Source organism: Podarcis muralis, chromosome 15, assembly GCF_964188315.1.
Source record: "Podarcis muralis chromosome 15, rPodMur119.hap1.1, whole genome shotgun sequence".
In the NCBI taxonomy this organism is placed as follows: Eukaryota; Metazoa; Chordata; class Lepidosauria; order Squamata; family Lacertidae; genus Podarcis; species Podarcis muralis.
In genome coordinates this window covers 27,655,486-27,708,954 of record NC_135669.1, presented here as the reverse complement: position 1 = coordinate 27,708,954, position 53,469 = coordinate 27,655,486, and the positions used below count along the sequence as shown (strand labels likewise).

Below are 53,469 nucleotides of genomic sequence, written 5' to 3'. Positions count from 1 at the left end.
GTTGTAGCAGATGAAGCTGCCCCCCCTCACTTCACTCCCCTCTCCTCCTGTCTTCCCCAGACCATCTAGTGTCCAATTTATCCAGAGCAGAGGCTGCTGTCCAGGGATTTTGAACAAACAGAGGACCAAACATCTGGAAGGAGCAGATGGTTTTAATAGCCATGGAGAGTACATTTCAGCACATGCCTGCCAGTGCTCATCTCCTGACAAAGAGGCAGAACAAAAACTCCCAGACTAAAGCAGCACCCCTTCGCCCTCCAGAGGTGGGGTTGGGGGGAGGACATTGTAAGAAAGGTGCAGGTGGACCAATGCTCTTTGATAAGTTGAGCTGTGATTCCTGCATCACAGGCAGTTGGACTCAACGACCCTTTGGGTACCTCTGGTTACAAACTTAATTCGTTCTGGAGGTCCATTCTTAACCTGAAACTGTTCTTAATCTGAGGTACCACTTTAGCTAATGGGGCCTCCTGCTGCCACCGTGCCGCTGCTGTGCAATTTCTGTTCTCATCCTGAGGTAAAGTTCTTAACCTGAGGTAATACTTCCGGGTTAGCGGAGTCTGTAACCTGAAGTGTTTGTAATCCGAGGTGTTTTAACCCGAGGTACCACTGTAAGTAAGAAGGCAGGCAGGTGGGGGTTAGCTGAAGGCAGACTGAGACTAGTGGGTCTGTGCCCCCCCAGCCCTAACAGATCTGCCCCCCCCAGTGCACATGTGTGTAGAGAAAGAGAGAAAGGAGACCCAATCTAGCAAATTTATTTTACCAGAGTGCACTGATAAACTTTAATTGTGTAAACCTAAATTTCCAGTATGCACTTGGATAAACTCCTGCAAAATAGTCAAGACGAGACCGGAGCAAAGAGTTCTGTTAAACATCTTAGAGGACTGTCTGTCTGGAGACCTGAGGTTGGAACAATGGGCTTTGGCTGCCTGCTGGTGTTGAAGCCAAGGCTGGGGAACCTGGAGGTTTCCAGATAATGGCTGGCCTCCAGCTCCCAACTAGGGGTACCATCAAGGTTTGGCATGGTTGGGCATCTGCTGATGGCCCTCACCCCAGCAGGGGAGCCACCGGCAAGAGCTCTCTCACCTGCTCTTTCTGCTTGCTCACTTGCCCCTCACATCAGTGGTGGAGAGGAAGGAGGAGCAGCAGCAGACTGCACTGTCTACTTGCTCATTGGTTCTTTGTAGGTGCTTCTTTGGGGCGTGAGCTTCCCTACGAGAGAGCTTGGTAGATCAACAAGAACAAACGGTGGCAGCAGAGTTGGCCCTACACATTAGACAGAGTGAGGTGGATGCCTCAGGTGGCAGAGGCTGGGTGGTGGCGAGGTGTTGGGGGACAGAGCTTCTTGTGCTTTGCAGCCCCCTAAGTTAGTTCACTGCCCTCAGGTGTGGTGGATGTTGTTCTGTCACCAGTGCTGAAGGAAGGATGCTTTCAAAGCACCTTCAGAGCACGTTCTTTTCCTCAAAGAATTCTGGGAACTCTAGTCTAGCCATCAAGATACTTACATTTCTCAACAACCCTGAGCAAACTACACTGCCCAGAATTCTTTGGAGGCGCGCGCGCACACACACGTCCAAGGTGCTTTAAGAGAATACTATGTGTGGAGCCTATGTGTTGTCATTCTGGCTGGTGGAATGAGGGAGGGAGCGTTTTACCCTTTGCCTCAGGCAGCAAAATATATTGGGCAACCCCTGGCTGACTGAGTGCAGTAGCCCTAAATCTGACGGAGGCCACGTGGAGGTTAATGGACTCTTTTGGCCAGCAATATCCAGAAATGCCTCACAGCCCTTTCTAACATTTGGCCACAGATATGTGCGTATCGCTTTGAGATGCAGATGTTTTTCAAACCCTGTGCATCCTGCCCCGGGGTTTTGTTTTTGGTTTTTTGGTTTGGTTTCTGCCTGGAATGGCTCTCAGGATTGCCCAGTCTGCACCTCTGGCCGATGTTTATCATGGCCAGGTGCAAATCTTCTTGCTCTGGAGCAGAGCCACGGAGGCCCTCATGTTTGGAAGAGTTTTCGCTTGCTACCACCACCACCAGACGCTTACTTCCAGGATTTTGCTTTAAATCTTCTGCTGTATTTGATTAACCCGCCCCAGCTGTTTTTCCACTTGGACAACAAGCATAAATCTAGGAGCTTGTGTGTGAGAGAGTGTCTGTGTCTGAGAATGTGTGCAAGTCTGAGAGACTGGGTGACTGTGTCTCTTGCGTTGCATTGTGTGTGTGGTGGTGAAAATTCAGCCTTGCCAACACCAAGAGTTTCTTCCTTCCTCCTCCACTCATATGACATGTGGGGGAAAGTCCTGTTGGTGCCAAGGAAAGGGTTAAAATGCCCTGCTCTCTTTCTGTGTTCCCAGTGAAAATGACACCCAGCAACTGTTAGCAGTTGGGGAAGGGACTATGAATTGGTCCCTAATGATGCCTTTGTCCTTTAGTCCTAAGTCACAGAATCACCATAGAGTTGGCAGAAACTATCATAGAGTTGGGAGGACCATCTAGTCTAGGAATGAGGAACCCTTTTCAGCCAGAGGGATGCATTCCTTTCTTTGGGCCCCCAGGAATGAGGTTTTCAATCCCTAGTCCTAGTGGAGGCTGATCTTTTAAGGCAAATGGGTCACTCTCCCACCAAGCTCAAGCTGCCGTTGTCCAGCCCCCAGCTGTCTACCTCCCCACGTTTAACTGGTCCAGGATGAGGACATTGCCTGTTTCCTTGTTGCCCTTTTTAGAACTCAGCGGGATGGGGGACAAAGTTGGCTCTGCCTGAGCATTGACTCTGGCACCCCCTACTGTCAGGCTCCTTGCCTTGCATCCTGCCCCTCGATCAGCACCAGCCACCACTGTAGCCTGAATCCTCTGAAGAGCAAGGAACTCAGGTAGGGACAGGGGTCTATCCTGGCTCCCAGTTGCAAAACCTGGAGGAGGAGCTCTTTCCATAGGCTGTAATAATTAGATCACACAAGCAAATTGCTGCCTTAAAGTACGTCCGACAATGCACATGGTTAACAGGACCTGAGAGACCAGGGTTCAAACCCCCATCCAGCCTGGGTGACCCTAGACCAGCCAATGCCTCTCAGCCTAACCTACCTCACTGTGATGATGAAATAGGTAGGGAGAGAACAATGTGTAACACCTTGAGCTCCTTGGAGGAAAAGATGGGATAGAAATGCAAAACAAGCCAACGAACTTAAATAAAGCCACAACAAAGGCAGATGCTGTAACTGCAAAGCTTTGGGAGTTGATCTGACACTGCCACATCTTTCTGTGTTCCTGTGCATTACCTGTAGTAAATGCGTGTGTGTGTCTCTGTCCCAATATGTCATCTAGTCCAACCCCCTGCAATGGATTTGTGATGCAAAATTGGCTTCCTGTGATGGCCTGGGACTTGGGCTCGGACTCAGACCCAGAGGAGTCTCAGTCTGCACCGGATCCTTTGCCTCAGGCATCACCTGAACCAAGTCTGGGGCCTGACCCTGAAGAGTCCCAGTCTGCACAGGTTCCCCTGCAGCAAACACTAGCTGGGCCGAGTCAGGGGCCTGAGCCTGCCCTGGCTCCAGATGCATGGATTACCTCGTTGCCTTCAGCTGGGCCATCTCTTGCAGCTGCTCCACTACCGGTTGGCTCAGGGGAGGCTGAGGCGGCCCCTGGGTCTAGTAACCCACTGACGTCTCCCAAGCTGCAGAGACTAAGGTCTGAGAGAAAGAGAGACCTGAGTACTCGCAAGAGGAGTGTTCACCTTTGGGCAAAACAGGGAGGTGAGTCGCCGGGGGATGAGGACTGGCCGCTACCCCGACAAAGATAAAAGGCTGTTAGGCCCTGCCCCAGGTTGCGGGAGCAACATTGCTGTATGCTAGATCCTGTACCTGTCCTTGCCTAGTTCCCTACCTCATGTCCTGCCTTGGCCCTGTCAGACTGACTCCTAGTGGAACCTTTGGATTCTGGACCGGTCCTGGACAGTGTTGCATGGGTTACCCCTGGACCCAGTATACTTCCCATGTTCAAGCATGAACTGAGAACATGGATCTTGCAAACATGTGTGTTCCAGGCTGTATGTTTCCCAAACTAAATCCCAACTGCAAACAGCTGAGATAAGAAGCAGGAAATAGTTGGGTAATATTGTTATTACCTTATGCATTTTGAGAGAGAGCGAGACAGGGAGAGAATTAAGAAGTGTTGTTCAAAGGCTATAAAAGGCAAAAGTTTGGATGAAGGTGATTGTGGAAGGTTTGCCAAGTTATTGGAAGGGTGTGTGTGCGCGCAGAATCGAAACCATTATGTGGCTAGGACTTGGCGCAAGTATCTCTGCTTGCATAAATCAGCCACTCGGGTCTGATGGTTGTTCTTGCTGACAGGCTTTCAAACTCCTTGGCTAGATGAACAGGGCATGTGCTTTATATGCACTCACAGAATAGTAAACTGTTATTAAAAATTGTGGCAGAGGGAGAAAGGCGTCCAGGGAAGGTGGGGGGAGGGAGATAACCCCATTATGATTTACGTGTGGCTTTGCCTGCTTTGCGGTCTCAGAACAGAACAAACTCATCCATGCCCAGGGCAGGCTGAGGACGAAGAGGACAGAGCTGGCTGCAGATTAAGAGCCAGGAGTTTGTGTGAGAGAGCTACATATGTTTTAAACAAACTTATCTGCTTTTTTTGGTTTTGCTTCTGAAAATCTAGATTAGGGATGGGGCAGACTTTTGACCCAGTTCACATTTAAAGGCAAAGGTACCTACTTTGCTCTTTCTGAAAGAATATGCAAAGCGAAAGCCAGGCCTCCTCCTTTCGAAATTTGCACCTCTCTGAATTTTGCAGCGCAGTTCTCCAGCCAAGTAATGCGTACCAAAGTACAGAGAGCATCTAAATGCATATGTTAGAAAAATTAAAAATAATATACAAAAACACATTATAAAAAAATGTAAAAAATCTTCCTTGTTATTATGATTCTTTTTTGAAGTCAGGAGGGGGCTGGGATTGACTGGGAAAGGACTGGAAAACCAACTATGTATTCTGATATAATCTCTCTCTCCCCCCATTTTGATTGTAAAATGCCTCTTTAATTGCACCTTTAAAACATGAGCCAGTAGAGTCGCAAAGCAATGTATTAAAATCTGGGACTTTTTTTTAGCTAGATGTCCTCTCCATACTTTGCAATTTTCACCATTTTATTATTTTGTGAAGTTCTGTGATGGTTTTCCATTGGTGGAGGCAGTATGCCTCTAACTACAAGTTGATGGGCAGAGGGCTGCTGAACTCAGGTTTCCCGCAGGGATCTGGTTGGTTGGTCATTGTGAGAAAAGGAAGCTACATTAGCTGAGCTATTGGCTTGATCCAGCAGACTCTTCTTAAGTTCTTATTACTTTTATTATTATAATTGCCAGTTGATGTGTTAAGGAAGGCACTTACAGCTCTTGAGATCCCAAACTGTGCCCACATTTAGATGTAAATTATTATACAAGTATGCGTGGTCAGGGAGAGGTGGAAAATATTGTTCTTTATGTATTACATTGCTCCCTGTGTAACTATCCCAGGGATAGAATTCTCAAAGGAGCTTTCCAGAGTTTCCTTCTTGAATAGTAAGGGAGTGGGGGAATGTTAATTTTCTAGCAGATGGGAATACACACACTAAATGTAAGGTCTCTATGCTTTCCTTAACAGCCCAATGGTTCCTACAAAATGTCATGTGTGCTGTGTACTGGGGACTACCTACGCAAAAATGTATATCTATAGTGTTTGCACTTTTGCACCGACCAATGGTTTCTAACAAATGAATTGGGATGACTGACAATATCCTCAAGCTTGGTTATAGATGAAAGAAGCCAGCTACTAAATCTTGAGCCTTGATTTCACGAGATACACACATGTCAAGGGTAACTTAACAGGGACTCAGCTAGATTGGTAAAGAAAAAGCGATTTATATGTGTTGTATGTGTGATATAACATTGTGCCACCAGATGGCGCTGTGGAGTCCTGTTTTTCTCTACCTGTTTGCCCTGTTTAAGTTTACGTGTTTTAACTGAAATGCTTCTTTGATGTGTCTAGATCCAGCCCAGGTTTCTCTGCAGCTTAACAAAGGTCTGCAACAGGGTTTCTCTAGTGCTGCCGTATCTTGAAGAGCAAAAAAAGGACAGCGCAAGCCGCTGCCAGCCTGAGCTGGGGAAAGAGGCATGCCGGCGTGGACATGGGGGGCCACTGCTACTGCGCCTCTTTTCCACAGCTCAGGCTTGCAGCTGACACAGCGTGCAGAGCAGCCCGAGCCACCCAAGTCTTTTAAAATGTAAAAATCCGCCTGGATGGGCATGTTGGCCCCCCAAAGGAGGACATGTCCGGGTTTTTCAGGACGTATGGCAACGTTAGTTTCTCATAGGCCAAGCAAAGAGGCCAGGGGGAAGAGTATGCAAAGTGGGGCAGTTGACTCACGGGCTGAACTTAACATGCAAAATACTGAGTGATTGTGGAGACAATGAAAAATTAACCAGAGCTGCAGGTATCAGCCGGAGCGGCCAAATTTTAACCTGGCCCCCATGGCTATCTTTTAACAGACAGTGGCTAGATCTGCGGCAATTTTAGCAGCTGACGGTGCTTATGTTCAGGCCGGGGATAGCCCCACCTGCCAATTTCTGCACACACAACAGCTCTGCATGTAAGATGGGCTGCTTTATCTAGCCAGTTGGCAACCCGGGTGCCTGTAGTTTAGGAAGCAGCGTTCCAGCAAATTGCAGTGGCAGCAAAACTGGCTCAAATGATCAAATCCAGGTCCCAACTCAAAAAAAGACAAAGGCAGGCAGACAACTCGGCCCATTTCCCATGTGTGGGCTTTTCCGTAACAGCACCTGTCCGCCTGTCAAATTTATTTGCTAAAAGCCACAGGCCACCACATCAATACAAGGCATCTGTAGGCAGTGAAAGGGGGAGGTGGCAGTACATGTATCTGAAGGCGCTTCATTACGGTTTTGTGATGCATTTGTTGGGAAATATCAGAGGTTGCTTGAGGTCTCAGGTCTCCCTTGAGGTCCCTTCCAACTCTACAATTCTCCGATTCCAGCCAGAATGGTGTAGTGGTTAAGAGACCTGGAAGAGACCAGGGTGCAGATACCCACTTGGTGGGTCATCCTTGGGGCACCCTAACCTACCTCACAGGGTTGTTGTGATGTCCAGCTGGGGAGGAGGGGGAACACCATCTTGAGCTCCTTGGAAGAAAAGGTGGTATATAAATGTAATGAGTAAACGGGAGCTCACCCCCGTCTCGGGGATTCGAATCGCCAACCTTCTGATCGGCAAGTCCTAGGCTCTGGGGTTTAACCCGCAGTGCCACCCGCATCCCTTGAAACCACCCCAAATGTATGCAGTCCTAGTGCTCAGTCCCACAAATGGCTTCTCATGGGAAACAAAATTATCATCTCTGACAAACACTCCCCTCTCCCGAAGAACATTTAAGATTCTCCAAGTGTTTTCAAAGGAAACCAGATCCAAAATAAGTTTAAACTCTTAAATCACACCACTGGGCTTCTCCGAAGTATAACATAAACATGCATTTGCTTCTGAACCTCCCCATAGGGATTTAACCCCCCTCCCCTTTTAGAACATTTATTTGACACAACCCTTCAGCCTTTTGTGAATTTGTGGAGGAAAATGTCAACCTTAAAGCATTCTTTTTAGAAAGTTAACTGGTTCTCCATAGTCCCCCCCCCATGTGCTCTTTTAACTGTACTAATTTCAAATCAATCAACTGGTGGTTATGTAAGTTGTTTGTAATTTCTGTCATATCAGCCCTGAAATAAATCTGTAGCTTGCCAACGTTACGTAAAGGGGAGGAAAGTCCCCTGAATTGGGGGAGGAGATGGGGGTCTATGCTTGGAAGACGCTCTTTAAAAAATACTCTGTTGCCCATTATGCAGTGGCGACTCCCCCACGCCTAGATTTTCTTACATAACACAAGAGCTTGTTTACACTGTTGTAAGCATAGCTTTAAATGGATCCTTCAAAAAATGGAAGGTTAGAAGAAGCAGAACTCGAAAATCCAGTTCGGACTTTAGGGTTTGTTTTCTTGCTGTGGATTTTGGCTTTCCAATGCGAGGGGGGAAATGCCCTACATGGTTGTAGGACACAACACTATTTCTCAGATGCAGAAGCAGTAACATGCAAGGCTGTTTGATGCAAAGTTAAACCAGTAGGGACAGCTCTTGAGCAGGAAGGTCTGCTTTTATTTTAAAGCTGTTTTGACTCCCAACTGAACCTGAACAGAAAAACCAAATTTCTTTCCCAAAGTAGGGGAGAGCCAGAGCTGTCATTTGAAAGCCTATTGGCTGAAGTGTGTGCTCATCCCAGTGAAAAAGGTGATGCATGTATCTTCCACAGCATCTTACCCCCTAGGAGCACTCACAATTCCATTACCTACAGATGTTTCCCTAGCCAAGGAATGGCAAATGTAGCCCTCCAGGTTCCCCTATCTGGCCCTCAGCACCCTCCCCTGGCCACACCGCTCATTGGTCTGCCATTGCACCTTCCTTGAGTGCTTTTGCCTTGCTGAGATGTGCCCTTGAACTCCAATGCCTCTTGCATGTCTGGATGGAGGAGTTAAGTGGTGTGTACAAACTAGTCCGCTGTACAAAGTTAAACTCTTTGCCCCTCCCACTTTTCCTCTGGCCCCACCCGGGGGGGGGCATGTGAACCCCTCCCCCCAGAACGCTGCCCAGAAAGGAACGTAACCCTTGGGCTGAAAAAGTTCCCCCAGCTTTTCCCATAGTCTTGTGGGGTAATCCACAGGATCTTACAAAGAGCTCTCACACATGCTCAGCTCCCTTCCAGATTTCTAACATGTTGAGCAACTTCCACTTTGAGACTTGCCAAATGCATAACTAAATCTCAAGCTATTAAAAAACCCCAAAAACTACAGTCCAACAAACTTCTGGTAAACTCTCCAGCAGCTCCCTTTGATGGGAGCCAGCTGGGGTAAGAACTGAGAAAGGGACGGGAACTAGTCCCTCCCTCTCCTGGTTAGCAAACCATCACTTGAGAAAATGTTAAGTTGCACTAAGTGTAAAGTAAGTGCCTGACAACTCATCTGTAGCACTTTCTTGCATACGTAGTGAAACTAATATTTTCACACCTAACTGCATTGGATTGTACAGAACAATTCAAGGTTGTTTGCCCGTCTTCTTTAGCAAACCAGAAGCCAGTCACTAGGCGTAGTCTCTTAAATGCCAATGACACCTGACTGCGTGGAGCCTTTCACCCCTGGCGAGAATGCAAAATTTCAGCCCAAAGGACAGAAACCTTGCAGAGGGCTATATGCTTGCTCCCACAAGTTGATTTAAGAACTTAAGAGCCCTGCTGGATCAGGCCAGGGGCCCATCTAGTCCAGGAACTGAGCACAACATATTGTGTTCTATTGGCTGCAAACCAGTTTGCAAGGGTATCAGGTCATAGATAGCGTAGGATGCATGAAACCCAGTACAGCAGAATGACTCACTTTGGTTCTTAAAATAGGCCTTAGCTATATGATTTCACCTCCTGTTCACCCTGAAAGCTTGCACAGCTAGGATGGTAGTTTACATTCCAGACAGTCTCTCTATTACAGCACTTAGTCTACGGGACTGCAAGTTGGCCTTCATCCATGTGCGCAGAAAGTTCCTCATGAGCATGGGAAGCATTTCCCTTATAAACGATAAGGCCAATGTGCCCTTTGGATCCCGCCTGGTGTCTGAAAATCACATGCACACAGACATGGAGAAATAACAACACAAAAGTAGGTGCTTACTCCATAAAACATTAATATTTTAATGAAAAATCTTATCATGTTTCTATCCAAAGACACTCAAAACTAGTTTTTCTTCCCTCTCAATTTTGACTTATTAATGGGACCAGTCTGGAGATTTTTTTTGTTTTTGAACTTTTTTTTAAAGATTAAACAACCAGGCTAGCAAAAAAGGTACCCAATACATATTCTTCTTATATCAAACAAGCTAATATTTCAGTACAAGGTAACTATACAGAATATATACATCAAACAGAGAATCACAAAAGCGAACACTACAGGCTCAGAACAGATTTTGAAAAAACCATGATATTCACATTGATTACAAGAACTCTAAAAATGATTGTAACAGTGAAACGGCACTTTAGTTTACAAAAAGTCACAAAAATATATATATAGCCACCAAGAACTATGGGTTCCTGAAAAATACTAATAGCCAGATATAGTATATAAAATGCAAAGTGTATTTCAACATTAAAAATAAAACCAAACCCAAAAAACATTTTTTTTCTCCATTAAGTTCAATAAACATGCCAAGTAGCCTAGCTGTGGTCGGCACGGACGAGAAAAGCTGTATGAGATGGGCAGCTGGTGACTGAAGACTGGCACAGTTAGAAAGGGGAGGGAGTCACACACACAGTGGCTGGGGAGCCCCTTGAGAGTTCAGTTCACATTCCCAGATCCATCTTTACTCCCTTCCCCTTTAAGGATTCTACAAAGGCCCAGAGACAAGACAGCACTGCAAAAGTGGGGCCTGGAAGCACTCTCCAGCTTCCGTTGGGGGGTGGGGTGGAAGTCAGAATAAAGCTGGCAGCATGCGGGCAGCCGAAACCAAACCAAACCGCACCACCCTTCTGAGGTCTCTCTAACCCCGTCCAGAAAGGAGGTCACAAGAGTGCTGCTGGAGAGCATCATCAAGGTGGCCAGGCCCCTGGGAGAGATTCACGAGACCCGCTGAAGTACTCTTGATACCACACAGAGAAATTAAAATAAAAACAACAACACACCACAGAGCTTTAAAACCAGTTATCTTGCATTTAAAAATATTTGCATCATTTCTTTTTAAAATTACCAGCTTTTATTCTATGATGAGCTCTAGTATTTATTTATTTCTAATATTACTCCGCTTCCCAGCCAAATGTGACCCCCGAAAGCCTTGAATGGCAGAGTTTACCCCTGAATCCAAGCAGGAAACACCTGTTCCTAAAGAAACTTAGGGCAATGACTGTTAACTTTTTTGTTTGTTCTGTTTGTTTCTGGGATAAGAAAAGCAAGCCTTTATTTTCTGCAGAAAGGCAACTAAGGAGCAAAAATTGCCTCTGTTATAGTGATCCTCATCCAAACCATTCCTGGTGCACTACGTTCTGCAGACTTTTAAGAAAAAGGCAGGGGAACAGGATCTAACCCTCTGCCATCTTCTACCTTAAGGCTGGTGAAGAAAAATTAGTAACAATCCCTCCCCCCAAAAAATCTGACCAAAGCCACTATTTTAAAATTTGCAAATGCATTGTTAAAAAAATACAGTTTTAATCTCTTTTGGGAACTGGGGCCTAGGGACTTTCGTTTTATAAAATATATAATATATATATATTCATATATTTTGCTACACTGGCACTGGTTGCTTTAAAACAACACTTTTTCACATTTACACTTTTCAGACTAAGGATAAGTGCCAAAACTAGAACTAAGGACACAGATACCATGTTCTGTGTTAGAATGGGGAGCAAAAAATTGGTCAGTCTGAGAAGAGGCTGAACGGTCTTCCAAAAGATGCATAAAAGGCAAAATGAGCCCTAAGCTGGTGACAAGAGGTTTGCTATATGAAACTGACATTCCATGTTGCGCTTTGGGTGAACATGGTCTCATTTCCTACGCACACATACCCTCTTCATAGGTGTTTGTGGGTATCACCTGTTGGCACATTGAAACCAGCCTCACTAGTGTGCAACTTCTGAGAGATGAGGAAAATGTCAGGTGTAGATCCTAACTCCCACCTGTGCCCTTTCCAAATTCTGTATGATAACAGACGCTTTTCCTTTGGATATAAATCTCTCTCACACACAAATCATGGAAAGGCTGTACAGTATATCCAGATTCTTTGAGTGCTACATCAAATGTGTAGGTCTCACTGAACGACTGCTAGAATAACTTAGGATGGTTAACTGTAAATCCCAACACTACAAAAGCATCACCAAAGAAACTCAATTTTATTATCTTGGGTTGGAAACATCATTGAGCTCCCTCAGTGCAATTCTTATGATGGTGCCTTGGAAAAGATGGAAAAGACGCAGGCTCAGTGGGATTTAAAATAGGGATGGGCAAAGGTTATTAAGCCTTAAGAAGGGTTGTACATCCAGCTGGTGGCTTTTAGATTAGTTCACTGAAGCTCTTTGAAATAGAAGACTGTGGCAGCAACCTGGGGTTATTCTCTTTGAGAGCCCAGGTTGGGATGGGTAGATGAAGACCAGTCACTCTTGGGTAAAGAGACTGATGCTGCAGGAGGAAGGAGGAAATTATTTCTCCACAGCACTGGCCAAACTTTCAAGAAGCCTATAAATACCCCATGGGGCTGACTGTTTGCAACCCCCGATTTAAAATATGCTATGCATATAGCTTATTTAAACTAGGCACACTTTAATTGGAAGTAAAGTTTAATTTAAATAAGTGGGGTTATGTTTTCAAGTTAAACATGGGTAAGACCCCAAATTCACCTACGCGATTTCATTTTAAATGCTTCTAACAGACATCTGACTCGGCAAGTTAACATTTCCAAATGTCAAGGTACAAAACAAGGACTCTTTTTCACAGATAGGTAGCTCAATGGAGAGGGGGGTATTCCTTCACCAGGAAACATTTATGTATTACAAAAATGTTTCTTTCTGTGGAAGAGAGAACTTTCAACTGATCCTTTACTGGGCTGGGATTTAAAAATACTGAATAAATACAACAAGGTATGGGTTTTTTGTACTGTGACACAACACAGTAGCCCGTAATTCACATAAACAGTAACTATGCTCAATTTTTCTTATGAAAGAATAAACTTGAGGTTGAACACACTTTTTATGAATTTCTTCATTTAGTGTTTTCCTTAGTATTACTTCTGATATGAAGTTTCACATCTCCTAAATGTAGATCACCTGCTCTACATTTGCACATATCAAATGTGCAATTTGCACTTGCGAATTATGACTCATAACTGACCTTATAGAGATAAGAGGTACTGTGTAGGCAGACCCCCCTCCATCCTCTGGAAAAGAGGTTAAACAACTGCAAAGCACACCTGCTGGATGGTCTGCCAGGTAATGAATTTGCATGCAACCGATGTGCTTCCTGCATCATTTAGACTCGTTGCCTTAATATGATTTGAGACAAGACAAAACAAAACATTTACCTATTGGAATTTGCTACTTCAAGTCAGTTTCATCCTGCATTTATGGGATAAAATAAATGGACAGTCCAATGCATCCAGAGGAATAATTAAAACTGCGGTACAAACGATTCTCTTTTGCTGATTTTTGTTATATGATGGAACCGTCGTACTTCATACAGGTTCAACCTGAGAAGAGGGACAGAGCCTCAGAGGGGGCATCTTCTGCTGAAAATAGTGGAAGTGTGATTTTTTTATTCTATTTGAAAATCATGGGAAGAAAAACCTAAATCTATTTAACATAACACTTGTACAAAGAGATGCCTCCTTAGTTTTTTGTATTAGTAGAAACATCAAATTTCTTCAAAACTATGATTTCCAACTATTGCTACATAAAGTATCAGCCCTGCTAATTAACCTCTGCAGTGACTCAATTATTTTTTTCCCTATCAGCCCCCCACTTTTAAAAAATTGTTCTTAGTTTGATGATAATGTGAAATTCATTTCATTGGTACCTCCCTCAGATAAATTTCACTTAAAATTCGATGTGTCAGGATACTCAAAACCAAACAAATGAAAAAGACAGATTAAAAAATGTAGTCCAAATTAAATTTCCAAGCCTTACCAACGACAGAAGATGTTGGCAAAAACCCCAAAAACTGCCAGCCTGAAAATGCCCTATCATGTGTTTACAACCTTTTATAAACTTTGCAGGGAGAAATGAAATGGCAAGTCTTTCTGATTATTGCTTGCTGGATCTGTGTATGTAGCCAGAGTAATGGCTTTTATGAAACCAGCTTGGCAAGGGTATAAAAATGTTTTAAAACAGGAAGATTTTATCATTGCTAATAGGCCTTCTGTAAACAACCCCTGTTGGATTAGAAACTTGGCCTCTAAAAGAAAATAAATTGCTTGCATTATCTAAAAACAGTATAATAAAACCGAAGTGCATACATAGATGTGTAACTGCAAAAGAGTACATCAATGCACAAAAGCTCTTTTGCCTTTTGTAAACTCTCTCCTTGTCATGTATTCATACTACTCCATGATGTTAAATACAACTAGGAGTTCTTGACTACAGAGTTTTTTATGTACCACTTCGGAGAATGAAATCCAGACAAGGCCATCTGCATGAACAGTTTCTAAAAAGGAGTGGCATGTCAGAGGTGAGCATACCTAGGCATGTTCCCCTTTGCTTTGCCAAAGCCAATCAATCATCCGCTTCTAAAAACAGAGGTCTTGTAAGCTTTAGAAACAGTATAGTAAGCATGCCTTAAAGAAAAGCACAGACCGAAATTATTCCTTTTAAACAATACATGAAGGTCTACCAACGCAGGCAATTTTTTCTCTTCCATACTGTGTGTGTGTGTGTGTGTGTGTGTGTACTCAAAACTCATCATTTTAAGCACCATTAATTTTTCTTCCTGCACCAGAAATCCTGCAAAAATGGGGTGAGCGAAGCAATCCATTAACAATTAGGTCTAAACTGCAGAATGAGAAACCACAAATGTAGTTTGAGTGTGCTTAGCTTTCCTTTAGAAGTGCATGTGATGTTCTGATAGAACCTTACTGTGCATTTCAGTCTTAAAATGTTTCCACAGAAGTGCGCGTTTGGCTGTGAAGAATAGTGTAATATCTTTTGCAGTTTATGGTTTTAACAGCATAGCTTACAAAATTAAAAAGGGGTACATTCTTGCCCCCCCTTTTCTGAAAATTAAATTAAAATGTACAAGACCAAACACAGGCACTTTCCAAAAAGACAAAAATGAAACCAAACTGCGGACTTATTCAATAGTGATAGACGAGAGCCCTGGTTTCGGGAGGTCATCCCGGCTCACGTCGGCACTTGCAGTCGTCTTTGGCTGCTCTGGCATGTCTTCTTCCTTTTCTGCCAACCCACCCAGAGGCCCCAAGGGGAAAGTGCTTTCACAATTCTGAGTTGATGAAACCTGTGAAATGACAGGCATTTGGACAGAGGAGCTGCTTTCAAATCCATGCTCTCCTAGCTCATACTGGCCAAGGGTCTCTTCCTGTTCTTGGTTTAAGTAGTCCGGTACTAGGAAATCACTAGAAGGGAGTTCAAAGGTTAAGAGAGACAGTTACTTGTTAGTGAAACATTCAATATGCTTCTGCTAGCTACAGCATGTCGTAAGGCAACGATAAAGCTAACTTCACAGCATGGCCTCAGGAAAAGCTGCCATTAAGAACTAAATCTCTATTATGGCTCTCATGTGCCTTTCAAAGGTGCTGTGTGACACCTGTGTTATATAACACGCTAGGTCACTCCTTTAGAGTAAGCCTGTCCCGTGACTCTAGCATGGTTATTGTCTTCATGCTACCACAAAGCTTTCTTTTCAAATGTCTGTGCTAGCATGGAGAATTCCAACATGCAGCAATCCCACAAGCTTTCTGCATGTAAGCTGAAACTTGTGAACTGCAGTGATATCATACAAAACTACAGCAGAAGGTTTATTTTGTATTCCACTCCCCACTCCCTGGTGGTAATTTCATTATCTGGGCATAGGTTCAAACCTGGCCACCCATCAAGACATATGAAAAACACACAGTACAATCAAAGTGCAATCATGCCCCAAAAAGATGGGGAAAGATTTAGTGTTTGTCTGCTTTGAAAAAAGAGGAACCAGTAAGGAAGCAGACCTAAATAAAAGAATATAGAAAACAAAACAAGTATCATGCCCATGAATCGTATTCACCCCACCCTTGCCCCTGGCAGAGATAGCCCCATACTAAGCTAGCTGCTCTGGGGCCAATGGCCATGAGTTGAGGATGATGGGAGTTGTAAACCATAACATCTGGAGGGCACCATACTAGCTGCCTCTACTCTGGGGGAAGCTGCAGCGTGGGGAAAAGGCGGTTGTGGAGAATTTTGCCAGGGAAAAAGCCATGGTGGGCATGAAACCCTCAGTTCTCAGCCTGACTGTTTCACTCTCCCATGACACTGGGTGGTCTTGTATTGCAAAGTCAGGGGTTATCGACACTTAATTTTCCTCCGCTCTTTCCAGGCATGATTTAAAGCTCCATGTCTGAGCACCTTATTTTTACTCTGGAGTTGTTCCCATGAAAACTCGCTTTTCATAGTGTTGAAAATCTGCAGAAAACATGAACTGACGTTTGCTCCGATTCAGCTTTAAAGAGCAGGTTTTCATGGGGAAAGCTGAGGGCAAACAAAACAAAACAAAACATTAAAGCACAGGCTTCTGCCTGAAAAGAGTAGGGCAAAAGGTAAGTGTGGAGAAACCTTAATGGGTGAAACCCAATGAAAAATATTTTTGTTGGACTAGGATTTCAAAATTTAAAAATAATATTCAGAGGTTTGGACAATTCAATTTTTTTGAAGTGGGAGTGGGAAGCTTAAAGAGACACTGAAATGTATCTGCTACCCAAGAAAACTAATCATAGAAAGGTCTGAGAAAACAAAAGTTAAACAAAAATACATACCAGCATTTTGATCTGTGACAAAATAAAAAACCAAAATGGCATACATAAAAAAAAAAGTTTTGAAACAAAAGGTTCCTTAAGTTTACTGTTTTGTGGTCAATTACATATTAAGAGAAAACTGATATTAGAAGTAAATAATAAAGGGTTGCAACAAACATTTCTGTGTGGTAGGCTTTAAAGGGTGCGCTACCAAGTACAAGCCAGTCAATATAAAGCCGTAACAATTCAATTATTTTCAATGGGAGATTTATTTAAGTATTTGCTGAACGTCTGGCATAATCAACTTCAGTTGGTGCCTTTCCTTTCTGAAACTGGGAGGGCTATCCATTTCATGTCAGCTGAAATTAATTCCCCGTCAAAAAGTAGTATTGAAACATAACTAGACATTGCAAACCAGATCAGCCACATAAAGGGTAATTTGTTTCATTTGGATGCAGCTGTTAAAGAAGTTATGAAAACAAAGGCAAGAAGATGGGAATACCCTATTCAACACTGCTAACCTCCTCATGGATACTCCTGGTCAGTAAACCGAGGGGACTATTAATGTGAGGCAGTCTAAAGGCAACATGCTGCCCTGATTATGTGATATATAGAATATTACAGTTTTTTACAACCCCAAAAGCAGAATAGAGATTATTGGTGACAAGGATGCAGTAGCCCACTGGATTGCAATAAACTGGCAACCCGGTGGGAAAAGATACTACAGGCTGCCCCAAACACAGGAAGAGATGGTTCAGGAATAAAAAAAAAAGGCATGTTTCCCTGATAGGTTTTTTGCGGTGCACCTCACCTGCTCTGGAAGTAGTTTGCTAGCTCTGACGCTTCATGGTTCAGACTCCTCAGATGAACGATTAAATTTCCAGAGTTGGTGAACATGGCGCCACATGTTTTGCACTCGTAAATCCGAGGCTTGCGGATAATGTGCCGGGAAACCCGCATGTGGTGTTTATATTCCCCGAAGGAAGTGAAAGTGGCACTACATATCTGGCACCGGAAACAGCGTTTACCTTCGTGCTTCAGGCGATGCATCTTTAGCGAATAAGCCCGGGTGAACTTTTTCCCACAACGGTCACACTGAAATGGTTTAATGCCTGTGGGAAGACAGAGAAGGAGGAAATTGACTCTCCCCAACTTAAGCCAATGAGGGGCAAACTCCATTCTTCACAGACTGTAAGGGCAGAAGCTTCTACCTATTAACACGGAAACTGCTTTCTGAAGCTTCTAAGAGCTGTCAAAGGCTGAAAGTAACAGCAGTGGTTTTTCAAAAAGCTGGGAATATGAATCTTTCAATTAGATATCAATCAGCTGCAGGATACATAACTTAAATCTGATGTAGTGTTGGAGCAATAATGCCTGGATCACATGCTTGGTAATTTTGTTATGCTTGCAAGAATGCTTTCGGTCGGCCACAGTGCAACATTCTTTGCACTCTTCTCCTCCTCATGGTAGACAGATGTTAAGACTAAGCAGTCTTTCCTCTCTGCTCTTGATTATACAGGTTGACTGAAAATGCACTCCTAAGTTTCAATCCTATGCACACCAGCTAGGAGCAAGTCCTACTGAACTCCATGTGTGGTATGTGCAGAGGGAACAAGTTCCAATCACTTCTTCCCTCTGCATATCTCCTAAACCTGTTCCCTGAACCCCGTAGAGTAGATTTAAGGGGCACAGGAGGACATGGGAGAAGTCCTGTTGCATAAGCAGACCTTGTTCTGCGCACTCAACAACTTAATTGAACCCCATGCAGTGGAACTTCTGAGTTGACATGCAGAGGATTGTGTTGTTCAGTTTTATTGTTTTACACAGCTCCAAACCCTTATGAAAGCATCTCTGTGCATCATTTTAATTTATTTTTCCTAGGAAGGCTTTGAACTCCTAGCTATAAGGCTCCAATGTGGAAGAACAATAGCCTAGCTATTGTTATTTATTATTATTATTAATAATATTTTTAAGGCCCAGCACCAGCAAGGATATGGCTGCTGAGTGAAAAAAGATGTTGCATGCTCTTTAAGTCACATGGGGGTTGCGATCAAACAATGCATTTCAGAAGCACAATGTGGAAGGTCCTTACCTGAGTGGATGAGCATGTGCTGTTTTAAGTTCTGAATACGGGTGAATCGAACACCACAGGTGGGACACTGAAAAGGTCTATCAGGGCCATTTGGGCTGGGTCTCTCTGTGCTACTGGTTGAAGGAGCAATATAGAGCTGGTAAGGATACTGGACATTCTCCAATCTGAAGAGGCAAGCAATCACTCTTTTAGAGGGAGATCAAGGAGAAAAATGTGAAATCCCTAAACGCAAATATGAATGTATATAAAAACAACAACAAAACCTCAACAACAAATTCAGTAGCAAAACTGAAGTTCATTCTGCTAAACGGTATTGAATCCCTCAATCTCCTAAAAGACTGTTTTGGTTGCAGTGGAATTCTTATGGAAACTGATGAACAGCATGCTGGTAGTCAATGCATGAAAATGAATAATTTGCATTAAAATACTGTCACAGTGAATTTACAACTGAATCATTCCTAAAGTAAGCCTTTCAGAAAACTGGTTACATTTGTGATGGGCTAGTAAAATCAAGAGTGCGGCTGCAGAAAACCAGGCTTAAATTCCACCTCTCATCTGAATTGCTCGGGTGGCCTTGTACAAGTCACAACAGCAGTGACTTACCTCACCATGCTGTTAAAATTATTTATGAATTTGTACCCACTGATTTTATATAGAATCAATGCAGTGCAAAATAAATAAAAACACAAAATAAAATAAACTACCAAATAAAACCAAAAGCAGACGATTATACAATAAGAGACTGATAGTTCTGAGACTGCACACTCCTTCCCCACACCCCAGCTCAAGGTTTTCCTGCCAGCCTCAACCAAGGTTGAAGATTGGCATAAGAACTGTTGATACAATGAAAATGGTATTTAGTGAATGCAATTGGTTATGACTTTGGTATTCAATCACCTTTCCTCCATGGTGTAACAAGGGAGTTAGGTTAGGCTGAAAATTGGTGACTGATCCAAGGTTACCCAGCAAGCTTTCTGACTAAAAGAAATTTGACCTTCTGGGTCCAAAACTACTACCACACTGGCTGTTTTATTCTGGAAGGCTTTTGGGAACTTTTTTTTCCTTAAAGGAAAGGCTTTTAACAGTGCCGTGCTGTTTTTATTATCTGTATTTTAATAAATTTGTTTTTTTAACATGGCTTTAATTCTATTATAGTTTAGTAACTTTTTAACAATTATCTTTTATATGTTTTTAGCTTTTTGTATTTTATCTGTGTTGTTTTAAATTCTGTAAGCTGCCTTATGTCCCAGTCTGGAGAAGAGGCAGGATACTACTACTACTACTACTACTACTACTACTACAATAAATAATAACAATGCCCCTCCTCTATTCTTTAGTTAAAATCTCAACCTCAGAACCATTTCAGCACATAATCAAGCACTAACATTCACAACCTTTCTAAATCATGTGATCCATTAGATATGAACTGTATCTTACTCTGCACAGAAATTGCATACATGTGTGCAGTCTCACAGTATCCTAGGCCCTGCAGAACACTTCTCACACTGTGTGTGTACGTACCGGTCATCATCATCTGCATGAACGTTACCACCAGAGGTACTCTGGAGTGTTGGCAATCCCTCAGTGACCCCTTCATCTATTGAACCTAGGCAGTTAAAGAAACAACACACATTAATCTTCAGTTTAATAGAAGCATGTATGCACCAAGATATATAATCAGCTCTGTAAGAACTTTACTACTTCGATTACACATTTCAAAAGCCAATGATCGCAAGGATGGCTTAATAAATAGTTCAATAATAAGAATGTGTGTCTCAAAATAACCGACTAAAATCACAATATGTTTGATTTTGGGCCCATGGGTCTGGGAACTACCTACCCACGTTCTGTTATTTTTATCTGCCCTAGGTACTGATATGGTCGGACTTGTATTAAGCTTTCTATCTTGCTTTTATTTTGGACCTACTTGTAGAGAGAGAGTAAGTTAGAAGTATTTTTCTGAAAAATAAAAAAATATATACTTTTTATTTAGCTGTAAATTAATCTATCAACTCAGATTTAAGTAGAAAATACCTTGAGAGGGATATCAAACTGACATGTTAAATGGTGCAATGCATGCAGAAAGAGGCAGAGACCAAGTGCCCAACTAAAAAGTAGTCTCTGAAGTTCACATCTTTTTCTCACAAGCTCCCTCTTCTGTGGCCCCCCAAACATGATTTGTTGTATGCACAATACACTCCCAAGCAACCTAACCACAATGCCCTGTTTTCTATGCAGTAAGTTTAGAACACTACTATGCACAAATGCAAATACCTGTTTTACTCAGTCTACATTTAATTCTTTGTATCTCTCAAATCATAATTGTAGCGTATCATAAATATTCAAAACAGAAAAAAGGAACAGCTATTTTATTAAATCGTATTAGAGATTATGTAATTTAATGTTCTTTTACGGAAAACACTTCTTGGAGAACATCACTGTTGCAAGTGTGGCTTTGGAAAGATGATGCTTGGGCATTGATTACTGAGGTTGATAAATTGTGTATGCCTACTTTTCTTGGCCAGACCTTGTCCACCATTCTTAAAGCGTCAGCTCCTGGCTGGCTCATTATTAATCTGAGCCTGTGATCCTAAAAATACCAGGAAGGCCCATCAAACTCTGTGGGGCTTATTTCTTAGTCAGCACTTAAGTCAACAAAGCCATTTAAATGGTACAAGATCCCTAAGTGAAGATCTATTGTTTAATTATGTTAAGAATTGTAACTTGTTAAGAAAATAAAAACAATGGCTTTGTACACTCATATAGTTAGCATAGTTTTAACAACTTATTCAGATTGTGATTATATCAAACAGCAGATTCAAAGAGCAAGCTCTAGGCTGCAGGCATAAACAAATAAAAACAACATAAATGTTAATTACACAGTGGTACCTCAGGTCACATCACCTTTGGGTAACGTCATTTCGAGTTACGAACTTGGCAAACCCAGAAGTTTATACTTTTGGGTTTTGTCGTGTGCGCATGTGCATTAGCACTCTATTGTGCCGTGCGCATGTGCAGAAGTGGTGCCTCCGGATGCGGACTTTTCGGGGTAAGTACGGACCCCCGGGACGAATTAAGTTCGTATCCGGAGGGTCCACTGTACAGTATGTACATTATATATTGAAAATGTCTGCGTGTATGTAGACATTTGCTTGATTTTTTAATCCATTTATTAAACAAAATTGAAACTATTAGGCAACACAGATTATCTCTGTAGTCATCTTCACAATTATAAGTGAAAAATCTGGCAGATGCTGCCAATGGCCCCCTTCCAGCTCTAATCGCATGCAAATAAAATATACATCTGCAGTAAGTTGCACAATAATGCAGATGGGGATTACCATTCAAATACACAATAAAATGTTCATGCCGTCCAAAACGATACAGGGCAGATAGGACTGTATCTTCACTTTGATACATAGCAGAATTATGTCTACTATTCTCAATCTAGTGAGGGATATGTCTGTGTTAAGTCTGATTATGCACCCAGATCTACTTAAATGGATCAGGAAACGAGGTCCTCAATATTGTTTCCTTCTCCTTTTCTCTGAACTCTGCAAAATCTTTCCTCATATTGTCTTCCTTCCTATAAACCAGCTATGAAAAATACTAACTGTTCTAAATGTTTGCCTCAAACCTCAATATAAAGGTAATTCCTCAACCTTTAGCCTTCCTCTGCTATCTCAATACTATTGATTAAGCTTATGGCCAAGGCAAAGTGGGCTGGGGTGGCCTATGTTTTGTTTTGCATTAAACCAATGATCTTTCCCATTCTGTAACACTGTATCAGCTGTGTTTAAAGCTTCAAGGCCATTTTACTCACTACCAGTTATTTTGTATAAATATTCTAATCATAATAAATTGAGTGCTTCTTGCTCTTTCCCCAAAGCAGGCAAGATAACATTGGCATCTATTGGTTTTCTGCTAATTTCCCCCCAAATAAGCAAAGCAATATTGGTATTTACAGAACAACTGTGGCATGCAGTAGTCTCCAGTAAAGATGTAAGATACAGATTTATATGAACGTGCCTGCAAATGCTAGTCAGGAAGGACGGAAAAGTTTGATTTTGCTGGGCAGGTTGGTTCACCAAGTGTTTTCTTTTTCTTTTTTCCCTGCCAGCAAATGGTTAATGAACAGCACTGGCCCGGGGTTTCAGGAGAGGGAGCTGAAAAGGAGAGGTTTTGGAGAGACAGTTTGGAGGTTAGGATAGAGGTTGGGAGATGGGGAGGGTGGGGAGAGGAGAGGAGCATGAGTTGGTTCTGGATAGAAACATCCACTCTGAGGAATATATCAAAGGCTAGAGAAAATAGTCTCTGCGCTTAGTGTGAAGGACAGTGTGTGGTGTCCTGTAAGAGTAATAAGCCAGGAATTAACTGGGAGGCTGAGGCTGAGCCAGGAGAAGTAGAAGCTGGAAAGATACAGTCTTCTTAGGTCTCACTTAGGTCAGGAGGGGAGAGATTCTTCTACAAAAAGAGTAGACTCCCAAACCAGTTAAGAGGGGTGTGGTAATGCCTTGGGTCTGTTACTTGGAGTACCTCAGGAGTAAGGTTGTCAAAGGGGTGTGTAAACTGACAGGAAGTACCACCTTGTTTAAGAACCAAAGTATTAAGCGGCAACAGCTGTGAAACAACTGAGAAAGAACTGAAGTGAAATAACATTACAATCTGAAGTACCGTATTTTTCGCACCATAGGGCGCACCGGACCATAGGGCGCACCCAGTTTTTTTGGGGGGAAATAAAGGGAAAAAAATTATTTTCCCCCCAGGCGCGGGGCTGGGGGAAGCTCGAGCTTCCGCCGACCCCAGCCCCCAAACAGGCAGCTCTCTGCAAGTGGTGGGAGCGCTCCCGCTGCTTGCTGAGAGGTGCGCGAAGCCTGGACGTGCTGAGCTCAGCGCGCGCAGGCTTCAGCATGCAGGCAAGTCTCTGCAAGCAGCGGGAACACTCCCGCTGCTTGCGGAGAGGTCCGCGAAGCCTGGACGTGCTGAGCTCAGCGTGCGCAGGCTTCAGCATGCAGGCAAGTCTCTGCAAGCAGCGGGAACGCTCCCGCTGCTTGCGGAGAGGTCCGCGAAGCCTGGACGTGCTGAGCTCAGCGCGCGCAGGCTTCAGCATGCAGGCAAGTCTCTGCAAGCAGCGGGAACGCTCCCGCTGCTTGCGGAGAGGTCCGCGAAGCCTGGACGTGCTGAGCTCAGCGCGCGCAGGCTTCAGCATGCAGGCAAGTCTCTGCAAGCAGCGGGAACGCTCCCGCTGCTTGCGGAGAGGTCCGCGAAGCCTGGACGTGCTGAGCTCAGCGCGCGCAGGCTTCAGCATGCAGGCAAGTCTCTGCAAGCAGCGGGAACGCTCCCGCTGCTTGCGGAGAGGTCCGCGAAGCCTGGACGTGCTGAGCTCAGCGCGCGCAGGCTTCAGCATGCAGGCAAGTCTCTGCAAGCAGCGGGAACGCTCCCGCTGCTTGCGGAGAGGTCCGCGAAGCCTGGACGTGCTGAGCTCAGCGCGCGCAGGCTTCAGCATGCAGGCAAGTCTCTGCAAGCAGCGGGAACGCTCCCGCTGCTTGCGGAGAGGTCCGCGAAGCCTGGACGTGCTGAGCTCAGCGCGCGCAGGCTTCAGCATGCAGGCAAGTCTCTGCAAGCAGCGGGAACGCTCCCGCTGCTTGCGGAGAGGTCCGCGAAGCCTGGACGTGCTGAGCTCAGCGCGCGCAGGCTTCAGCATGCAGGCAAGTCTCTGCAAGCAGCGGGAACGCGAAGCCTGGAGAGCGTGAGGGGTCGGTGCGCACCGACCCCTCTCACTCTCCAGGCTTCAGCGAAAGCCTGCATTCGCACCATAGGACGCACACACATTTCCCCTTCATTTTTGGAGGGGAAAAAGTGCGTCCTATGGTGCGAAAAATACGGTATCTTATGTTTTACCCACTTTGTGTCATAAACTTCCTTTGTTAAATAAAATCTTTCTTGTTTCTTTGGTCAAATTCTGCCTGAGACTCCAAATCATTAAGTTTTCCCTCACACAGGTCCCCCCCAAGATAATCTGGGGTGGTTTGTAGGAATTCATGGAATTGGTGTTCTGTGAGGTGGGTGCACTATATTTAAGTGAGGGCGGGCCCAACGGCACCAGGGGAAAAAGTACCGTTGCACCGTCACAGAAGGCATCTAGTTACTTCTGTGCCAAGCATGCAATAATATCCCAGCCAAAAAAGGAAATGATCGTACGATTAAACTTTTAGTTTAGTGACACAGTGCTACTCTAAAATTGTGTTTTTAAAAGATATCTTACTGAAAATATTTGACAAATATAATTTCTGTATGCCCCCTACTCCCGGTAAACCACAATGCATGATGTGGATTATGGATCAGTAAATAGATTAACCAGAGAAGCATCAGAGACATGTGCTCTCTTAGGACTGCTGCCTGCCTCTCTCTGATGATCTTTATTCTAGAAGTGGGGAAGCTCAAGTAAGGAACAGAGAGCAGTGCAGTCAAGCAAGAATCATCAAAATGCAATCAACTTCTTGAGCAAGAAACCCACTGAAATGAAGTTATGCAAGATGCTTAAACAGTATTTATTTCATAGGGGATAATGAACCTCCTAGTGGACTGCACCCCTCATCTTCAAGGACTCCAAAGACACCCACCCTGCAGAGAACATTCTGTTTGCTGGTGCCTTGTGTAGTTACTAATGGCAGCCAGCAAGGAGCCTGTTCTGAAGAACGTCAGAAGAAAATCCTGAGGGCCTGAACCTTGAACAGTGCCCCAGACCACCAGCATCTTCTTGAAATCCCATTTTACAGGACTGGTAAGAAAAAAGGAGCGATTGAGGAACAGAAGTCACAAAGCAGACATTACTGTGGGGGCCCCCCAATGCAGGAATAAACTATAACAAACGAAACTCAAGTACACACCTGATATACAGTCCATCACTGAAACAGATGAGGCAAACAAGTATGCCTCATGCCATACCTTAAGTTAGATACATGTTGATTTCTGAAGTAGCCATGGCTAATATTGCCTCTTCCCTCTCAAATGTATGGAATTATGCCTCCAAATTCCCAAGAAAACTGAATAAAGCTTGACCATCTGCAACAGCAGTTACTTGCTGTACCAATGGAGTTCCAGCATAAACAAGGACTACCCCATTCATTTCAATGTGGGACAGACTCTGGGGACATGAAGAACTGCCTGTGACACCAGACAGGAGAAACCCTTTAGATGCTGGTACCCTTGTGGGCTTATATGTATCCAGAGCACCTCAGAGTTTTAGATCAGATCACAGATCTTTTAGGCTGGCAAGTTGCTGTTTCCCCTTGACGCTGATTTCAGGTGGGGTTTTTTTTTGTCTGCTGAAGCTTCTGTTTTCCTTTAAATGATGCAATAAACTATATTCCACACTTTTCATGTAATGATTTTTCATAACTGATCGCATGTCACTGGCAACTTCTTCTCTGAACTCCCACTTCCATGTGTTTAAGGGCATGGGTCAGATTACATCAGTCAAGTGAACCAACTTCTTGCTAAAGGAAAGCTGCCAAGGGGGAAAGAACACTGTCTCCCCAATTAATTTATAAACCACATTCTCACATTTCTGGCAGATTAGTTATAAAGCGTCTAGTAAGATAATGAATAACACATTCACATTTGTGTGCCTTCAATTCAAAGAAGATTCACAACTGCTAAAGTCTGCAATAGCTCTAGTAGGTGAAGCAATTTAATTTGAGCAGAAATGCTACCAATATAGAATGTCAACATAAGAGCTATTCAAAGCATGATGCAAAAATAGCAACAGAAATATGTTGAGGCATGTGCCACTGGAAAACTGTTCCTGCTTCCTTAAAGCAACAATGCAGTTGAGGTAGCATGACTGGACAGCTCAGACATTTCCTCCCTGAAAGGATCAAGTCAGAGAGACTAGTCACCCCCCACCCTTCAGGGCTGTAAGGCCATAATCATAAGCACACTTCCTAGGGTGTAAGACCCATAGAACTCAATGGGATTTACTTCTAGTTGAGTCCACTCTGGTTTATTTTTATCCCACTTTTCTAGAGGATAAAAAATTCCCACAAAAAGCATTTACTTCTGGGTAAATGTGCTTAGAATCAAACTATAAATGAAGTGTTTACGTTGCAAGACAGAAGATTCAACACTGAGTTGCAAAGCCCATCAAAGGCGCTTCACACTATTTAGACCAAACAAAATGGTTGAGGAGCAATGAAAAGCAATCAGTGCTAGTAGATACCATTTATAGAAAAGCCTATAGAGCTTGTTTGAAAAAAAGTGTCAGTCTATTATACGAAATATTTACATAACAAGATTAAGCCTTTGCACACAGTATCCAACAATATCCAATAAAACCACAACAAAACATATAGAGTGACTGTACCTATAGATGAGGACTGTGGGCTGATCAAGAGGTCCTCCTGAACTTGTTCGCTTCCTGGAACTGTCTGTTGATCACTCAGAGAACTTTGGGATGCACTGACAGGCTGCGATACTTCCTCATGGACTTCCTCATCGCTTAACCTTTCCACTTTAACACGCACATCTTCTTCAATGACCAGAGGTGAGCTGGCCTTTGTGCTCTCACAAGTCACATAATCAGCAATTCTTCTAGCTGCTTCAGATGGACCAGGCACTTCTAGAGTCCGAGAATTTTCTACTTGCTTCACCTTCTCTGACTGAAGTCTTCGGTCGATTCCAAAAGGGAAAGTCCAAGGAAAAGCTAAAGAAGAGTCTATAGGGTGACTTCTAGACTCTGCATAGGAAGCTGAAGGATTCAGAACCTGTGGTGAGTTTGTCTGAGTGCTACATTTAAGTGGACTTTCTGGCGACATGACTATGTAGCTTTTACGTTTCCGTCGTGACTCTCTGCAAACAGGAATGGTTCTTTCCACCACACTGCATTCAGAGGAAACTGGAGAAAGGCTGCCATCTCGAGAGGTAAAGTTGCAATTTGCACTGTTTTCCTGTCCTGTATCTAGCACCTTTTCTTGCTGGCTACTAGGAGTGTTCCACAATATGCTCGACTTCATGAACTCGGAACACGTGCTAGCAACACTGAACATTTGCATATAGCTGGCCGCGGCCAAGACATCAATAATATTTTCTGTATTAATAGACAATGTTGCTGTGTATGCATATTCCAGAAGAGGCATGAACCCAGTCACTGTCACGTGATGCAGGTCAAGTACACTTTTGCCATCATCCTCTGCTTGGCCAACCAACTTGGAACGGAAGAAGTCACTGCATGCAGCCAGTACTACCTTGTGTGCTCTGAAGATTTTGTCTTGGACACGAATGGTGATGTCGCAGAAGTGTCCGTCGTTACGCAGCATGTTAAGCTTCCCAAGCATCTCCTGGCTGTGTGCAGGGGAATTGTGGGTAAATGTTTTGACGCCCATTTTCCTCCGATATTAGCTAGGATCCACAATGCAAGAGATCAAAATGTGCCTAGAAAATAAATAAAAAGTCAACTGTGAAATTAATGCTGTCTCACAGTTACTATGAAAAAAGTTCAGTGCTTGGGAATTCATCAGAAAATCTGCCATCACTATGTGTTCAAGTCCAACTCCATAGGAATGCCCCAGTCAGTAATTTATTTCTATGCTGCTACAAAGGAGAAACTATTCTGTTAGTTTGCTGCCCACCCCAAATGACAGTATGAGGCTGAAATTCTACATTACTGTTGGTTGAGAGAGGATAAATTACTGACCATAGTTTAATATGTTACGGAAACAAGCCTGCCTGAGCTTCAGGTTCAAGTGCTCCCCATTCTTTTCTTGGGTGTGGCTGCAAGAAGGCAACTGGAATCCATAGGTTGAGGTCACTGAAGTTTATTGAAAAGAAGCCTATGGTTTAGTTGTACATCCAAGCTGGGCCACTAACTTTGGCAGTACAGAGTAAGGATTGTTCTTAACAGCAAGTTCTGAAAAACTGAGAAGTTTCACTTTGGTCATTCACTGATAATTGGGTTAGGGCTGGAATAGGAGCTGGACAGGGCAAAAGGAGGGCCAAGGTATCAGGATCTATGATAGTTTAGCTCATAAGAGTGTGACAGACAAGGATTTGTTTGGTGACTCAGGTTGCAATGAAATGTACACTTTCCTGGGCTTAAACCCACATGAACACAAAAGAGTTTACTTCTAAGTAAAGCACAGAATTGCATTATCATTGCAGGGTTGTTGTTTTTTAAAGATTAATTACTGTATCAACAAAGCAAAAATCTGCATCTAAATGCAAGACTAGCACCAGTGTGGTTAAAAGTATAAAGTTATGGAAGGAAATAAAAGATCATGCATGTTTAAGGCCGCCTGGCATCTACCATGTATTTTACAGGATAACAACTAAAACTTCATTTTAGTAGCAGTCTAGTTGTCCTGGTAAATTACTCATCACTCTGTTGAAAAACAGCCAATTTTGACCTCATTTTCCTGTCTTGTTCCTGCTTTCTCACTCATCATATTGCAAATTACTTCAAGAGAAAATAATTTGTCTTCTGGAGCACAAAATCAACTGACTAGCATTATGGAGATCACATGGTTCATCTACTTCAATAGCTGAAAATTATGAAGGAAACGCTAACAATATAACAAGGGAAAGACCCACTAGATTGGCTATACATGGATTTAGAATTGTGCCCCATTTAGAAAAAAAGAATTAAGCACAACACAGTTTCTGAATGAAATTGTCTGCAATAAGACAAAGGTTCTGAATATCTATTAGCCAACATAAAATTGATTTCAATAAGTCCAAAATATTACTGATTATAAACTGATCTTTAAAAAATCCTTCCTTCTAATTTCCCTATCAGGTCCAATGCTGGATTGGGATATATGGGTCCTGGGCTCCTCTGAATTCCTCATTTTAGGGGTTTCTGCTACCTGGGAACCCACTGGAAGCACTTCTACCAATCTGATCATTTGACAGGTGTACTGGGAGCTCCACACTGGCAGAGTGACACTGATAGCACTCTGCAGTGTCTAGCAGGACTGGCTGGGGGGAAATCTCTGCCCAGTCCAACACACACACACACACGCTGGCACAAATCAGGGTCTGGGATGCACCTGTAGTCATGGGAATGATGCGGCAGTGGCTTTAAACCTCAACAGCAATTTAATCAAACTAGCCCTAGTACAACTGAGTGGCTGGATGTGGCCAATGGCTTTTCTTTATTCTTCCAACATGATGGGTCTTCTCATCATTCTTAGCCTAAATAGTAACCCAATCTTTTCTTCCCAACTTTCTTGCCGTAATCTATTAAGTTGTGCTAAGTTTAAGGCATCTAACTAATTACTATAGAATGGTTATTGGTACACTCCTGTGAGGCTAGTAGTTTTAATATATAAATGCTGAGGTGCACAGCACTTGAACGCGCTAGTAAGCAGAGCCTTTAACCCTACTGAAGTATATTCAACCTTTGACTTTCTACCTTAACCCCATGTCAGAAACTTGCAAATCCAACTGGAGGTCCACATCCTTGGCTCTTTAATTAGCCACAGCTTTTAGACTCTAACCTAGCAGAAAAGAATAATCCTGCCCACTCACTGCAACTTGGCAGGATGATTATGATAGTTGCATCTAAGGGCAATGACAACAAATCTTTAAACAAAAAGCACACTACTCTTCAGAAACTTTAGCACGGCAAGATGGCTATCACTCCAGTAGTATTTCTAGACCAAGTGAACAAATCACAAGAGATGAGGCTACAACCGTTTTTCAGATCTTGCTGCTTTCAATAATACTCATGGAATTCTAAATATAGCACAACAGGCTCCTTATACTGGAATGGGCATCTCAGGTCAACTTCTTAAGACAGTCTTATCTGAAAGATAACTTATAAGTATGAACTTTCCAAAGCTGTGCTATCCAAAATAAAGCTCAATAGCTCCTGGTAGCTTACATGCAACCCTGCACAATGTCCTACAGAAGTTAGAAGGATTTACTTTATTTAGGGCATGTGGATATTGCTCTTCAAGTAATTATCCCAAGAAAGTTTACAATGGAAACAAAACAAAACAATTAAAACCAATGTAACAAATAACACAATTAACATAGCAATAAACTTCAATATCCATTAAATTACAACCTTTTTTCAATACTGGTCTGTAAGGTACCTGGGTTTCATGCCATGAAGTGCTTTAAAGGATTAAAACTAGCATCCTGAATTGAACATGAGAACAAACAAGTAGCATACGTTTCTCAGAAATAGTAATATGTTCCCAATGGATCGCCTCAGCTAAATTCTGCTCCTCTATTCTGAAATAACTGTATCTTATTAAGAGTCTCAAAGGGCAGTTCTGCCTAACACATTATAGTGGCCTAAATGAGATGTCACTAGTGTGGATCAGCATCTCCCCAAAATCCCTGTCCAGGAAAGGTCACAGCTGAAGTACCAGCCTCAGCTGCTAGAAAGCACTGCGCCAGCACAAGGACCCTAAAGCAAACTTGAAAAGGCTTGATCAAGGAGTACTTCTAAGCTGTGAATCTGATTTTCAGAGTTCTTTCTCAAATAAGGGAGCTGCCCAGCCCCAGCGCCTTTGTCTTATTGTAATTTATTATCATTATCATTACTACTACTACTATTACTATCAGTTGTCTTACATGTGGCTGATGTGAAAAGGGTGAATTTCAAAAAGGGGATCATTTAAGAAAGGAATTTTAAAAATGCCTTTACACAAATCTATGCATCCACATTTGGAATACTGTGTACACTTCTGGCCTCCACACCTAAATTTTTTTTTGCAGAGTTGGAAAGGTGCAGAGCAGGGAAAACAAAATAAGCTACTCTCTTATGAGGAACTGTCAGAATGTCTGAGGCTTTAAAGCTTAGGGGGGGATTGAGTTGGTGGTTGTGAGGACACATGATAGCAGGGTATAAAATTATGCATAATGTAGAAAAAGCAAATAGCAAGAAGTTTCTCTCATACAGTACTAGAACCTGAGGCCATCCCATTTTCACACACTGTACAGTTTAACTTGGGAATTTGCTCCTACAAGATGTTGTGATACAGACTTGGATGGCTTTAAAAGAGGGTTAGACAAACTCATGACTAGCCATGGCTATTATGTTCTACCTCTACCACAGAGAGGCAATATTCCTCTAAATACCAGATGCTGAGGAACAACAGCAGGTGAAAGCTAGGGTGCTCATTCATGTCCCAATTTTGTGCTTCTCAGAGGGAGCTGATTGGCCACTGGGAAAATACTGGACAAGATGTGCCTTTGGTCTGATACAGAACGGGATTTATTATTGTCTTTATTTGCTCTCGCCTAGTTGATTACTACAACCAGATCAATCAGCTCTCTTCTACTGCCCCACCTGATTTAGACCTACTTAGGAAACACAGACACCAGCATACTGAAGACACCTAACTGCAAACCCCTCTCACACTGGTTTCAAAAAGGTGTTAAATAACATGGCGGATAAGTGGCAACTTGCAAGACCTTTGGTATAAGCCATGCAGATTGGATTGGAATACTACACCACTATGCTCCTACCCTGCCTAGTCAGTCCAGAAAGATACCATGGTTGATGGTATAAAAAGCTGCTGAGACGTTGAGAAGAATCAATATGGTCACACTCCCCCTATCTTGCAGTTTAGGTCATCCATTAAGCGACAAAAGCAGTTTCCATATCAAAACCAGGCCTGAAATCATACTGAAATGGGCCTAGAACAGGGGTGTGGAACTTCAGCCCTTGTCTACCCAGCACTCAGAACTCTGCCCAAGTCACACTCTCCCACTCATTCACTGGTCTTCCTCTAGTGCTTTTGCCTGGTTAGAATATGTCCTTGATTTGTGGCAATAACTCTTGATTGTCAGATGGAGAGTGGTGTCTGACTGCATCCATCTTTGCTACACCTTAGAAGGTTGCATCACAAGGGACTATGGTCATCAAGCTGAATTAGGTTCCATACTCCTGGACCAGAAGATCAGTTTCATCCAAGAGACCCTAGTCACACAGTCTTCACTCACTCAAGCACTTTACCCCAAAAGGGGATTATTTGTGATGGGCTGACAGCTGTTATACCCCTTGGGGTCCAGAGTTGTTATAATTCTTAGAGGAGCAGTTGTCCCAACTGCCTCCTTCAAAGCAGGCAGAAGCACTTCCTGTTACAACGACAACGTTTTCCTGAACCCAGGCAGTCTATCCCCTATGGCTAGCTGCTATTATGCAAGAAGGGCAAGGCTCAAGCACGTAAGTCGATGGCTGTACCTCTCCAAGAATCCTGTTTACCTCTTCAGGCTGCAAATAGAACCAGTTCATTTTCAAAAACAAGTTCCAAAATAAAAAGGTAAAGGTAAAGGTACCCCTGCCCATACGGGCCAGTCTTGACAGACTCTAGGGTTGTGCGCCCATCTCACTCTATAGGCCGGGGGCCAGCGCTGTCCGCAGACACTTCCGGGTCACGTGGCCAGCGTGACAAGCTGCATCTGGCGAGCCAGCGCAGCACACGGAACGCCGTTTACCTTCCCGCTAGTAAGCGGTCCCTATCTACTTGCACCCGGGAGTGCTTTCGAACTGCTAGGTTGGCAGGCGCTGGGACCGAGCAACGGGAGCGCACCCCGCCGCGGGGATTCGAACCACCGACCTTTCGATCGGCAAGCCCTAGGCGCTGAGGCTTTTACCCACAGCGCCACCCGCGTCCCTCCAAGTTCCAAAATAAATATCCCTAAATGTAAGTAGGTTAAACAGCAGCAATACATTAGGATATTCAATTAAACCTTATAAAATGGTAATGGTAAAGTTAGCTGTCCTTCATTTGCATTTATTTGATTTATCCTGTTCCATTCCAGTCCATAGTATCTTTGAAAGGAGAAAGCTTTTTTTTTTTGCTCAAAACCTGTGACTGAAAGATCTGCACCTTTCAACTGTGAGCTTTCACTTTAAGCTTCACAGACGTTAGAAAACTGAAGGGTTGCTTCAACTGAGACAAGCTCCAACTTTTTAAAAGTATGTTCCACAACTATATTTTCAAACATTCATTTTTTACTTAATGCAGAAATATAATGCAAGTGAGAAGAGTAAGAGGCTGTTATCAGTATGACCTCGCTACTATATTGCAGAAACAACATGTGTGGCAGACGCCCAGATTCACCCCTGTATGAAATACATAAAGACAAGTGTGCATTTTCATTTCAAGTGGATCATTTGGGTAGTAATTTCGCAGTAGCTCTGTTATCATGCAGCTATGGCTGGAACCCGAGGTCAAAGTCTAGGGTCCAACAGCTGGGGGGAGGGGGGAAGCAGGAAAATGACCAGGAAGATTTTGGAGGACGACCCCCATGTTAGCACCTGTGCCCCACCAGGACTGATGCTGGTTGTCAAACTTCCTATCATTTTATTTCTATAATATGTTTATACTCAGGAGGTAGCCAGCCAAGCATGGGAAGGTTACAGATGCTCATTTTATTCTACCAGTACTGCTGGTAGAAAACTAAGAAATGGATCCCCAAATGCACATTTGGGTTAAAGGCGGGTCTTGAGTCTGAAAAAGTTTGTGACTATTGGTCTACTCTAGATGGTGTTATGATTTAAGCGAGTTTAAAATGAAAACTCATGCTCTATAGAATTTTTTTTCTTTTTTTAAAAAAGAAGCTTGGCAAGTATGAATTTTGTTTTTGAGCTAACATATCAGAAATCAAGAAATAGTTGTAAAGCGTGGATTTACAATAGAAGACAATGAATATATCAGTTCTTCTTCACAAGTGGAGCAACATACAAGGATCTCCATCTCCCCTAGTGAGACCATTAAGTCCAGCCTCTAAAATTATCTATTGACCTGTAAATTGCAGCAATTGTTTGACTTATTTTTTTCTTATGAAGCTTTTAATTTCCCCCCAAAACTTTTCACTTTTTCTTATTTGTGCCTCTGAAAAGTTACCTTCCCAAAAGTGGTTTTTCTCCCCTGCGGCTTCCCACTGTTACCTGTTTTTGTGCTTCTGTGCTCAGATGTTCAAGGTGTGTATGCATTAGTTAACCCATCCATTCAACTTATGTAAGCCACTTCTGTAAAAGGAAATGACTTTCAGGAATCTTTCTCAAGTTTAAACAAGACAAGTACTTGGCATTGTCCTCACCCTTTCTAAATCAAGTCAATTTTTAGTCAATTGTCTGAACAAAACAGTATCTTTAGAGACCGCCCCCCCCCCAATTTTGTCCCCCTACTACTGCATAACTGATGGACACAGCAACATAACTAGACTGTCTTAGAAAAACTGCTGAGTTCAGATGTGTTGCTCTGCTGTGTTTGTTTTTTATGTGTGAATCAAGACCTGGCAAATGAAGATAATGACTGAGTTGGCAGATTTGGCTGCAGTTTTGGGTGTGTATTTGTCTCTGGAAGGAGCTCTTCCATCTATTTACCTTTTTCTTGCCCTGAGCCATAGGGAAAGGTGACAAGTGAGTTTTAATTAGCTATTTGCATTTGTTGCAGACGCCTTAAAAGAAATAGCCTGGAAACTGCCTTTGCATGTAACTTATCTGAGGGCTGTGCAAGACTGCTTATGGTAAAGCACAGAATGGCAGTGGGGGAAGAAGAACCATAGAAGAAAAAGACAGTTTACTAATGCTCAGAGACATCAACGTATTACTTCAATGTACATGGGCTAAGCTCTAGCACTGCAAATCACTTCTGGTCTCAATGGTAGAAAACCCTGGTTCAAATTAAATGGAACCAGGGAAGAGAAGGTAAGATGTTCATCTGTGGAGTCATACATTTTACTGCATATAACTGCCAGTTTGCACAAAAAGAATTACTGTTTTGTTTTTTGTCAATTAGAATGTACGGAAGGAATCCAGGTAACGGTGGCCTCCTATGCAAAGTATGTTTATTTGAAGTTTATTATGGTGAAAATTATTATTGTTCTGGTCCATGGGGTCACGAAGAGTCGGACACGACTAAACGACTAAAAAACAACATGGTGAAAAGGCCCCACATCCCCTCCTGCCACTATGGAACTTTTTTCTTAACCCAGAATAAACCTATGTATTATAAAGTTTAAGATTAGATTCCTTCAAAAAAAGTGGCTCATATTAAGGTACAGTACATCAATAACGTGGCTTTTTGTAGGCTAGTAACTTTTGTGAAGTTATTTGCAAGGCTCATAATATACACGACTGAACATAAAAACTTTGTTATTTCACCCAAACAAAACGACTAAAGCAGGCTAGATATTTAACTTTCCAAAAACTAGATCCAGCTTTGTCTAACTCTAACCTAGGGGTGGAGGGTGGTACGGGGAGAAGCATCTTATAAGATCCAAAACTGGGCAACTTGTTTTGAAGGACAACTTTAACAGGCTGGTAAATTTCATTTGACCATTAATATGGCAGCTACTTCATGTTACTATCTCAAACAGAAGTTTCTTGAATGTCAAATTATAAAAGCCTTCAAATGTGATAGGATACTTCAAACAAGGACAATCAACTTGGCATGAGCTCCCAAATCCCTTTCACTTGCTCTTCTTCCTTCTGTAGCTGCGGAGCAGTCTGAAAACCTGTGCTATAACTGCTGGCTGCTAGACACTGAACTGATTTTAGTGCACATGTTGAGGTTTTGCAAAAACCAACTGGGATGCTGCTATCTAATGGGAACAACTGAATGATTAAAAGAAACACCTCTACCAACTGTAGCTTTTTGCTGAGAATAATAGCTTTCATATTCAAATTAGATTAATACCTGAAATAAGCAGATTGGGTCCATTTTAAATAGCTGAGCAAGCTGCCTATTTCTGCTCAAGCAGTACCTGCTCTAATTTCATCACATGGAAACCTACTTTCAGGTAAATGCTTTTAGGAAAAGGTTATTCTTACCAAGACCAGTGGGACTCCTGGTAAACATTCTGAGGTTTGCAGTTTTACACACCTGTCTGCTTTGGGAACTGTTTGGCACAGACAACAGGCCTGCCGCACAAAGCCACAGCAAGATAAGCAGAAGAGAGCTGTCCACTTCAGTTTGGTACAGGTGCCTTTCTACTTTTTGTAGCGGTACTAGATGGATGGGCTACTGTACAGAAAAGGGACAGAAACTTACTTTTATATAACCTGCACTATCTACATAAAAGCAAACTAATGCCATCACATTTTATCCCAAATCTTAGAGAACTAAGTGCCTTAGAATTTCACCAGAAATAAGTTCTTAGCTGCTAATCAGTGCGTTAATTGCATTGATTTATGGAACTATTAATTAGATCCATTATGAACAAAGAGCACTATTTATTTACTTTTCATTCAATCTAAGAACTTCTAGAATAATTTTGAATACGAATCCCCAAGACTACCAACTAACAAGGCATGCATCCCAAAATACTACTACTACCTGAATTGTTTCTACCATGATAAGCTTCAGAGTTATACCACCAGTAGATTTGTATAGCCCTTTTAATTGTTCAAAATGCTTCACATGCATTATCTAGTTTTTACAACAACCCTGCAAGGTAGATCAGTATATTCTCCCTCTCGATATTACAGATGGGGAGGACTGAATCTGTGCGTTTATGCCACCTAACCATTTCATGGCAGAGGGTATAAATGAACCAGGGACCTCCTGATTTGTAACTTATCTCTATAGCCACTACACTATGTACACTAGTTCCCTTGCTTCCATGATAATTTTAAGCCAGTGTGATGTAGTGGTTTGAGAATAAACAATGGCACCTGAGTTTCTTATCTTGAATTAAATACTTGTTAACTGTGAAACTCATTGAGCTGCCAGTATCTAATTTCCATCTCTCAGTCCAACTTACTGCACAGGTTTGTTGTGAGACCAAGAACATCACCCCTGTTTCCTTCTTGGAGGAAGAACACAAATGAACAGGCATATAGGAAGACAAATATTTGGGTTGTGAAACAAAGTCAAGTGTGGATTACGGTAACCTTTTCCCACTTTAGCTCCAACCTTGAAATTTATCTCTCAATAGGACATTTCCTGATGCAAATGTGCCCCAGAATGTTAAGCAGTCATATCAAATGCTCACAGCTGGCCCAATATGCACATAATGCTAAACCATAGTTAAGTGCTATGAGGACAAGCCTATAGAAATTTGAGCCAAGCTTGAGCTATTCTCCTCACACGTGGCTGGGAGGAGGGCTTCTACCAAGTTAATTTGGCTTAGCATTGCACACAAATTGGGAACTGTGGTTTTACAACAAGCAATGGTTAGTTGCTAGACACCATGCTTCAAATCATGAATTATAAAACTGGCTTGCTTAACTAACCGCAGTTTGTGGTAAACCATCCTGGGCATGTGGGAGGATGAAGAGGGTGGGTGGAGATACAAAATCAATGTTTCACTCAAGCACACAGAGGCTTATCCATACAATGTTACATGTAAACACACATGCTAACTTGAGCAAGTTGAGCATTCTATACCTTTCCCAACCTGGAGGCAAGCATAGACATAGGGAAACCCTGAGAGTAAGCATGATTTGAACTTTTAACCTGCAACACTATGGTCAAAACCTTCTCCTGTTTACCAGAATGTAGGCTCCATTATCTTATTACCTGAAGTAACAAAAACCGCACATGCACATTTCTTTCCTTGTGAATTACCAATTTGGTACTGGGCAACAAAATGTGTTCACTGGCAAAGGTGTGAACTACAGAGGAGAAAGCAAGCCCCTATTTTTTATCAATTACCACAATGTGGCCAGTCATATTTGTAATCATCTTTAGGAAGAAAAGTCTATACAGTAGACCCTTGACTTACGTTACGTAAACTTTGGGTGCGAAAGCAGCAAACCCGGAAGTATTCTTCCAGGTTTCGCCGCTTGCGCATGCACAGAAGTGCTCTACATGCCATGCACATGCGCAGAAGCAGCGCCTCCGGTTGCAGAAACTTCAGGATACAGCTGGACCTCCAGAATGGATCCTGTCCGCAACTGGAAGTACCACTGTACACCATTTTTTAGTCCACCTGTGCTTTCTCCTTGGATGAAAGATCATTTAAACACAATAATGGTTCTAATGTGGGCTTGTTAGCATCTGGTGAAATAAATTCAGATTTTACTTCAATCAGCCAATGACCCTGAGGGTCATCTAGTCTAACCCCCTGCAATGCAGGAACTAAAGCACCCATGACAGATGGCCATCTCTCCTCTGCTTAAAATCTCCAATGAAGGAGTGTCCACCACCTTCCAAGGCAGTCTGTTCCACCGTCAAACAGCTCTTACTGTCAGAAAATTATTCCCAATGTTTAGTCAGGATCTCTTTTCTTGTAACTTGAATGCATTGGTTCAGGTCCTACCATCTGAAACAGAAAAAAAACCAAGCTTTCTCCATCTTCCATGTGACAGCCCTTTAGATATTTGAAGGTGGCTGTCCTATATCTCCTCAGTCTTCTCTTCTCCAGGTTAAACATACCCAACTCCTTCAACTGCTCCTTTATTATGTTGGTCACCCTCCTCTGATAAATCAAGGCTAAAATCCGATGCAGTTTGACAACCTTATACCTACTGATTTTAATAAGAATCCACATGCCCAACTTCACAAAGGATAATGCTGCATAGATTAGAATCCTTACTTTCTCACAATAATCTTGTAAAGCAGACTACAGGTGAGCAGAAACAGAATCTCATCCAAGACCATCCCCAGTCAGAGTTGGGATTTGATTCCAAGCTATCTCTACACAAGTTCAATACCGTCAGCTGGCCTATGGTAGTTTATCTAGAGGTACATGCAAAAATTAAACACCTTACAACAAAGAGTCACTGACCAAAATAATAACAATCAACTTTCTGTAGTGAGATGTCCCAGTTTGTACGAAGAGAGAAAAAAGGAAAACAAAGCTATACCTTAATAAATGTTGATGCAGGAGAGAATTGAGATGACGTTAAGAAAAGACAGGGAAAGAAGTAACTTGAAGGGAATGAGGTGGAGAGTTACATAGGAAATAATTGTACAGGAGCAACAGATTACATACTTCCCAGAATCTTCTCGGTTTTTACTTGCTTGTTTTTAAACAAATGTCTGTGCAGTCACTATTCTACTAAATAAGTAAGTGAAAACCTTCTATTAGCTTCCAGTGTTCCAGTTTTTAAAAAATCTTATGTTGCCTTTCCCTTATATTCTGTAACCTTCTATTACCCCAAAATGTCTGCCTAAAGGTCTGCTGGGCACCGTGGCATATATAAGGAAAGATAGAAGTCAATACAGTATGTAAAGGAAATGGAGTTTAAAGAAATTATGTAAGAATTGCTGCACAAAGAGTGAGGTTTTAAGAACAGAAGATGTATTAAAAAAAGTCTTACATTGTCAACAGGTGACAGATGCCTATGTTGTGGATTAGCAAATGTTATCTACATCACAGTGTAAATAAAATTAGCCATTAAGAAAAGATATGAGGTAGAAAGAGGCATAAGATCAACTTTTAAAAATAGAAGTGTAAGTGCAATAGGGCCCAATGGGAAATCTGTTAAGGGGTGACACAAGGAAAGGATGGCTAAACTATGGACTGCTACCACTGTAAAACCTGAGAAAAGAAAGCAGGGTGGATAATTGACAGACAGCAAGGCAAACCTCAGGGAATTGACAATGATATTCAAAATAGATAAAAACCTGAAACAATGCCAAGGCAGCCTATTACAGCCTTCCCTAACCTGTTGCCCTCCAGATGTTACTGGACTCCAATTCCCATCATCCTTGACCATTGGCAATGCTGGCCAGGGCTGACGAGATCAGAAATCCAACTACAACTGGACAGCACCAGGTTGAGCAAGGCTGGTCTATTCAACAGTTAATGGGTAAGGAACTAAGGGGGAGCAAGAGAAAGAGGCAAAGCCACTATCAGGAATGAATTGAGCAGATGCCTGGTTTTAGGAAATGGTGAGTAGACTTATTGTTATTGTTGGGAATGATTGGCATGGGAGAAGCATGTATGCATATTTAATAATAATAATAATAGTAAACAGGTGAAGGCTGGTGAGGCAGTCATACTTATAGGCTGTGTTTGTGTGCAACCATGCAATACATGAATGTATCCAAATTTGCTTATCCCCCTTATCCAATCCCCCCCACGTGGCTCCTTTCTTTTTGTTTCCCATTACATCCTGGCGGGGTGGGGGCCTTCCCGTTACCTAAAACCCAAGTAAATAAATCACAAACAGCAGACGGAAAGCGACAGGGCGGGAAAATCTCACGCAGGAAGGAGGCGAGCGGGGACAGGGGGATGCCGAGGGGTACCAGCCAAGGAGGGTCACAGAGCGCGCGGGTGGGGGTTAGAGAAGGGGCGGGGCAAGTGCAACGAGGGGGCGGGGCTTGCTTCTGTGTTTCCCTCCACCCGCCCCTCCTCCTCCTCCCGAATCCCAAACCCACCCACAGACCCCCGCCAACCTCTTTTAAGTCCCCATTACCTGCAATTGGCGAGGCCCTCTCCTCCTGGCCTAGTCGGTGTGTGTATATATGTAGATATATATATAAATATATACGACTTTCTGTATATATAAATATATGTGTGAGAGGCCGAGCTTTTCTTTTCCGTACCCCTCCCCGGGCCCAGAGGCGGCGGCGGCGGCGGCGCCTCCTCCGCCCCCTTATCTTGGCCCGCGTCTAGGCCCGTGCTGGGCCATGGCGGCCACCGTCGCCGCCACTAGCCCCCTCAGCCGTTGGTTCTTCTGGGCTCGCGCTGCGGGCGTCAAAATAATAAAAAGGGAGGGGGGAGGGAGAGCAAGCGAGGCCCGCGCGCCCTTACGCAGGCGCTCTCAGACGGCCGGGGGTGAAGCGGCGGAGGGGAGGGGGGGTTTAATCTTAGAGGAGGCGGCGTCGCGGGGCCACTCACGCGCTGGCTGGGCGGCTGGCGCGCGCGCGGGGCCCAGGCGCTCGAACAGCTCTCCTCCTCCTCCTCCTCCCCCCGCCCTCCTGCCTCCCTCCCTCCCTCCCTCCACGCCAGCCAGCCAGCCTAGCCTAGCCTAGCCGGGCACTTTGTTTGTGTCCCACAATGCAACGCGGTGGCGGCGGCTGTTGTGAAGCGGGAGGGAGGGTTGGCGGAGAGCAGTGGGCGGGGCCACGAGCGGTGGTCGGAGAGGGCGGGGCCAAAACTGAAGGTTGGGGAGGGGGGAGGCGGCGGAGGGAAAAGCGTCTGGCGTCGTCTCGGCGCGCGCGGTGAGCTGGGGCGCGCGCTCCGTGTTTCGCGCGGCGGGGGCGAGCCGCGAGTACCGGGCCTCCTGAGGGGGAGTCGCTATAAAGCTTATCTTTTAGCGTATCCCCCGAGAAATGTCTAATTATTTTATATATTTATATTTATTTTATTTTTAAGTTTTACCACAGCGCTCCTCGGCTGTGGTAATAGGAGGCTCTTCTCCCTCCCTCTTAATGCTTCGCTCTGAGGTGATTTCAAATCACTGCCAGCCTAAAATCATTTTTATCTCGGTGGGGAGGGGGGTAAACTTCATTGGAAACGGCATGGCCAACTTCAGGGTTTCACGGCGAAGCCCGGGGAGGGAAGAGAGGATGGCAGGTGGACAATCCTAATTCAAAATTTATTTAACAAGGAACTCCCAATACACGTTGGGTAACCCAGAGTAGGCAAGTCTTTCGGAGGGTTGTTGGGGTGGGGATCGTGGTTAACCCTCAAATGGTTTGTTTGTTTCATAAGCTTTATGATTTATTGTTACTTCACAAAATGTATACACCGTTAGATTGTAGAAAACCCCAAAACTGTTTACAAAAGACAAAACGGTAAAATCAAGAAAAAATTGCTACGTTGTTTTAAAGGATACAAAACAGAATAAAATTACTTCAACTTCCTAAGCATCTGTGTAGGCTTGCCTAAACAGGAATATTTTGGGAGGCCCACACACACAAAAAAGAGTACCGTGAAGGTGCCTGCTTAATCTCAATATGCAGGGAGTTCCAAACTGTAGGCCCTGCCATGTTAAACAATTGAGTTCTGCATTTGTAAGACGTTCCGAATGTGGAACGGGTATTATGTGGCACCTGTAGTAGCCAATTCTGCTGATTGAAATGGTCAAGTGGGCACATGTAGGGCAAGGTGATCTTGCAGGTAAACTGGTCCCATTAGTTGATTGTAAACGCCCTCAAAGCAGTTTAAAGAAAAGATATAACAATAAAATTGTCACTGAACAATTAACAGAAATAACTTGAAAGTTAAAAAGATAAAATAATAATAGAAAACAAAACTCACATCATTCTTTATTCTTTATTATTATTTTTTGTTAACCACCCTTCACCCTAAACATAAACAACATAAATAATAAATATCTGTTTAACTGTGCAATCCTGAGCATGTCAACTCAGGAGAGGAATTATGTTTGGAAACATGGGGGCGGGGTGAGGATTTTCTAACCACAGTACAAGAATAAATACATAAGATCAAAACCCACCACGAGGGCAACAGATGCATGTAAAACCAAAGCACAACGAAGAAATAATGCTTCATTTTGATGTTAGATTGGCTGCTAAAAATCTGAGATCAGTTGGGTAGATATGATTAACAACAGTGTGAAGAGTTGAAGAATGTAAGCAGACAGATAATGAGTTTGTTGAAATGTAACATACTTCATAATGCATTCAAGTTTTGAAAGGTTCAGGAGCTTGTCCAACCACATAATATTGGGTGCAATTTCAGGAGTTTTTGGAAATGAATTGTGATTTAAAAGAAAGAATTTGTGTCAGTTTGTGATGGAGAGATGAATTATGTTCAGCTCCTTATTCTTTATTAATTCTAAAGGTTTTTATATACATTTATTTATCTCTCCACACATGTATCTGCTGACATAGACCCTGATCCACAAATGCTTATGCCATAATAAATACATTGGTTTCCAAGATTTGGCAAGACTTTTTGCTGTTTTTGTTGTAAAGGCTAATCTGGCCATGCCTCTGGATAAAAATATATAACACATGCCAGTAACATAATTGTACAAGTATAACACCAATGTAGAATAAAACCTCAAAGCAATACTACAGTATATACTTATAAAAAACTTACAATAAATCAATTAAATAGCAATTCAGTTCAGTGATAGCAATTAATTTAAATAAAGTAACAAGAGTCATTAACTCTTTAGGAAACAGAACGGCACAGCTTCTGCCCATTTCAAGATGTCCAAGTGTTTAAAGCCATCTAAACTGGTTGGCATCACTATAATTTGGGCACCAAATCTTTTAGCTGTGCATGATGCAAACATTACAGGTCTGTTTTGAAGGGAGAGGAAAGTAAATAAATGACTTACCAATATTTCCCCCCCTGACTTCTTTGTTTTTCTTTGAGAGGGTTCCTGACCTTTTAATTCTCTCTGTTTCGTTACCTCTTTCTGTAAGTATTAAGCCTTATAAAGTACACTTGCCACAATTCCTTACTTGCCTGGCCAGTGTTTTCTAACATTCAAAAGAGGCAGTCACACACTTACAGAAGTTCCTTGTCCTGCTAGTGGTCAACTGCTCTTTGTCAATTCCCATCATAAACCAGCTCCCCATTATGACCAACTGCCTCAGAATCATTGGACATGTCCATTCTGTCCGCAGTTGTCAAAGTAGAACATTCCAGTTGCGGACGCATGTGCTTCGCCACATTCCTTATGAACACATTTTTTAAAATTCACAATCCGAATAAAATCTGATTATAGAACGGTTGTGCAAGTAATGTTGTTCAATGGCTCTTCTCTGAAAAATGATCTCGCTTGACCAGTCTTCCCTCTCACCACCACAACATGGTAGTCTAGAGTCTAGACTATAAGTGATTGTGGTTAAAGTGACAGAAGCAAAGAGGAGGAGGAACTAAAATCTTCCATGACGGAAGTACAAGGTGTATATAGAAGTGTACTTGTCGAACAAGGAACAGATTTAGTAATATACACGAGTGTCTGTGGCTATTGATTTACATAATGATATTTAGTTAGATTCTGGCAAGCAAAATCTATTTCTAGTTTCCCTCATAGGAAATTTTTATAGCTTCATTAGTGTAAGTCCCAATGCCTTTTCTAGTTTCCATCCCAAATGTACCCATGCACAACTTTCCTGATACACCTGCTCTTGTGTCCAATTTGTACCAGTTCCAAATGTAGTTTCCCTTGGTGTGGGAGAAGATTGTAAATCTAAAAGTGTACATAAAGGTAAATGTAAGGGGACCCCTGACCATTAGGTCCAGTCGTGACTGACTCTGGGGTTGCGGCTCTCATCTCGCTTTATTGGCCAAGGGAGCCGGCGTACAGCTTCCGGGTCATGTGGCCAGCATGACTAAACCACTTCTGGCGAACCAGAGCAGCACATGGAAATGCCGTTTACCTTCCCGCCGGAGCTGTACCTATTTATCTACTTGCACTTTGACGTGCTTTCGAACTGCTAGGTTGGCAGGAGCAAGGACTGAGCAACGGGAGCTCACGCCGTCGCGGGGATTCAAACCACCGACCTAATCTGCAAGTCCTAGGCTCTGTGGTTTAACCCACAGCGCAACCCGCGTCCCTAAGAAAAGTGTACATATAGAGAAGTAAATCCCATTGAAATTTAAGTCTTTAGGATTTAGGTCAATGTGATCCCCTTGTGTGCTTTCCTTTGTTGAAAGAAGTTCATGTCTTTATTCAGTGTTATTTTCCTAGAAAAAGAGGGGCTGGAACTCACCATGAATGCCTCCTTTGTTCTTTTATAAAGGCAATAGCGCCCACCTGAGAGGTATAGGAACTGAGTTCCTACTGGAAAAAAGCCCTGTCTTTATTTATTTATTTAGGGGCATTTGTCCCCCACAGTTCAATCCTAAAGACTTACAGAATGGTTTTGTATAATCAGTTAAAGCAAGACAGTCTTTACCTGCAGATTTACAATCTAAAAGAAAGTTTGGAATATGGGTACGACTTACCCTTCCCTTCCCATTTCCCCTTTTTGAGACTTACCTCAACCTAGGTTGCCTTTGGCTGAGCTGGCTGAGCTAGGATGTGGCACTTAAGCTAGTGCAGTCCCACCTGAACCCAGGCTCAGCTTGTTCCAACCTCCTCTCATCCTGGTGGTTCTTGGTTTTGGATTGCACCCTAAGATAGCTACAAGCTGGTCTTGTTTTAAATTAAATATTCAGAAATTTTGCTTAGCTTCTGCATGTCCAGTCTACTGAGAAGATGATGTCACGGCCAGCTTGATGACCCACGTGTTATGCCTCTGCTACCAAGCCAGATCATCACTTAGAAAGTACTGGTCTCTAGTTCATTTTTTGCTATGAATGCCAAGAGAGATTTATTAAAGAGCCAACTCTTCAAAAATTCAATTTCTGTAAAAATCTTAACCAAGTAAAAGAGGCATAGGAGTAAAAATGTGGAGAATTCATGTGCTAGCCTGCCTAAGGATGTTTACCCACTGAGTTCAGTAGGATTTATGCCTAGTATTTTATGGTCAGGATTGTAGCCTTAATTTATTCTTTAAAGCTCAATTTATTCTTTAAAGCTATGTGTTCATGACAGTCAAAAGCCAAGTTAGCAACCCCAAGATCATCTCTTTAAAATAAGATAGCCCTATGGTCCAGTAGTGGAGAACCTCCTAGCAAATCTCTGAATTTAGCCCGCAAGGCCATTTTGGGCCAACAACACCCACCTGTCTAACATCTAACATCATATGGAATCAGATCAAGGTTAGTTATTTTTAATCTAAGCACTAAGATAAGTATCTTTTTATATATACTCTACATACTAAGCACCATAGTGCTAAGATCAAATATAAGCTCCCTAATTTTGGTGCCAAGCTGTGAAGGTGCTGCTGTTTACTGCACATGTTCCAGCTTCCCATAATGAAGGAATATATAGCAGAACTATAATAGGTTTTTGAGGGAGGGAGTTCATATGGGAACAGGTGGTCTACAAGGTATGTTGGTCCTAGGCCATAAAGGTCAAAGCCAGCATCTTCCCCATTTCAAATCTGCCTCTCCTAGATAGGAGATGTTTTAGTTTTAAGGGACATGTTCCACTCCTCCAGGAAGCTGTTTCTGTATGCACATGTGTGTTAGGCAGCTGGATTAATTCAGCCCATGGTGACAGCTCTTTGAATGATGCCAAGTCGATTTCACTGGCCCATTGATTCAGTGCCGTTGCGAAGGATCTGCCAGTTCTGTGAACTGCCCCACTCATTTCTGTTACATTTCTCAACTTGCATTCCCAGTTCTGTTTTCTCATCCAGTACTGTTTCATTTGCTGAGATTTTGGCAGCTGCTTCGGAGTGAAGTCAATAGTTGACTATGTATGTGGATTCCATTCTGCACAGATTCGGCAGAAAGAGGCAGTTGACATTGCAGTGTTTGTTCTATGTAGTCATTTATGTGTCCTGTTTCCTCGTAGGCAGATGTACCTAAAGCTCCTTTAGTGAGAGCCAATTCACATGACTAGTATATGAGAACATCCACTTTGCAACAGGGATCCATGGTTGCTTTGACTTAGAAAAAAATCACTGGTTAGATTGGAGAACAGCGTAGCAGAGTAATCAAGCAACAACTTCAGCTGGAACGTAAGATAATTCTTATTGTGAAGTGAGGATAAAAACAGATGCAAGATTTTAAAAGCAGCCACAACAGGTTCTATGTCAGCTGCATGATCCTCTTTTGCAACATGAATTCATGTAGATGTGGGGCTTATGAGGGGTGGGGGTTATATTGAGATGGGGCTTCTAGTGCTCAGGCTCTGATGCTTGTCTCCTGCACAGCTGTTGCTCTCTTTCCACCATAGGTTTGGAAGACTGAGTGCCATATCTACCAAATTTTGTGTGGCTCTAGCTTTAGAGCTTGCTCCCTAGCCCTCTTGGTATGAAGACACTGCTTAAGCTCCTGCTCTCTTTCCCTGGTTGCTGCCTTGGATCTTGACCACTCCTGTCTGAGTGGGATGATACTCCTGATCTTTGTGATGGTCCGTTGTTGCCATGGAACTCAACCCTTTCCTGTTTTTGACTATGCATCTTTTACTGGCCCACTTGGGTTGACAGCCAGTTCTCTCCTTTCCAAGTCCTGGAACCCAGCTGCCTGGGTCTGACCCTTGCCGAAGCCTGGTAATTCCAGATATATATTTCAAGTTAAACATCAGATCAGCTGTCAGACCCGCCATTTCCCTAAAGGTGGGTGCCAAGGCTTGGCATGAGTGGCATCTGCAAGAGGGCCTACATCAGAGCAGGGGCACCACTAGAAATAACTCCCATGGACCTGCTACATTCACCAGATGGACTATCCATCTGTTACAATAATTTTAGAGCAACTGAAAAGGGCTTTGAGCCTAGGACTTGCCGATCAGAAGGTCGGCGGTTCGAATCCCCGCAACGGGGTGAGCTCCCGTTGCTCGGTCCCTGCTCCTGCCAACCTAGCAGTTCGAAAGCACGTCAAAGTGCAAGTAGATAAATAGGTACCGCTCCGGCGGTGTTTCCATGTGCTGCTCTGGCCACATGACCCGGAAGCAGTATGCCGGCTCCCTCAGCCAATAAAGCGAGATGAGCGCCGCAACCCCAGAGTCAACCAAGACTGGACCTAATGGTCAGGGGTCCCTTTACCTTTACTCGCTGGTACAGAGTACTGGCCCCCTTTATTTTTTTGCTGCCCATGGCAGCCATTTTGTGCTGGCACCCACAGCACTTTCTATTGAGATGTGAGTTCTAGCACATATACATACACACACCAAAAAGCACTGGATATATCTATTCAATTATATGGCCATCATTCACTCCCCCATCACAACCATAAACTTCAAAAAACAACCCCCACCCCATTGGGCAAAACTTCCATTGTGTTTTTGAACTCTTGGAAACTCACCAATGGTCACCCTCCACAGGTAACATTTCTCTAATTCAAACACTGTCGGCAAGCAAAAAACATTTTTCACATTATGCCTGGATTGAAAATTGTACATTTGAACACAGCTGTTGTGTGTGCAATTGCCCCTGCCCCAATGATCCATGCTGCTGTAATATGTACCGTAATCTCTGTCTTCAGCCTACACTAACCCAGAGTTTGTTCCAAAAATATAACATTTGCATTTCTCCTGTCTGCATCCCATCCTCTTGCATTGGAACGATGTGGATGCAAAGAATTTACATCCTCCTTACTATACTTTTGATCTGTCCTATGAAAAGCTATTAGGTTTTTGTTGGGTTTTTTATTTTAATCTTTTCAGTTTTATCTCTTGTTCTTAGTGACACTTGAATGGCACACCTGTTCCCCAAATCCTGGCTGAAGTCTCTGCTTGCCTCATTAGGTTGCTCACATACAATAGATCATTTTTGGTTTGAAACTTAGGAAAGAAAATGGCTAATGAGGCGTACTCCATGGTGCTCTTTTCTCTGCGTATTATACATCACTGTGTGGTACTTGAAGGGAAGAGTTGTATAACCCTTGCCCAGTAATTGCAAGAAAACACTGCAGCTGCACTGCATATGTTCCAGCTGAGCTTGTCATCTTTGCATCCAAGAGCTTTTAATTGTGAGGCCCCTTGATGTAAGCCTCCCCTTATTCCCTCTTAAAACCCATCACAGCGGAAGGTGGCATCTAGAATTAATACCCTCTGAATGCTTCAAATAAAGATTCCTTAGCAAGCTAGCCTGAACTGGCATAATAACAATTGATAGAGCTTGGAGCGGCTGTGCTTCTTTATGCCATCTGGGATTTTGAGTTGTTCCTGTTTCCTTAGATACGGGATCATCTTTTATCATTCCAGCAAGGATCTATTATGCAAACTGGGGGCATCATCCAGCCAAAGCAAAGGATTTTTAAGTTCCATTGATTGGAAATAGAGTTTTGAGCCTGTGCAGATCTAGAAAAATACCTGATGTTTCAATTCTTGTATATAAAAGGTTGTACATTGCAATGATCCCTAGGGGTACATTCTATACACACTTTGTCAGCTTGTGGGCAACAGTGAAAGCCAGGTTAAACTTATCTTCTGCCCTGGTGATCCCGCATTTGAAAATTGTCAATTCATTTGCACATTCCCTTTCTGAGTTCTATTTCTTGGTCACACTAGAGTGTGACAGTGTATTGGAAACATAGACTTGCAGAATGCTTATTATTTTAATTGAGACTTCCCATGAAAATGCCACTGTTGCCGAGGTTTTCAGCTGCATGCTTTCCTCTGTTTAGTTGGAAAGCCCTTATCATGCTCCCTCTCAGAGCCTTTATCACAAGTTGTTGCTCTCAAAAGTCTCAGTTGCAAGAACATTTGTTGGCCACATCTTTGAAGCCATTGCTTGGAGCTCACCATTGCTTATCGGAACTGTTTTGTATCACTCTTCACAGCTTGTAGCACTTGACGATGGCTTCCTGTGAAACACTCTAAGCTTTGCCTTGCGATGGAATGCTTTGTGTTATCACAACTCCAGGAAATAACCCCTCCATATTTTATTTAAAAACCCTCACAGCATAGGGAATCATTCAATTAATGATTCCCATCAAAGCAGTCCACCAGCCCTGAACTGGGGAAATCTGGATGCAAAATCTTGAGCTTCCTGTCTGCACAAAGTGGACACCCATTTGTATCTTCTGGCTCCACAATAGCCCTTGTGGCACAATTGCCTTTCTGATATCACCATGGAGGAGATGACTAATATTCTCATGATAATTGTTGACAACCTAGATCTGTGATTGATTGACCCCATCCATTCTCATCATTCCGCTCCCCACCCAGGCTGTTTCCTTTCATGGCAGTTTTAGTTCTTCCTGCCATCAAGACTGGGATTTATTTTTGACTTGAGCATGTAGAGCCTTCATTCTTTAAAGCAGACGCCCAGGGACAATGACAGGAACCACCCCTTTGCCAGAAAGTCATTTTCCTTATCCTTGTCTCTGCTCCTGCTGTGTCTTCTTTCCTTCCAAAGTATGTTTCCCCCCAAAATGTCCAGAGTAAGGGAACTCTTTCTGCATCAACTTCTCTGCCAAGCAGAACTTGCATACCTGCAGTGGAACCATTGTGTGCTGCAGAGAGTTCTGGGACATGCCCTAGGATGTACATCCAAACTGTACATCCCCTTGCATAGCTCATAGTGATATATATCAGCTGTGCTGTTGCACAGAAGAGGGGGAAAATGTAACACAGGGATGTTGCAAACTAGCCAACTCTTCATTATTTTAAAGGGTGCTTTCAGACATCGGGAATATTGCATTAGTTTTCCTGATTATATTGCTAGCACTTTTGTCCCGTTTTTAATGTTCCTTTCACACTGCAGTACCTGTTGCATTGTGGTATTGTGGCTTTTTGACTGCTATACAGGCATGTTGTGCTAAATTTCATTCACATCAGGGGGCATGGTAAGGCACAACAATGAATGTCATTGAACATCGCTGCTCCCCCTCTCTTTCTGCATATGTTATATCTGTTCCCCAATGAAAACAGCAGGAAAGTACTGTAAGCCAGTATACCACCCCAAATTCCGTCACTTTACTCCCACATTTTTGGGGGTTAAGGGGGCTGAAAACATTTCGCCCCTCTGGAATCAAGTAACACAGAAATGAGCCTTTACTATAACAACAACAGCAATCTAATATAACAATAAATAATGATAATATAATAGAACAATTGAAGACAGGAGTGCCTGGCGTGCTCTGGTCCATGGGGTCATGAAGAGTCGGACACGACTAAACGACTAAACAACAACAAATAGAACAATTAATTTTTGGTGCCCTGATTATAGGCTTGTTTGTTTTTGCTCTTTTTATATCTGGCATGCATATTGCTGCGGGAGGCAGTGGAAGACAGGAGTGCCTGGCGCGCTCTGGTCCATGGGGTCACAAAGAGTCGGACACGACTAAACGACTAAACAACCTCAACAACAACATGCATATTGCTGCTCATTCCATTGTCACGAAAGCAACTGGCGTATTTCTTCCCTGTGCCTTCCCTGCTTCAACCTGTATGGCATTGCCTCTTCCTGGGATGATTGGCAACATTACAGCATTGAAATACACCATTCCTTTTCTGATAACCTACTTTACTGTCTCTGAAACCGTGGCGTTACGAATCTGATCCAGCAGCCATTAAAGTCAAGGCCTGTCATTAAAATATGCAGGAATGATGGATATATTAAATGAACCTAGGAAGGGGAGGAAGGGAAGTCAATGAATGTATGGTTTAATAGAAGATGGTTAATTTGAAATGTAAAATTTGAAAAGTTAATAAAAAATTTAAATGGAACAAAGCCTGTTAACATGAGAGATGAAGTTCTGTTTCAATTTGGGGCTTTGGAGTCTGTTAGACGGTGCATCATCCATGGCCAGAAAATAGACTGACTTGCTTATGCGCCGCCTCAGCTTTTCCGAGTTTCCTCTTCACCATAATTAACAATCTCCCACATCAGAGTTCACAGCAAGGATTGCAGCTTTTTATTGTCTCCCTAGAGGACCGCTATGCCATTCCTTGATTTATTCTGAAAACTTAAAAGGTTTAGTCCTTATTCTCCAGGTCCCCTTCTCAATGGAGGGTTTCCTAACTTTAGACCACAGCTCTAGGTGCATTTTGACCGGTTGCCACTGTTATCACTTGATGAATGCAAGCGTTAGTGTCATGTGTGAATGTGTCATCACAGGTTTAACACCAGAGACAAAGCAGACACTAGTCTGAAGCTTGGCAAAGAAGCGGGTGCCCTGCCTACATGTGTTAATGGCTTATCAGCGGTGGTGGCAGCGCTGTGATCATCACTAGGTGACTATTTATTATTTATTGAACTTAAATCCCAGAGTTTTCTCTAAGGAGCTGAAGGTGTCATACATGGTTCTCCCCTTCCTCATTTAATCCACAAAACAACCCTGTTGTTGAAAAGACAGTGACGGCCCAAGGTCACCCAGTGAGCTTCATGGTCAAGTGGAGATTTGAACCCTGGTCTCCCAGATTCTAGTTTGACACTCAAACCGCTGGTTCTGAGTTTCCATTTACATTTCCCACAATGCCCCTGCGGTAGTGCTGTTCTGGAGCATTGCAGAAAATTTAAATGGTGGCTCACCATCCACCTGCCATGTGGGTTCAGGACAGGTGTCAGTGCATTGGCAGGTCCTATGCAAGTACTGGGGCCCATCAGCTGCCCAAGAGTACAAGGTGGGAAAAGCAGGCTTGGACAGAGCTTTCTTATCATTCCAAAGACAATGTTTTTCAGTTGGCACATGCAGCTGCTGGTAGAAATGGAAGCCCCCTACCGGTACTAGGGATGGGGGAGAATTTAAATTCCATTCACATTTAAAGGTGAACCTAATAAGTGAAGTGATGAATGATGCCTTTATTTGAACCAACCAGTGCTCACAAAGAGATGTGCAAAGTTTTGAGAAGCATTTGCGGACTGATGAATCTGATACATTTGTCAAGTACCGCTTGTGACTAATTTAACATCCAGTCTGAGAAACAGTCCTGTGGAGCTCAAAGCTTGATACAGAAAGATGCCATTGGACCCTACAATCAATGCAATATTTCATCTTGTAATCCTTTTTTTATATGGCTCTCTGGAGATTTTATAGATAAAATTCATTTGGAAGATTTATTGATGCACATCTCTAATAAATGGTCTGTGCAAGATCTGAGAGTAGAAAGGAAGACAGTGAAGGGAGTCACATGATGTGAGGAAATTTAGTGGCCACAGTGTGCAGCTGTATCTCACATAGGTTCATTCTGTTTTGGAAACAGAATATGCTGCTCACATTCTCTTTTGATTTTCCAGCCCCATTGCTCTCTATTCTCTGAAGAAGACATGAAACTGTTTTTCAGGAACAAATACATTTCCTTGTATTGTATACGCCAGTTATATTTTTACCTTCCTCAAGTGGAATGCTAGACACGTATTTGGCTCAGCCTCTGTGTATAAATAGAATAATAAATCGGCAATCATGTCATGCTCTGAAAATAAAACGTAGCCATGATGTGACCTAAGTGTGGGGCATTTGCAGAGGTGCTGCATTACAGA

General features: G+C 43.0%; 1 protein-coding gene across 9 annotated transcripts; it reads right to left on the bottom strand.

Annotated features, from left to right (window-relative positions):
* Nucleotides 1–9,745: 9,745 nt before the first annotated feature.
* ZBTB44 (zinc finger and BTB domain containing 44) lies at nucleotides 9,746–41,488 on the bottom strand. 9 transcript variants are annotated; one of them, XM_028707445.2, is made up of 7 exons: nucleotides 36,493–36,633; nucleotides 34,554–34,634; nucleotides 27,009–28,075; nucleotides 20,165–20,249; nucleotides 18,644–18,828; nucleotides 17,363–17,663; nucleotides 9,746–15,180 (listed from the first exon to the last, which is right to left on the bottom strand). In XM_028707445.2, exons 3-7 carry the CDS (start codon nucleotides 28,024–28,026, stop codon nucleotides 14,898–14,900), a joined length of 1,872 nt encoding a protein of 623 aa, XP_028563278.2. In that variant the 5' UTR covers nucleotides 28,027–28,075; nucleotides 34,554–34,634; nucleotides 36,493–36,633; the 3' UTR covers nucleotides 9,746–14,897. The 9 variants fall into 9 exon arrangements, with proteins under 9 accessions (XP_028563278.2, XP_077775846.1, XP_028563276.2 ...); XM_077919720.1 differs by lacking the exon at nucleotides 36,493–36,633 and adding an exon at nucleotides 36,441–36,456; XM_028707443.2 differs by lacking the exons at nucleotides 34,554–34,634; nucleotides 36,493–36,633 and adding an exon at nucleotides 40,977–41,487.
* Between the last annotated feature and the right edge of the window lie 11,981 nt (nucleotides 41,489–53,469).

What these genes read in the sequence shown, in the direction of transcription:
- ZBTB44 (XM_028707443.2), bottom strand. Translation starts at nt 28,026, where the DNA reads ATGGGCGTCAAAACATTTACCCACAATTCCCCTGCACACAGCCAGGAG. An exon ending in CATGCAGATGATGATGACCG is followed by an intron (nt 18,829 to 20,164) that starts GTACGTACACAC and finishes TCCCTCTAAAAG; the next exon opens with AGTGATTGCTTGCCTCTTCA. An exon ending in GCAAACTACTTCCAGAGCAG is followed by an intron (nt 15,181 to 17,362) that starts GTGAGGTGCACC and finishes ACTCCCTTCTAG; the next exon opens with TGATTTCCTAGTACCGGACT.